The sequence below is a fragment of the Sesamum indicum genome, linkage group LG13 (assembly GCF_026168435.1).
Source record: "Sesamum indicum cultivar Baizhima isolate 11 linkage group LG13, ASM2616843v1, whole genome shotgun sequence".
Taxonomy (NCBI): Eukaryota; Viridiplantae; Streptophyta; class Magnoliopsida; order Lamiales; family Pedaliaceae; genus Sesamum; species Sesamum indicum.
Genome location: NC_142669.1, coordinates 3,423,947 through 3,484,457, shown reverse-complemented (window position 1 = coordinate 3,484,457; position 60,511 = coordinate 3,423,947). Strand labels below are relative to the sequence as shown.

The window sequence follows — 60,511 nt, the reverse complement described above, 5'->3', positions numbered from 1 at the left end:
CTTCTTTTGGCGTGAGAAGTTTTGGATCAATAATCTTGGGACCGTTGTAATACTTGTCAAGAATTTCCATGAGAATTTCTCTTCTTTCTATTTCCAGAATCCAGAAATATTCCCTATTTTCAGAGTAAATTGAACTTTCATTCAGTTTTATTTTCTCTCGAAAAGTCTCCTCCATTAGTGGATAAATAATATCAAATGTAATATACCATTTTAGGCGAGCATGGGTGAAAATATAAAAAAAATGCAAGAATAGTAAAAATGGACTAAAATTCGCACTTGAAAGTATTAGAGGGGTAAAAAGGTCCAAAATTTAGCCCAAATCCTTTCAGATTCTGTCAGAGGACCAAAATTGAGTGGTTTGGGAAAGTTATGCGACTAAAATGGATACTGCGAACCTGACGGTTGTCCTCATGCCACTACTCGAACGTTAAACGTTCTTCGCATGTGCACACTTCTGGCAAATTTCGAGGAAGAGACCTATCCAGAATATAGGTCTGGTTATCAAAATCTAGGATAATCTTAAGATTTCACAACCAATTATTTGTAGTTTGTTTTATTAAATTTATTAGTCTCAAGAATTACAGTAAGTGGATTCTTAGACACTAACATCAAATGTAAATAGAAATTTAGTAGATTATTGTAATATTATATATCAAGTTTAAGACTTGGTCTTCAGTCATTAACCCGTCCCACTATTTCTTCAAAAACCCCACCACTCTCAAGTGGGATTTTCGAAAAACCATTTTCTAGTGGGCTTGGAGTCCAAAAACGCAATTCTCCATGCCCTGTTTTTACGATTCACACAAGAAAAGGTTTTGTGAGAGGTAACCTGTACCATTCTCATGTAATGAGATCCCCAAGTTATTTTGCCTCGCCTCTTTTACATGATCCCGAGAACTCCAAGCGGATCACGCTACTCAGTGTTAGGCCCGACCCATCAACCAAACGAATATCTCAACTGCCGCCCCCCACGACTCGTGAGATAGGAAAACAGGAGTATATTCTATTCGTTCACAATAATAGTGTAGCTTTCTTTCATTTCAAAAGTGCCATGACTCGTGAGACCACAAATGGGTGAAAGTAACATCCACACCACATTGTTGTGGATGGAAGGCTTAGATTTAATCAAACCATTTGAATTTTAATCCATTATGGGCCTAATATTTCCCTTGGACCATCCAAGTAAGAATTAAGTTTGTTGTAATCGAGACCTCAACCTTATAAAATTTTGCGTGCATCAATTTTAATCATTGAGTATAAACAGATGCATTCTAAATACAAAATACTCCAAATATTAAAACATACACCACATGCAAAACAAGCCTAGCACGCCCCTATTAGATGATCACAAGCCCAATTCTTAGTGACCCACTGAGCCCACAGTGAGTCTATGGCCAATCTAAGGTATGGCCCTAACTATTACAAAATAGTAACCCATTATCATTTTAATGGGCCTTCCTCTTTGTTCTTCTTCTGGCGTGAGTTTCGCCGAGCACCGTCCAACAAGCCTAGGCCTTCCTATCCTTGGAAGCATACATTTATTCAAAATAAATGAACCTCACAATGCTAACTACTTTCATTACAACTGAAATTGGAAACCCCAATCAAAAGTTGGGGGGAATACAAAAGGAAGGAGAAAGCGAGCCTTATTATTTCAAGGCTAAAAACGAAAGAAGGAATCAAAACAAATAGGCACACAGGCCTCACCCAATATAAAATAAATCATACATTTGGCCAATGGGCTTTGTGATCATCCCCATTGTTTATCCAATAACAATAATTAACACATTTATATCAAATATAAACATGTTATCCAAATAAATAGAATTCACGTATTTAACAATAGATATCCAATATATAATACCAAAAAACAGAATTAAATGCAGAAATAACATACTAATAATGCAATTAAAAAATGAATATGAACCATACATCCAAACTATAATTTATTTTGTTTGTTTGGAAACTATTTTCAAATTAATTTAAGGCATAATTTAATTTTAGAAAAATTCAATTTAACTAAAATTAAAATATTTCAAAATTAATAATTTGAGAAAAATTACAGAAAATAAAAAAAATCAATTTTCTAGAAAAAACGGCACGAAACAACCCAGCCGTTCGGACAGCAAACGACCGTCTACTGCTGACCGTAGGCGCAGTTGCCCCTAACGCGCATAGTCGCCCCTGCCAGCCGCGCGTGCTCTGCCCTGCCGGCAAGTCACTGATTGGCAGTGCAGCAACGACCGTAGAACTCCGTTTTTAAAAAAAAAAAATTATTTTTGTAATTAATGAACTGAAAAAAACCATGCATTTATAGAGAATTCAATTTTAAAAAATGCATAGATATCTATAATTTAAAAGCAAAATTAATACACATTTTCTAAACATACAATCATGCCACAAAGCCATAAAACATGCTTTTGAAAAGCATATTAAACACGTTGTTCATGCTCAACACATAATAGCATCTTAATCCTAAAGCCACAACACCGAACCGGGCTCTGATACCACTGTAAGAATCGGTATGGCCCGGGAACGCGGCAGAAGCATTAAATAAAAAAATTATTTAAAACAGTTCACATGGGTGTTCCATTTGAAATTTCCATGCGTTCGGTGTTTGTCAAAAGCATAATAATAAACAAATAACAATGCTAGATAAGTGGCTGCAGGATGAAACTAAAAACATAGAAACAAAATTGAACACCTTACCTTTTGTTTCTATAGTTGAGCAGCAACATGTATTGTTCCCTTTACGTTCTCTCGTTCACTTTAGGATCCAAATTAGAACCCCTTTAATTTGTCCACACCACACTAAGGAAGAGATATAGTTCTTGTTTTATTCCTAGATAGAACAAGCAACTAGAAGAAAAACAACTCCAAACAAACACTATTGATTAGTGCTTTTGGAATGTTTTATATTCTAAATTGAATCCAATTCAATATAGAACAAAAAGGAGAATATTTTTGGAGAGAAAAAGGGAGCAAAATTTTGTGGCTTTTGTTGTTGGTTATGCATGATATGGGTGTAGTTTTTGTATATTATATACAATTGAATTTAAAATTCAATAACCAGCAAGTTTGCCTCCAAGACAACCTATACACACACATGCACATAACCTTCAACAATGATGAAAATAACCACTCCATTATCTTAATCATGGTGGTCATGGTGAGGAGTTTCAACTCCTCCTTAACTTGTTCCCGGGCTAGATTTAATTAAATTAAATCAAGCCCAACCAAAGCCCATTAGACTATAATTAATTAAATTCATTTTAGCCCAACTAAGTCCAAAATTTATTTAATCCCAAATTCTAATTAATTGATCCAATCAATTAATTAAGCCAAATCAATTAAATTAATACAATTAATTTAAAGATTTTAAGCTCAAAATTAATTAATTCAATTAATTAATTCTTGATCCATCCATCAAATGGATTATTAAATAAATAATCCGATTATTTATATATATTCTCCTTGAATTAATTTAATCCAACTAAATTAATTCGTTTCTTCTCGAATTAAAACCAAATTAATTCCATCAATTCCATAGTGAATTGTGTGTGACTCTTTAGGTTCACCCTCAGCTAGACTTGAGCATTTATGTCCAACACAATTAATTAATTAAATTAAATTAAATTAATTATTTTCAAATAACCATCAATTAAAAACGTCCGTCACTATGGGTGGCCGTCTAGCAAACTGTCCATGGCACTAGAGACTAGGTGATTGTTGGCGTGAACATTTAGGCTCTCGAGTTCCATACAATTACGGTCATTCCGTCGATCATCTCTCGACCTTAATCTAGAAAATGGAATTGGGCGTCGGTTTTCATCCTAGACCAGGCAACTATGCTAAATACTTGACATGCGTTTACTCTATTGGTCGACAAAGGGAACCATTTTCTATTCGACCAATCACTATGGCCACAGACTTAGAGAGTCTAAACCATCTCAAAGCGCATAGGAGATATATCCATCATATACTGATAAGGGATGGATTCTATCTTGAAATCCACCATCCTCAAAACATTATCTGACTACACTGGAAAAGACTTATAATGACCATATCGAAGGCACAGTCATCTCTCGCTAAATCCAAGATATAGCCATCATATGCATGCGATTGCCATGATCCTCAAGTCCAAGGACTAATCTTGTACTATCGGAGCTGGAAATTCAAGTCATACCAACCAAGCCTCGAAGGCTTCCATATGATGATTCCCGCGAGTCAATTCAATCAACTGACAACCTAATCAACTAATCTACTAAAATTGCAAAGACATCCCATGTCTGTTGCCGATGAAACAAGGCACTCATCCAATGAATGCAATACGTAGTACAAGTCTCTATAGGACTCTTGATGCTCAGTCTCGAGGTCCTGGACTTGGAACGTTTCAAACCAACCTTCAGAAGTTGGTTTCATAGCTACCATCCAATGCGCAGCCCAACTACATGGGTTATTCAATTGGTTTGTGGGCATTTGTTGTGACGTTAAACACCGTTCAACGTAAATAGTAAGCACCACAAACACACGGTGCCACATATGAATGCTTACTACATTCATCAAGATAATATCACATTCATAAGCATTGCTAAATGATTTCCAAAACAACCAATTCAATTGGCTTTTTGGTCATCATTTCTAACAAGGGAAAGTAGGGTTGTCTGTTTGGCATCTGGGCCGCAAACACTGGGCTCCCCGAGGTGGGCTTTCACGAGAATTTGGGTCAAGAGGTAGAGTGTTGGGCTTTTTAATTCGTTATTGGGCCATAATTCGTTCGGCCACGCCATCAGTATTTATAATAAAAATTTTACTACTTTTTTTTGGTATTTTCAAATTTTAAAAATTTAAATTAATTTTTCTTATCATTTTTAAATTTTGTTTTTTCTTAAGTCAACTTCTAAAATTACTAGAAACATAAAAGAAAATAAAAACCCTAGGCAACCATTGCCCCTAGGAAGCCGCATCATCATGGTTGCTTAGGTTGGGGGCAACGGGGTTATGACGTCACCGTTACCCTCCTCGGTGTTGGGACGTCGCCCCCCTCTGCGTTTGGCGGCACGTGGAGGTGGGAGGGGGGCAAGGTGATGGGGTAGGGTTAGTTTTCTTATTTTATATTTTATATTTTATCATTATAAACATAATATATATAAAAATTGATCAAATCTTGACCCTTAATAATTTAGATCTAACAGTTGAGATGTATTGATTAAATCCTACAACTGTTATGCAACGAAAACATTTCAGCGGTTATGAAAATAAAAAATAATATATCATAGATAAGGGCATAACGGTCTTTTGACAAAAAAATTAATACCGTTAAGTTCAACTAACAGTGAGGGACAAGTGTGCTACATTTATGAAAATAGAGGGGTTCTTTTTCGCTTATTTTTAGAATAGATAGGGAATTTTAACTGAATTTTGAAACATACAGTAATATGTAATTTGAACCTTTTCTTTTCTATCGTCCAGTAATAAAATCATTTACTTCAACAGTACATCTTCAAACCACATAATGTTCCTCTCATTATCTAGTCTGTATGAAATTTCAATGAAAAAAGAATATGTAAAACAGTTTTTTAACCTAAATTTAATTTAAAAAATAAATCATCAAGGACATATTTCCATCAAGAAATACACATACATCTAGTATGGAATTTATGAACATTAACATTGATACGAATCCTTTTAACAAACAAAGTTGTTCTTTTATTTTTATTTTTTGAGGTTGAACAGGTTAACCACAATTAATATAAGCCAAAACCTTCTTTATTTGATTTTTTTTTTTATTTTGATAAGATCTGACCCAATTGAATAAAATGCATTGCAAATATAAGGGTGAAAGCAATTTATCCCCCTGTGATATTTAAAATGAGCATATTACCTCTTTATGAAAAAAATATAACAATTTACCCACGCATACTTTTTAAAATGAAGCAATTTACCTCCTTATATAGGGAGGTAAATTGCTTCATTTTAAAAAATACAGGGAGATAAATTGTTATATTTTAAAAAATATAAAGAGGTAAATCGCTATTTATTTTTTCATAAGGGGTAATTTGTTCATTTGTGATATCACAAAAAAACATACTTGTCAATTCCTTCATCACTTGTTACATCATTGGACTAGTCTACCGGTATATTTTTCAATATATTTACACCCCCCTTACCACCTACGCAAATGAATGAAAGGGCACTATCTTATGAACCTGGATTAAATGAAACGAAATGAATATATATAGGTTTGGTTTAATAGCCCCAAGTACTCATCACTATTGTGATATTTTAATACCCTAATAGAGTTATTATAGGATATTAGTATAGTTCCTACAAGATAACAAAATTTTTATGGTGGAATTCTTAATAAATCTGTCACAAACCCAAATTTGTGACTGTTAGATATAATGGCCCAAATACAAAGGCCCACTCACACCAAGCCCACCGTCACTTGGAGGCCCCTACCCGGTACCCGACCCGCTCCACCCAGTCCGACCCGGTTTGACTATATATATACTCTCTCATCTACAAACCCTAATCAGCTCTCTCTCTCTCCTCATGCGGTTTCCGCCGCTTCCCTCTTCCCCTCTCTCCCTCTTTCAAACCGACACAGCTGTTGGTCTCTCTCTCTTCTCCGTTTCTGGCGGTTATCAAGAGCCAACCTAATGGCTCTTGAGAAACCGCCTAACGGACTCTTTCCGGGTGTCTCTTAGCCTATAAGTACGGAGGTTCTTCTCCCCCCTGATCTCGGCCGAACTTGAGAAAATCTGTTTTTCCTCCCTCAGTCTTTGTGATATATTTCTGTGAGGATTTGCTTTGTGGTGAGCGGTAGTGACTGGTCTCTGTGATCGGGGTGTTTGTGGTTGGGTGCCGTGAGTAGTGGAGCAACCGTGGGGTTTGCCTTGTGTGTTGGGTGCGGTATCTGTGACCGTGTCCCTCTGAAATTTGATCTGGCTCTTTCTCCTGAGCCACATTCAAACAGTACTGTTTCTTTGTTCATTTCCTCTATTTTTCTATAATATTCATCTCTGTAAATATTTGGTGTATTCGGCCTGTAATTGTTGAGGAGTTTCGTACTCCATCTCGTGTAATAGTTGATAGGATATATTTGGAAGGAAATACCACTGGAGGGTTATACCCTACAGTGGTTTCAGAGCTTGCGTTCTGACTCGTGCTGATCCTGGTGGCGGTAATCTCTGATAAACCCCTCCTTTCCTTTATCGCGTTATTTTTTTTTGTTTATTGTTGTTGAATATCACTGCTATATCTCATTACCCCTATTATTTCTGTTGCCGCGGTAAACCCCCTAATATCCCCCTTGGCCGGACCCTTGAGGTCGTCGGGTATCTAGGTGGGACTTAGGCTGGTAATCCCCGGCTTTGGCTACAACTGTTATATTGTGCGATTTTCGTGGTATTTCTGTTATTTGCTATAACTGTTTGTGTTTTCTTGCTATTTCTGTAAGTTGACTATATCTGCTATATCTCTTGTGACTTTCCGCTATACTCTGATATCTGCTTTACCATCAGTAATTTCCGTATTATTCCTACAATCCCCTGTTATCTCTATATTCATTCTAACTCAGTAATACACTTCTATTGTTCGTGGCTTTTTCTGTGTATACCTGTTCTTGGTGCCTTTTTTGGTTGGTATTTGATATATTGACGTGTTGCCTACCTTTTTTTTAACCACCCCGCTTTTACTTCTTTAATCTCCAAGTTTTTCCAAAAACCTGTTTTTTTGAAGCTTGTTACCTGTTTTTATAAAATCTGTACTATCCCCAATTTTTAAAAATGGCTGGTTACAGCCTCCAACCCTTCGATGGTAAAAGTGACTTTGCCATTTGGCAACAAAAAATGAAAGGTGTTCTCATTCAACAAAAGGTTTTCAAAGCCATTGATGGCAATTATGCTGAAACTGTTTCGGAAGAAAAGAAACAAGAAAATGATGAATTTGCTTATTCCTCTATCATTTTAAACCTTTCTGACACCGTTTTGAGAAAAGTAGGTAAACAAGAATCTTCAAAGGCTTTGTGGTATAAATTAGAGGAAATTTACACCGAAACTTCTTTACCGAATAAGCTGTTCTTATTAGAAAAGTTTTTTAGATATAAACTCGATTTATCGAAAAATATTGATGAGAACCTTGATGATTTTACTAAACTGATCCAGGATATTAAACATACTGGAGATAAAAATATTGATGAATATTCTCCAATTGTGCTTTTAAATGCTATTCCTGAATCTTATTCTGACGTAAAGGCTGCCATTAAATACGGTAGGGATAGTGTTAATATAGAAACTGTTGTTAATGGCTTAAAGAGTAAAGAATTAGACATTAAAACCAATAAACCTAGTCAGAACCAACATGAAGTCAACCTTGTTAGGGGTAGAATGAAATCTAGGAATTTTAACTCTAGATACAACAGTAGGAGTAGAAGCAGAAATAAAAACAGCAGAAGCAAATCTAGGACTAGAGAGAACAACTTCAGAAATGATAGAATAAAAGATAGACGTTGTTATAATTGTGGCATAAAAGGTCACTATATAAAGGATTGTAGAAAACCTAGACGAGAACACAGAGATAAAAACTATGAGGAGAAAGAAACTGTTAACAATGTATCCATAGAATCAAATGGTGAAGTTTTTGTTGTATACGAAGCTAATTTTGTGAATTCATTTGACATGCATGAATGGCTAATTGACTCTGGCTGCACATTTCATATGAGTCCTTTCAAAGACATTTTTTCTAACTTGAGGCATGAGCATATTGGTTTTGTATCCATGGCAAATGAGAAAAAATGTGATATTAAGGGTCTAGGTGACATTTCATTGTGCTTTGAAGGAGGTCATAAAATGGTTTTGAAAAATGTTAGATACGTACCTGACTTAAGTCACAATCTAATATCATGTGCTGCATTAGAGGAAGACGGGTTAGAAGGTAGATGGGGAAAAGGGACTATGAAAATTTTGAAAGGATCATTGGTTGTTTTTAAAGCTGAACGAAAACGGAACCTTTAAATCTGCACTGCTACTTATGAAAATATTGCTGCATCTGTTTTTGAAAACAATAAGACCACTCTTTGGCATAAAAGACATGGACACATAAGCATGAAAGGTCTTGAATTCTTAAAAAAGGACGGTATTTTGAATGAAAAAATCGACAAATTGGATTTTTGTGATGAATGCGTCATCGGGAAACATCATAGAGTTCATTTTCCTACATCCCCTTCCCCAAATCCATCTATGTCCACTTGCATTTTAGATTATGTTCATGCGGATGTTTGGGGTCCTTCTAATGTGACTACCCATGGTGGTAATAGATATTTCCTGTCTATCATTGATAACTATTCTCGTAAAGTGTTTGTTTTCTTAATGAAGCATAAATCTGAAGTTTTTGACAAGTTTGAAAAATAGAAAATTTTTGTTGAAAACCAAACTAGTAGAAAGTTGAAATCTCTTAGAACTGATAATGGCTTAGAATTCTGTAACCAACAGTTTTCTGAAATGTGTGATAAATTTGGTGTAAGAAGGCATAAGACTAATCCTTATACTCCTCAACAAAACGGAGTAGCTGAACGCATGAATCGAACACTACTTGATAAAGTGAGATGCCTATTGATTAGTTCTGGATTGCCTAAAACGTTTTGGGGAGAAGCTGTCCTAACTGCTGCACATTTAATAAACATGTCTCCCTCTGTGCCATTATCTGGAAAACCCCTGATTTTATGTGGAATGGAAAATTGCCTGATCTTTCCTGCTTACTTGTGTTTGGATGTTCTGCTTTTGTTCATCAAAATGTTGATAAACTTGAACCTAGATCTCTCAAATGTATTTTTATTGGTTATCCTGAAGGGGTGAAAGGGTATAGATTATGGGTTAAGAGTCAACCTGGCTTTAAAGTTGTGATTAGTAGAGACGTTACGTTTAATGAAAATGAGATGCCTTGTTTAGAAAAGACCCAACCCATAGAACAAGAAACCACTTTTAATAAAGTAGACTTAGAGGATAACCAAGAAGGGGAGGGATTAGACAACAATAACCAAGAACAAAATGCAGAAAATCTTGAAAGCATAGGAGATACAAACCCATTAATCAACCCCCTAGATAACTACCAACTTGCTAGAGATAGGGACAGAAGACAAACTAGGATACCTTAAAAACTTAGGGATTTTCACACAAGTCTAAATACCGAACTAGGAGAACCATCTAGTGCTGAAGAGGCTTTAAAAAGTGACAAATGGCTTAGTGCCATGAAAGAAGAAATGAAATCACTTAAAGACAATAAAACATGGATCCTAGTTCCTAAACCCAAAAATGCGTCCGTTGTCGATTGTAAATGGTTGTTCAAAATAAAACAAGAAAACCCCTTAAAATATAAAGCTAGACTTGTTGCTAAGGGCTTCCCACAAAAAGAAGGCATAGACTACAATGAAATTTTTTCGCCTGTTGTTAAATACACTACTGTCAGAATTATACTTGCTCTCACTGCCTATTATGATTGGGAATTAAAACAGATGGACGTTAAAACTGCATTCTTGTATGGTGACTTGGATGAGAATATTTACATGAATCAACCCTTCGATTTTTCTGATCTTTCTAAACCTGATCATGTTTGTTTGTTGAAAAAATCTTTATATGGCTTGAAACAGTCACCACGTCAATAGAATAAAAAATTTGATGAATTTATGCTGTCTTTAAATTTCTCTAGGAGTAACTATGATCACTGCCTCTATTTCAAATATGTTGATACTACTCCGATTTTTTTGGTACTATATGTTGATGACATGTTAATTGCAAGTTCTAGCTTACAACTTATCCATTGTCTTCAAAATGATCTATGCAAAACTTTTGAAATGAAAAATCTTGGTAACGCAAAACAGATTCTTGGTATGTGTATTATTAGAGACTGAAAAACATCCTCCATTCTTTTGAACCAAAAAACTTATCTGTTGTCTGTTCTTAAAAAAATTGCTATGGAAAATTCTAAACCTACTGTTGTTCCCTTGATTGCCCATTTTCAACTCAGTAAAAATCAATGCCCCCAACCTGAAAGTGAAATGCAAAAAATGAGTAAGATCCCCTATTCTAATGTGATAGGTTCTATTATGTTCCTTATGGTGTGCACTAGACCTGATGTTGCCTATGCCATCAGTTGTTTGAGTAGATATATGTCAAATCCTGGTCCCCTCATTGGGAAGCATTGAAATGGTTGCTTAGATATTTGCGTGGATCTGGAAATGTTGGTATTAAATTTTCTAAACATTCTGCTCATGCACATCTTATTGGCTATGTAGATTCTAATTACGCGAATGATAGGGACAGTCGTAAATCCACCACCTCCTACATGTTTACATTCTGCAATTCATGCATTAGTTGGAAATCTCAACTCCAACACATTGTTGCTTTATCTACGACTGAAGCTGAATATATTGCTACTACAGAGGCTTTCAAAGAAGCGTTATGGCTTAGTGGGCTCCTTAATGAAATCGGCTTCTTAAAAGAAAAACCTGTGATTTTCTCTGACAGTCAATCTGCTATTCAATTATGTAGAAACCCTGTTTTTCATGATAGGACTAAACATATAGATGTTAGGTATCATTTCATTCGTGATATTGTGGGGAAAAATGAGATAAGGTTAGAAAAGATCAGTTCGGACGAAAATCCTGCAGATATGGGCACTAAGTGCTTGCCAATAGAAAAGTTCTGTAAGTGTTTGAAAATACTCCTGTTAAACCCTGACTAACATTTCTGTGTTTTAGTGTCTCTTTAATGCAGGTACATCCAAGGAGTATTTCTTGGCAATGATGAGAAAACCAGATCCATAAACCCCTGACCTATACCATTGGGTATTTGGTCCAAGGTGGGGTATGTTAGATATAATGGCCCAAATACAAAGGCCCACTCACACCAAGCCCACCGTCACTTGGAGGCCCCTACCCGGTACCTGACCCGCTCCACCCAGTCCGACCCGGTTTGACTATATATATACTCTCTCATCTACAAACCTAATCAGCTCTCTCTCTCTCCTCATGCGGTTTCCGCCGCTTCCCTCTTCCCCTCTCTCCCTCTTTCAAACCGACACAGCTGTTGTTCTCTCTCTCTTCTCTGTTTCCGGCGGTTATCAAGAGCCAACCTAATAGCTCTTGAGAAACCGCCTAACGGACTCTCTCCGGGTGTCTCTTAGCCTATAAGTACGGAGGTTCTTCTCCCCCCTGATCTCGGCCGAACTTGAGAAAATCTGTTTTTCCTCCCTCAGTCTTTGTGATATATTTCTGTGAGCCACATTCAAACAGTACTGTTTCTCCTGAGCCACATTCAAACAGTACTGTTTCTTTGTTCATTTCCTCTATTTTTCTGTAATATTCATCTCTGTAAATATTTGGTGTATTCGGCCTGTAATTGTTGAGGAGTTTCGTACTCCATCTCGTGTAATAGTTGATAGGATATATTTGGAAGGAAATACCACTGGAGGGTTATACCCTACAGTGACCACCAAGTGGAAATCGCAACAGATCCTATCGCAAAATATTTGTGGTGAATATTAGTGCCCATCCAAAACATTTTAATGGGTGCGAATGTCCGTTGTGAATGCTGTTATTTTGACAAGGAACGAAACGCAAACTTTGCAACAACAAATTTTTGCAATGACCATTTTTATTAGTGATGGAGAAAATCTAAGCTGGATTTAGGGAGGAAATTGTGTTGCCAAAAGGGCGTGGTATGTTCTCAGAATTTTGTGATGGAATTTCACAACTCAAGATTTGGAATTAGTTTTATTGGGATGGATTGGCATCTAAAAGTTTTGCCATGGTTATAGCTTAAGATGCACAATAGGCCGTAACGACCAAAGATTGGCAAAAATCAAATAAGAAAAACTCGGTTCAAGACTAACCTAATACTGTTCAAGATTGGTCTTAGGGTGGTTCTAGCCATTAAATGGGCTACAATTCGGTCTTTTTTTAAACTAAGTCTAACCCATGGACCAACTCAATCGAGGCCCGAGAGCAAGCCTTATGAGATGGAAATATATTTATCAATAAATTTCACCTTTTAAAGATAGGTTGAACCGCGAAAAAAAATTTCATCCTAAAATTATAAAATAAAGTTGTAATGTATTGACAGAATTTTTGACGGATAGGCATTAAAAAAAGAAAATTAAATATGAAAAATATTCCATCGTTGATTTTGTAATAAAATAAAAAACTTATGATGGAATATTTTCATCTTAGATTCTCAGAATTTGAGACGGAATCAAAGATGGATTTTAGAAAAATATCTTTGATATTGTTATTATTTCCGTCTTTGTCTCATCTCAAATATGAATCTTGAAGTTTATTCTTTTTTTATAAAATCTATCTTTGTCTCTGTCTTAAAATTTTTAATGGAAACAAAGACAAAATTGAAACCAATTGATTTTTTCCTAAATCTTTTTTCTTTTTTGGCTAAATATTTTTTTAAAAGTTGCTACCCCCAAATTTTCTTTATTGACTAACCTAAATCCGAAATTGCAACTCTCTACGAGGATGTCTCTTCTCTTTCTTTTCTCGCCCGTGCGCTGGCACAACAACTCACCGGTGCACCGTTGATCAACAACTCGCCAATGTGCTGCCGAAGTTGAAAGATTCCTTGCTCCTCTCATCGGAGTTGAAAGAAGGGGATTGCACAGTTAGTTGTGGCCGAAGGAAAAGAGTATATCAAAAAAAAAGGTTGGCTTCTCTTTTGCTTTGTTTTGCCGGTAAAATTCCGTCTTCATTTTTTCTTTTTCCCCTCTTTTTTACCTTTCTGATCCAAGTATTTAGGGGCAGTAGTTTAATATTGAAATGGATTTGTGATTTCTACTTTTACAAATCGCAAAATTAATGTTTAATGTTGTTGAAAAGAGCAGAATGTCATTGTTTAATGTTTGTTGCTAACAAACAAATTAACATTTTTATATCTTAATTAACTTCGTCTGTAAAATGATGAAGGAAATCCAAAAACTAAATGATCTGCCATTGTTAGCATTTTTGTGTGCTAGGACCGATAGAGTGACTAGCTTTGCTAAATGATTATGCAGCATCTTGACTTATTCTGATAAAGTTTTTGTAGTAGTTTATGGGTGTGAATATCTTGTAAACTATACTAGATTGACACCAAGGACCAAAGGAAATCATTGTTATATTCTGGTTTTAGGTAGGCAATATCTTACTGTTTTCATATGTGCAGTTATAATCCATGGCCTTGTATTATTCAGGTTGCTGAGAAGATAATTATTTGAGCTTCTACAATAAATTGTGATGTGGTTCTGATTTTGAATAAGCGATGAGACGGGAAATTTAGCCTCGACACAACAACACAATCAGAAATAATTCAAATTTAGTGGGAAAATTTTTCGGGATAGGATGTAATGAGTGGCCAAATCAATGAATAGTAACCTTCTTTTAAAAAATAATATATTGAGTATTTATAGTGGTGTTAAAAGTTATGCAGTGTGCTAAAGTGTATGTACTCATTGTGTGGCTTACATAGTAAGAAAAATACTTTTCTACCCTTGTAAATAAACATATATTACCAACATCTACATTATATAGCCCCTACTCTTGGATGAAATATTTAATATTTGGTGAAGTATTTTGTTCGAGAATAAACAATTTCCTAAGAGAAAAAGACTTGAGTTTAATACATGGGAGTGGGTGGGTGGGAAGCCATTAATTGTTCTCCATCCATATCCCTCACTATATTTGTTTCCTCTCCCATTCAATTTGCCACATTCCCTCCTCTTCAAATGGCAAGTAAAAGTAATTCTTCCACCCTCTCTAGTTAGTTTTTTGTTGTAGTTGCTTTGTATTGTATTTTCTCTTTTGATTAATTGAAATGCGGAGCGGCCAAGATTTTGGTGGTGCTCGGTTGGAGAACGGGGGGCTGGAGAAGTGCGGTTTTCCGAAACGGGGGTTAGCTCAAGGCAGAGCCTTGAGCTGAGGGATGCGGTCCCCCCCTTCCTCGTGCAGGGTTGGAGATGAAGGGGATGCGAACTTTTTCCTCATGTTGAGTATTCTACATCTAATAATGCGTGGCGTGACTTTCCTCCATATCTAGAAGGTTATTCACCTGACCACATTGCTACGATTATGAGTTTGCCTAAGTACTTCTTTTGAATCGGGTGAGAATTTAGAGGACATATATGATTTTGAGTTGAACAACTCCATTGGGTCTAGGCCTAGCGAACAAGTGGATGAGGTCGTGTTTGGTAGCGAAGGTGCAGATGTCTATGAGGAGTGGGGCAAGAGTGAAAATGAGGAAGTTGGGAATGAGGAGGACAAAACTGAGGGCGGGGGTTTGAAAGTGAGAGTGAGGAGGCCGAAGCTTATGAGGTGTTGAGTCGATCGAGTATTATGTTAGTGTTTTGCGTTGATGATGGGAGGCATCAGGGTATTCCATGGTGTTATGAACCACGGGGTCGTGTGTTGGATGTTGGGCACATGCGATAGTATTCTTACTCGAGAACATCTTGTGGTTATTCAGAGAAAATTTAGGGTGCCTTCTGAGCAGAAGTTTATTCTTCCATCTTCTGCCCGAAGGATTAGGTACCCTCCTGACAGGTGTTTCACTATTTATGCTGCTTCTTTTCACAGCGGGTTTTCTATTCCTCCTCATTCCTTACTTGTCACGGTAATCCAGAGTTATGGTATTTGTGTTAGCCAGTTTACGCCGAGTTCCTTTATGTGGTTTGAGGGGTGGTGACATCGACTTCGAGAGTTAGGGCCGCCTAACTCTAGAAGGCTTTCACGCCTTGTGTACTCTCCGCCAAGTGGCTGAATTGTCTTCTTCTACTGACGATGCGCGATATTTCAGCTTCTGTCCACACAAGGCATGTAAATTCTTGGGCTGGTTTGTTTCCTCTAAAGGTCCCTGGAAGGAAAACAATTTGTACTGTAGAGACAATGGTTAGGGGTTGGCCTTGAAGTGGAGTAGTTCGCCCATCAAGATCGCTCATCATTAGGAGTTGGGGAAAGTCGGTGGAGGGTTTTATTGTAGCAGGGTTATTTTGCCACATGCTTTGTTAGCGAATGGACCTGGTCAAGATGGACATTCTGGAATATGAAAGCGATAAAAGACACACGAATTTGTTAACCCAATTCGGATATAAATCCTACGTCTGGAGGCGATACCAAGCCAGGAGAAAACACTCAAAGAGGAGGAAAATTGAGGAGTACAACACACACACACCTGTATGTAAGTCTTTACCACACGTGAAAGACAACCTCACTCTCGTCTCAACTCTTTCTTTTCTCTCTCGATTACACAGAAAACTTATATGTTTTTCTCTCTACTCTGCACTACAAAACAATGCCAATAAGAGTATTTATAGCCATAACTTAGAGTCTCCAACTCAACTTGGGATTTCTAAGTTAAACCGGATCATCCTTGACTTGACCTAGAGTCTCCAACTCAGCTTGGGATTTCTAAGTTGGACTGGGCCATCCTTGACTTGACTTAGAGTCTCCAACTCAACTTGGGATTTCTAAGTTGGACCGGGTCATCCTTGACTTCTTCAACATCTTTGGCAACATGTCAAATCAATCTTCACATCCTAACAATCTCCCACTTGAAGATTGATTAGCTTTTCTCCACTTCTTTCTTGGTACCGTCGGGTTTGTCCACTCTAGTCATCAAGGCCAGTCGAAGCCGTACACAGATTCAACTTCTCCATCGCAACCGCCTTGGTCAACATGTCTGCAGGGTTCTTTTCTCCTTGGATTTTCTCCAGCTGCAGTGCCTTCTTCTCCAGAAGTTGTCAGATGAAATGGTACTTGATCTCGATGTGCTTTGTCCGTGAATGGAACGCGGGATTCTTTGCCAGATGGATCGTACTCTGGCTATCGCTATGAAGAATCATATCTGCCTGAGGTTTTCCTAATTCACCCAAGAAGTGTTGCAGCCAAATGAGTTCCTTAGCCGCCTCAGTAACTGCCACGTACTCAGCTTCCGTTGTGGACAGTGTGACAACCTTCTGCAGCTTTGAGACCCAGGATACGGTTGTACCGCCATATGTGAACACGTACCCCGTAGTGCTCCTCCTTCTGTCATAGTCACTCCCTGCAAAATCAGCGTCAACAAACCCAAACAAGGTAAGCTTGCCTTTACCAAACACCAATGCTCGGTCCTTAGTACCCTTTAGGTACCTAAGAATCCATTTCACAGCTTTCCAGTGCATCACTCCTGGATTGCTCATAAAACGGCTAACTACTCCCACTGCATGTGCTATATCCGGTCGAGTACAGATCATAGCATACATCATGCTCCCAATTGCTGAGGCATACGGTGTGACTCTCATCTTTCCACGTTCGGAGTCAGTCTGTGGCGAATCACTGTTGGATAGTTTGAACTGATTTCCCAATGGCATTCCAACCGATTTTGCATTTTCCATCTTGAATCTGCATAATACCTTCTCAATCTAATCAGATTGAGATAACCACAATTTACCAGTATCTTTGTCCCTTTTGATTTTCATGCCCAATATCTGCCTTACTTCGCCAAGATCTTTCATGTCAAACTTCCTCGACAACTGATCCTTGAGCCTATTGATTTCCTTGACATTTTATCTTGCTATCAACATGTCATCAACATACAGGAGTAGAATGATAAAAAGTCATCGAACCTCTTCACGTAGCAGCAATGATCAGCGTTGCATCTAGAGAAACCTATCTCTAGCATGAAGTTATCAAACTTCCTGTACCACTGCCGTGGAGCCTGTTTCAATCCATACAGGCTTTTCTTCAGGCGACACACCTGTTCATCATCTCCATTATACCCCTCTGGCTGTACCATGTATATCTCCTCCTCAAGATCCCCGTGTAGGAAGGCTGTCTTCACATCCATCTGTTGTAACTCCAAGTTTTCTGTCGCTACCATGCTCAACATAAGGCGAATAGTAATTAACTTGACAACAGGTGTAAAAACATCAGTAAAGTCAATACCGTATCTTTGTTGGAATTCCTTTACTATGAGTCTTGCCTTGTACCGCTTCTTCCTATCTGATTCTTCCTTAACCCGATAGACCCATCTGTTCTGTAGGGCCTTCTTTTCTTTTTGGAGCTGGCACAATTCCCATATGTCGTTTTTCTTCAACGAGTTCATCTCGTCGTTCATCGCAAGCTCCCACTTGCTCTTGTGGGCATCGTTGACTGCCTCTGCGTAATATTCGGGTTCTCCACAATCAGACAAAAGCAAGTAATAAAGAGAGGGGGAGTACCTATCTGGGGCCTTTCTCAGCCTCGGTTCTCGACCCAGTGCCAAAGGTGTGCTGCTTTTAGCAATCGGTTCCTCCGATGCTGGTTCTGGCTCTATCTCCGTCTGTTTGGTTTCGTCCGTCTGAACTCCCACTGAATCTGTATCTGCTGGTCTCATGATCCCAGAATTTGAAATATTGAGATCAACAAATTTCCCTTTCCTTCTTGTCATCATTCGGGCTTACCTTCCCGTCGTTGTACATTACATCCTCATTGAATATAACATTCCTGCTGCGAATTATTTTCTGGTTTTGATCATCCCAAAATCTATATCCAAATTCGTCAGTCCCATACCCAATGAATGTACATTTAATCGACTTAGCATCCAGCTTAGTCCGATCATAGTTCAAAATATAGGTTGAACAACCAAAAGTACGTAAGAAAGAAAGATCCACTTTCTTACCACTCCAAACCTCTTCTGGTATCCTGTTGTTCAACGGGACAGAAGGCCCTCGATTGATCAAGAAAGCAGTCGTGTTGACTGCATCTGCCCAAAACATCTTTGGCAGTCCGCTCTTCAATCGCATGCATCTCGCACGCTCATTCAGTGTTCTGTTCATCCTCTCAGCAACGCCATTTTGCATTCGGATTATTTTCTGCATTCGGATATTTAGAGAATGGACCTGGTCAAGATGGACAATCTAGAATATGAAGGCAATAAAAGACACACGAATTTGTTAACCTAGTTCGGATATAAATCCTACGTCTGGAGGCGATACCAAGCCAGGAGAAAACACTCAAAGAGGAGGAAAATTGAGGAGTACAACACACACTCACCTGTATATAAGTCTTCACCACACGTGAAAGACAACACTTACTCTCGTCTCAACTCTTTCTTTTCTCTCTCGATTACACAGAACACTTATATGTTTTTCTCTCTACTCTGCACTACAAAACAATGCCAATAAGAGTATTTATAGCCATAACTTAGAGTCTCCAACTCAACTTGGGATTTCTAAGTTGAACCGGATCATCCTTGACTTGACCTAGAGTCTCCAACTCAACTTGGGATTTCTAAGTTGGACTGGGTCATCCTTGACTTGACTTACAGTCTCCAACTCAACTTGGGATTTCTAAGTTGGACCGGGTCATCCTTGACTTCTTCAACATCTTTGGCAACATGTCAAATCAATCTTCACATCTTAACATGCTTGACATTATTTTCGATTTTACATTCACTTGGAATCATTTTGTGATGTTATGAATGCCTTTCATATATTTTGCTTAAATGTGTTAGGATTTTGTTTGAATATTGCATTTTTTCCTTAAATCGTTTGGTCTTCTATGTTGTATGATGTATATGTTGATAATATATATTTATTTATAAGGTTAAACAACTATTTTTTTACTATTTAAGCCACACAATAAATATATATACTCTACCACGCTACATAACTCTCAACACCACTATAAATACTGAAAATATTATTTTTAAAATAAGGTTACTATTCATTGATTTGACCACTCATTACAGCCGTTCCTAAAATATTCTCTCACTAGACTTGATCTATATCTGATTGTACTATCGAGTGAGGGTAAATTTCCATCTCATCCCTTATTCAAAATCAGGACCACATCAATTAATATCTTATAGCTTTACTCCATGACGTGGAAGTTCTAAGTAAAACAGTTGTACCATTGCGAATGTTAGTTATTACTAATCTATGCAAATTTCATGAAATGAATTTGCTTCTCCAGCCCTCTTTATGCCTTGCACTCTTCTAGTCTCCATTATCTTCCAAATGTTGATCTCTATTCATATAGTTCATCCTATTCTTTTAGGGGGAGGGGGGTGCAAATGATCACAAATTATAAGCGAAATACAGTGTTCCCATTCTCAAAAACAATGTGGAGAAAAGCTAGTATTCATTCATCATCCTGAAAATACAATGAGAAACTAGTATAAATACAACTAAAAGGAATCTAGCTAACCAATTGTTAACTTAACCAAATCTACAAAATAATCAAAACATCGTAATAAAATACAAAAAAAGACAAAATAGCAAAACTGTACAGAAAAGAACAAAACTGAGTGGTTGAGGTCGCTGGCGACCTATAAAACCAAGGTTTTGCTTGACTGGAGGGATAGTGATGCCACCTCGATAAAGCCTGCAACCTTATGGACTCGCTTTGTTCACAACCCCCCTCATGATGGAGCCGAGGAAGAGAGGTCCATCTTGGGAAGGAAGCTAGCAAAATCAGCAGCAGCATGGAGAGAAGGGAAGAAGAGGCCAGTGGAGGGAGTACCTCGATGCTAGCGGAGAACATGGAGAGCAGCATTCCAATGAGAGGTGCAAGGTGCCTGGAGGAACTGACTGAGCTGTTGAACAACGAAGGAGAGATCAGGGCGAGTGAAGCCCAATACAAGAGGCGTCCTATGAGGCGCTTGTAAGTCCCGGGGTCAGGCAGTAGTGATCCATCGTCAGCGACCAACTTTACTTAAGAGGGCAAAGGAGTGGGGGGTGGGCTTGCATCAAGCATTGAGGTATCTACCGAGATATCCTGAAGATATTTATGTTGCGTCACATGGATACCATCCGAGGAGCAAGCTAGTTCATGTTTGAGGATGTATTTAGCATCTCCAAAATCCTTAATGGTGAACAACTAATCTAAATAGGCCTTGATATATCGAATAGAGACTTCTGTGGATCCAGTCAGGAGAATGTCGTCAACATAGACGAGAAGGGCAGTGAACTCAGAGTCTGTGTGCTTGACGGAAAGGCAGTGTTCATGGCTAGGAGTAAATCGAAACTTAGTAGTTTGCTGGTGAGCTCGAGGTTCTGTAGCCGCAAAGCCTACTTGAGCCCGTATAGAGACCGCTGCAACTTGCAGTCGTACCCTGCGAGTACACTAAGTAAACCCTCGGTGGGAACCATGTACAGCAGTTAGTTATCTGATCGGTCAAGGCAATGCCGTCCCTTGTCTATATGGACGGATAAATAGCCTATAGTAGAGAATATAGGCAAACCGGCCAACTATATTAAGCGCACATCCTCATTTAGGAATCTATGAAGGAATGCATTATTGATGTCTAGTTGGAACAAAGGCTAGGAGCGGGATGCTTCCAAACACAAGAAGATGCGAACCGTGACAGATTTAGCAACAGGTGAAAAGGAGTCAAAATAGTCAACTCCCTCTATCTGATTGTAACCTTTTGCAAGAAGACGCGCCTTGTACCAATTTATCGACCTGTCTAGGTGAAGTTTCAATTCGTATACCCATCGCGCCTCGATAGGTTGCGTTTCCGGAGGCAATGGGATAAGAGTCCATGTGTCATTGGCCGCAAGAGCTACGAGCTCCTGATTCATAGCGTCCACCCAGTTCGCATCCCTGCTAGCCTGTACATAAGATTTTGGCTCCTGCAAAATATATAAGTGGGCAACAAAACGTATATGTGCAGTACTTAAGGATGTAGGAGTGTAAGTGGAATAGATGAAGAACAGTTACACACATAGTCATTAAGCCAAGAGGGCTTAGAAGTAATTCTCTGCGACCTGCTAAGAGGGTTAGGAGGAGCAGGAGGTGTTATCATAGGAGATTGGGGATTAGTGGAGTTAGATGATGAAGGATGACCTACCTTGCAACCCGATCTTGGAGAAGAGGGGGAGTCTCAGTCAGGGAGGGGAACAGGTAGGGAAACATTAGGCGGGTCGGGTGGAGTTTCTTGGAATGGAAAAGAGTGTTCATGAAAAATCACGTCTCTGGAAGTGTAGGGTGTTTGTTTAGCGATGTCATAAACTTTGTAAGCCTTTTTCGAATGACAGTAACCAAGAAAAACACATTTAGTGGCTCGTTCATCAAAATTGTGCTTGTGTGGTCGAATGTTCGTCGCATAACACAAGCACCCAAAAACTCAAATGGGGATTTCTCTAAGGTAGGTAGTCTGTTTTTGAGGTAGGTCGCGGTAAGGACAGATTTTCCCCAAAAATGATTAGGGAGATGTGACTGGAAGAGCAAGGCTCGAGCTACAACGAGGACGTGTTTGTGATTACGCTCTACCACCTCCTTTTGTTAAGGTGTGTATGGACAGAAAATTTAGTGGATTATACCCAAAGACTGAAAAAGAGCTGACACTGGAAGTTCACGAACTTAGTCCCATTGTCCGAACGAACGACCTAAACTTATTTTTGAAATTGGTTTCGCACCATGGTAAAGAAATTACATAAGGTTTGTGGGCGTCTGTGACTTATATTTGAGGAGAAATGTCCATGTTGCTCGACTAAAGTCATCCACTTAGGTAAGAAAATAATTTCAACCAGTGAGCGAGCTAATGTGGCAAGGTCCCCACAGGTTGATGTGTATAGTTCGAAGGTGGATAGCGAACTAGTTGTACTATGAGAGAAAGGCAACCTTTGCTGCTTGGCTAAAGGACAGACATCGCAATTTTGTCCAATAGAAATGGAATTATGTTTTATTTCTGGAGCACGAATATGCTTGATTACATTAGATGAAGGGTGGCCCAATTTACTGTGCCATAAATCACTGTCATTGTAGTGAAGTACAGAACAAGTGGTATGTTCGTGAACAAAGTTGTGAATAACATTGGGATCAAATGAGGTCGCATCTAAGCAGTAAAAATTTTTAACTTACTTGCCAACTGCTATGACGATTTTATTCTTCCGGTCCTGAAAAAGGCAATGAGAAGGGTGAAAAATAACCTCAATCATCAAGGAAGAGCAGATTCTATGTACGGATAAGAGATTAAATTTGAAAGAGGGGACAAATAACACATCAGTGAGAGGAAGATTTTTGTGAAGGTAAGCACTCCCTGTATTTGTTACGGATTGTAAGGTCCCATCTGGCAGGTGAACAAGGGTCGGATGTGTAAGTGGTGTGATATTAGCAAGTGTTAGTACTGCCACCTATATGGTTAGTTTTCCCCATATTTATAATCCAAGAGGACAAAACACTACCTTCAGAAATAGTGAAAGCTCTGTTCATACCTGCAAAATCGTGAACATGAGCTTGGTTGCTTTGCGGAGGTATTGTACGGTGTTTCGTATCAGCGGAATCAGTTCCTGAAGCAGTTTCTCCTTTATGCCAGTTTGTCCCAGGTCGCCCCTATCAGTAGCGACCTGTGCTGCGAACCCCCTGCTGCTACCACCATCCTTTTTCCTTTTGTCAGCGAGCTCTTTGTACCAGTCAGGTGTCCCATGGTGCATAAAGCACGTGCTCTGACTGTGCCTGGTTCGCTGACAGTGCGTGCAATATAAGGACCGCTTGTCAACATTAGTTTTCTTCCTCTCAGGTCGTTGTCCACCTCACACATGCAGGGTTGCGTTATCATCCTCAGTCAACTCCAACTGAATTTTCTTCTGCTTCTCCAAGCTCTGTATGATGGAATATGCCTTGTTGATGGAAGGAATTGGCTCCATGACCAGTAAATGATGTTGCACATTCTCAAAGATATCGTTGAGCTCCATTAAGAATTGCATCAGCTGCATGAAAGCAACTGAATCTTCTATTGCTTTCCAAGCTCCACAAGTGCACCTACCGCCATCTCATACCACAACCTCTTCATATTCGTAAAATAGGATGATAGAGGAAGATTCCCTTGTGTCATAAAACAGATTTCTCTCTGGATCTAATACAGTTGCGGCCTATTGCACTCTCCATATCGTTGTTCAAGGTTGACCCAGAGATTTTGCGAGGACTTCGTGTACATGAAGGCCTCCACAATGTCCTTGGATATAGAGTTCAAAATCCAGGTTGTCACCATGCTATCAACCCGAATCCACAGTTCAAAGAAGGGATCCATTTGGGCTGGTTTCTCTAAGGTTCCATCAATGAACCCCAGTTTCATCTTGGCGCAGAGTGTTTCATTTGATTCCAACACTCCAGTTCAAATAATTGTTTCCGGTGAGTGGTGCACTCACCAATATTATTCCCGGGTGATCGGACCCATGAAGTTGTAGCTTCTTGGGCAAAGGCTCCATTTTGGTATTCAGTACTCAACAATCGCCGGCTGCCGCCATCGCCTTAATGTTGTATGCAGAGACCTTAAGAGAAGGCTGTTGGTACTTCTCGCAAAGGCAGCCACCTCCCCAAGGGCGGCTGTTGGTACTTCCCGCGATCCCGCTTCTTCCATACCTTCCTCTCGATTTGATCTTCCTGAAGGGACCGCCGATTCTGATGAGGTCCCTATTTTTCAAAAATATACCCATATGATGCAACAAAAACCATGGTTAGGGATTATAAGCATCATTAAAAATACTCCTATGCAATTAAAGAGAAGATATTATATTCCCGCCGATTATGATGTCATTATTCCTCGTTCTTTTGATCGCATGCATCAACCCCTTAAGGGTTATTGTACATTATCCACCCTCCACTTGGATGCGGGCTTACAATTTCTTTTACCCCGTGAGGTAAATAATATCCTTGTTACGTTAGGTGTCTGTCCAGTGCAACTGTCTCCCAATTCTGTTAGTCATATTCTTCTGTTCATCATTGTTATGAAACACCTTGACCTAGCCCCAACCTTTGATAATTTCTGGTCTCTGTACAATATTACCGCCTCCAAAAGATCAGGAGAATCCGGGTGGTTCTATTTAACCACACGTAAGGACTGTCGTTATTTGGACGACCTAAGGTCTAATGTAGGTCCTAGGCGTGATAGGTATTTCTTTCTTTGACCTCCACCTGGTAAATCTTAGGACTTCTATCTAGGTTGGTGTGAATCTAGGCCCAAACCAGAAACCTATGGGGAGGGGTTCGAGAGCGACCTCATCAACTACATAACGCTATTTTGGTACCATCCCAAAGTACTACTATAGGAGAAAGTGTTGAAGCTAATGGGCCTCTCCCCTGCTCCTATTCCAGTCAAGGGCTCATTAGGTGATCTCAAAAGTCTCATTCTTGTTTATTACACTTTAAAGTGATCTTCTGACTGACTCCTTTGCAGAATTTGAAATCATGCTCGCCAGGATCGCAAACAAAGCTAGGGCTAAGAAAGGAACATTGCCCCCTTCAGTTGACCGCGAGTTAAAGCGTGCTGCAACTGCCTGAAAGGGAAAGACCAAAGAACCCGCAAAAACTCCTACTCCATCACCAGCAACCGCCACAACTACTGACCAACTGACCTCTCCAATCGAAGTGGGGGATCATACCCCCGGTACGCAAGTGGAAGTGGTCGAGGTCTCTGAGGATCGAGGCCTGAAGAAAAAAAGAGGCAAGGAGAAGGAGAAGGCGTCTATAGCCGAACCCACTGAGAGCAGGAGCAAAAGTGGGAGTGATCCCTCTTCCCGAGCAGGTAGGCAAGGTAGATTAGAGGCCAAGCTTGCTGCTGCCAGAGCCGCCGAACCTCATCAGTGCCCTTTTTCTTTCCTCTATCATGCAAATTCCTTGTTCCTTCACAAGCATGTATACCTGCCTTGCTTTCTTTAAACATTAGGAATTGTCAACTTTTTTTAGTTACTTCATTTATGTCTTTTATTATGATATTCTTTTTTTAGTCTAAGGAGTACTTTCATGAAAATTACTTATGTCCTGCTACTTCTTAGATGATAAATAAAAATGAATAGATAGACAAATCTCTTGATGAGAATGGCCACCTCAAGTTCAAGCTGAATTCTTCAGTCACCAGCAAGGAAACGCAAGAATTCCAACCCTCGTCCATTTAGTCTCATCTTTGTGTAATTCGCTTTGTATTAAAATCGTTTTTCACACTTTTATTAGTACTTTCACAACTTATCTGTTGAAGGTTGTTACTAGTTAGTTAGGAGCAGTTAGTCGTCTGGTTCATTTCTTTCCCGCTTTTACAGAACATTATTTAAGGAACTTTCATGCTCAAGTTTTGAATGAGAACTTCTATACAATTCCATATACAAAGGCTAAATAAAATGCAAATATATATATAGAATGAAAGGGGGGAATTGGCAAGTGGATGCCAACCACCCCGCCTCAACGCCCCATCCCCCTTCCTTGTTATAAGTAGGTAAGAACAATCCACACACACAAAATCACAATCACATACATACATTTACATATAATTGAGGGTGCGACTGAAGAGGTACGGAAGCTTCAGATTTTTAGTTTATATTAATTTATATAATTATATTATTTAATTAATTAATTTATTAAAAAAGTTATAATTGGTGAATTAAATTATTAAATTTGTTAAATTTAATCATCACTAAGTTATTTTACTCTATTCTATCGGGCCTGCTAACCAAATGCGTAATTATATGTCTTGTGTTTTAACTAAATTCTATAGCAGTGAGAAATTGATAGAAAATTTATAAAAATATTCAAAAATTATATTTGAGAAATATTATTGTTATTAATAAGAAAAATGGGATTCTCGTGATAATTCAATTTAGGGATGTTAATAAAAACAATATATATAAAGATATAAGGGGTTTGATTAAATGAATTTTTATTAGTTAGTTGATAAATTAAATATATACTTGAAAAACTTAGAAATGTAGTATTTAAAAGAAAGTGAAACGGAGAGTTGAATTTCGATATAAATAGAATATCAAAAAATTGGTCGAAATATACGAATATTATATAATATCTTAATTAGAAATAATGATATTTCCAACTATAGGACTTGATGATAAAGTGGAGGTTGAACAACTTTTTGTTAACTGAATCTTTTTGAAATTTGAGTTGAGTATGGCTAATTGAGTTTATATATATACATATAAAATTTTATATGAAAATTAAATATTGATTGTTGGGTTTATATATATACTTATATGGATATAATATATTGATTGTTTATATTTGATCGTGGATGTGAAGAGATCGGATGGTACGGCCTGTGAACGCACTGGTGGAAGCAGTAAAGAAAAAACCTAATAATAAAACATAAACGCAAGAACTAAACGAATCTATGGGGTGTACCCTTGGAGTTCCCGGGCGTTCGATGTAATAAAATAAAAATAAACATGGGGCTGATATAAAATCTATAAAATCGAAAAACATAAAGGGAAAAACGATACCTTTGTTTTTCACGGTCGTTTGAAATGCTCTTCACTTGAGGCCAACATAGCAGCTCTCTAATTTTTTCACACCACACCGGAGTTGGGATCTCTACGTACTATTTGTTAGAAGAGAATAAGAGGAAAAAATGCACCAAGTGTTTTGAGAGAGAGAGAGAGGGGGGTCGCCGAGCACCATGGAAGAGGAGGGGATTTTTTTTTTCTGTTGTGTGATTATGATTATAATTATTACCATGGAAGAGGAGGGGATTTTTTTTTTCTGTTGTGTGATTATGATTATAATTATTTCTCAAATAATTATATTTCATATATTTATTTTGTTTAGATGATTAAGAATCTTTTCAAATACATTCTACTCTCAACAAGGTATATTTCTCTTTATTCCAAGAGATCCCTAAAATGGTTAGAATTGCATTTTTCAAAATTGCAATTTGCTAGTCATTTATTTCCTTCAATGGAACTTTTCATGGGCTCAAAATAATGGGCTTGGCCGATTTTTATATATAAAAATACAAGCCCAATGTATTTTTATTTAAATCTAATTTAATAAAAAACCCTTTAATTGAGCCCAACTTGTATTTAATCTAATTAAATACATAAGCCCAAATTATTCTTAATATTCAATAAGATCCAACTTATTAAATTATATGGACAAACCCAAATATAAATTAATGCCATTAATTTATTTTTCGGCTCTTTTGCATCTAATGATCTCTCTTTGTAAGTAATTCAATTACTTATGGAATTAATTTCAAATTAAATCCTTGTTCCTTTTTGATGATTTGTGTGTGACTCTTAGGTTCACCTTTCAGCTGGACTTGAGCTATTATCTTACACTATTATTAATTAATACAATTTAATTAATAATTTTTTATTAACCCTTAATCAAGAAAGGCCTTCACCATAGATGGCCGTCTAGCAACGATTCATGGCACTAGAGAGTAGGTGAATTACCGCGTGAACATTTAGGGTCTCGATCGATACGGGTACAGTCCTTCCGACTTTAGTCTATGGCATAGAATTAAGTATCGGTTCCCATCCTGGACTTGGCCTCTATGCTTAATACTTGAAATCGCGGTACGCCAAGTTTTTCAATATAGGAACCATTTTCCTATTTGATCAACCATTTTGGCCACAGATTCATAAAGCGTGAACGCATCTCCAAGTGCATAGGAGATACCTTTGTTACATACTAACAGGGAACGGAACCTCTTCTTCGAACTCACCGTCCTCGCTACATACTCCAACAGTAGTAAACAAGGCTTATGATGATCATGTTAGTGACTCAATCACCTCCCACACAGATCCAAGATACAGTGATCATATGCACGTGGTTATAGTGATTCCTCAAGTCTGAGGACTATGCCCATACTATCGAAGTCGGGACTCAAGTCATACCGACCTAACCTCCGAGGATTCCATATCATGATACCCGCGAGTCAGTTTAGTTAGTTGACCATCTTGTCCACTAACCCATTGAAATTGCATACACGTCCAACGTCTATCGCCGATGAAATGGGACACTCATCCAATAAATGTAATACTCACTGCAAGTCTCAGTAGGACTCTTGATGCCCAATTTCGAGGTCCTCGACTTGGAATATATCAGATCAACTCTCAGAAGTTGGTTTCATAGCCATCATCCAATGCGCAGTCCAACTACATAGGTTACTAAGTGGTCTGTGGGCATCTGTTGTGACGTCAAAGCAGTGCTTAATGTAATTTGGTAAGCACAACAGATACATGTGCTAAAAATGAATACTTACCATATTTAGCGGAATAATACTTTTTAGATAAAGTAATTGAATGGTACTCAAAATTGCCAATCTAATTGGCTTTTCTTCACCTATTCCAACAATCTCCGACTTAGTTTATGAGCAATCTGCAATACCAGCCAGGTCTTATGGGTCTACTATAGTTTATGCCGATGTCATACGGTCCAACTGCACGTTACATCTTCTTATAACCGCTCCAAGCAGTTCATGGTGTCTAAAATTTTCCCTCGGACATGTGATGAGATCTCGGACCTTTTACCTTACGTCATAGCCTAGTTGTCATCTCCAAGGTGACTATTGGCGGGGCTATGCTAGGTAGCACAACCAACAATCGGGCGTTGTTTTTCAATCCTAATGTTTTTTTAAATATAATTTTTAAAGTTGCCATACATTCAATTTTTCATGATGAAATTCCTTGCGATATTCCACTTGGAATCTTTCCAATATTACCATATTATCATAAAGCTTGAATGTAGACTCGTTTTGAGATTAGGCATTATTCATTTGATGCTGGAAGCTATTATCGCTATAGCCTTCCAGAATCAACTCTCTATTTATGTGCGTCAACAACACTTCTTTAATACTTATTCATGTATATAAAGATAGTCTTTCAACAACTGTCTGTTGCCTCGTTAGTGCATACTCTGTTAGAATAGGTGACCTGGAAATCAATTAGATTGGCATACTTGTAAACCATTCTGACAATAATTCGATTACATATAATATTGTTTAGCGAATAAAATGTGTATTTGGTATTGGCATTTTCTTTGTTCTGCTCATTGTATATATTTGCACTTCTTTTGGAAATCACAACAAAGCCCACAGACCACTTTGACAACCGTGCAACACTGCCAATTGGATGGTGGTCATGAAATCAACTATCAAGGGTTGGGTCTGAAATGTTTCAAGTTGAAGACCTCGAGAATGTGCATCAAGTGTCCTATGGAGCCGCACGCGCGCTACACTGATGTATTCAACGAGTATATAGCCTTGGCCGACAGGCCCGGGTAATCTTTGAAATTTCATCGTGATGGGGATAGATCATTGCAATTGTTGGTCTTCAACGAGGAATTCCTAGTAAGCGCGAGTTATCAGCTCGCGTTGACTACGTCCCTGCCGTTTGTACCCACCGCCCGTCGCTCCTACCGATTGAATAGTCCGATGAAGTGTTCGATCGAGGCGACGTGGGCGGTTCGCTGCCCGCGACGTCGCGAGAAGTCCACTGAACCTTATCATTTAGAGAAAGGGGAAGTCGTAACAAGGTTTCCGTAGGTGAACCTGCGGAAGGATCATTGTCGAAACCTGCAAAAGCATATCGCGAACACGTTAAAAACAAAATTGGGGCCCAGGCACGGGGCGAGCGCCCTCGTCCGGTCCCCTATCCTGCCGGCACGCACTCACCGTGCGGGCAAACGAACCCCCTGCGCGGTACGCGCCAAGAAAAACTGAACGAAGCGTCCGCTGCACGGTGGCCCCGTCCGTAGGGTGCACGGGCGGAGGGGACGTCTCTTGAATGTCAAAACGACTCTCGGCAACGGATATCTCGGCTCTCGCATCGATGAAGAACGTAGCGAAATGCGATACTTGGTGTGAATTGCAGAATCCCGTGAACCATCGAGTCTTTGAACGCAAGTTGCGCCCGAAGCCATTAGGCCAGGGCACATCTGCCTGGGCGTCACGCATCCCGTTGCGCCCCCGCCCATCCGAGCCTCTAGTAGTGATGTGCCTCTTCTGCACAACACGAGTCATCGTCTACTCCGTGCTGGCCGACATCCCCTAGTCGCCCGCACATCGTCCACAAGTCGCAGCCGACCTGTGAGATACTCTCCCACTCGGTCTAGTGACATCCTAGTCAACACATGCACAAAAGATCGAGGTGTATGCAGTGCCCAATACTCTCCCAGTATCTTGCGACACCAGACCGACCTCCTGCTCTTTCGAGCGCTCCAATCATGAAGTGTCTCTTCTACACAACACGAGATCTCCTCAAGGCGACGCTAAGCTGCTCCTCCACAAAACATAGTCTCTCTGTTGCACTTAATCAACACTAAACCTGAACGGAAGTCTGCGCCTATCACTGCACTCTCTTCCTGTCGTATCGGGTAGCTCGCAACAAACAGTGCCTTTATACACTCGCTTGATCGCCTCAAGATGGAAGTCTATGTATTCGTCTTCACTCGCTTCCCAATGTAGTCGGAAGTCTGTGCCTGGCTCTACACTTTCTTCGAAAGTCTGTATCTCTCTACACTCTCTTCGGAAGTCTGTGCCTGGCCCTACACTCTCTTCCAGACTCTCTCAACTGTGCTCCATGTCTTGTCAAGTGCGCCTCTCAAATCTCTAATGCTCCTCAAGACAGTGCCTTAATACACCCGAATTGATCTGGAATGAAGGAAGTGTGGAACCCGGCAGCATCACACTTCACACTCTCTCCCCCACTCGTAGTATTGCCACCCTCGGCAACACGCGAACCCGCCTCTACGGTAGACTACACTCAAACATTTGCGAACACACCATCGGCCACCTGCCCAATTGTCGGAACCACACGGCTCGTGGACAGAAAAGGGTTATCACTCAAACCCGCATCGAAAGGGGTCACTGTCCTTAATCCGGTAGACGACCAAGCTTTCCTAGCTTGACCGCAAAACATGGGCCACCTGCCCAACTGTCGAACAACGCCACTCGTGAACTGATCAGCTTTCAAAAAGGGTTGCCGCTCAACCCACCACGGAAATGAGATTGCCTGTCCCAAATCTGGCTGACGACCAAGCTTTTCTAGCTTGACCGCAAAACACAATCTCGTTGCCTCGTCCGATCGCTTGACTGCATCTGCAAGGATAGGATCTCTGAATCCTCGTCCGGCAGCACGTCCAAACACTAGTCTCGCATCGGTCCGATCACAAACAAGAATGGGATGTACAACTCCCGTCTCAACCACACTAACAAGGTTGGGATCTCCCGCTCACAATCCCTGTCCGGCCGACCTGCCACACCATGCCGCTCATGGTGTCAACGGAGCCTGTTGCTCCCGATATCGATGAAGCCTGCTGCTCCCATCGAGTATCCGCACGATAGTCCCTCTCGGAAATCATAGACCAAAGAGCCCATATTATGGTGTCAGAATCCTGTCGAGGAATGTTCTCGATCGTGCTCAAACGCGTGCTCCTGATGAGCACTCAACACACAGCTTAGTAGGCTGCTCCCACTCAAGCGCCGGACAAGTTGTCTTTCACATATAATGGATGCCTATGCTCCTTGGTTGTTGAAGCGTGTCGTCTCCAGTAACGCACCCTCATCTACCACAATAGCATTGCATCCCATAACTCTGCTCTGCCACACACGGCTCGCACTGACAACTGTCCACAAAGGAAAGAGTCAGAACGTCCACTCCTTGCAACCCTAACGCTTCCACCACCTCCAAACGAACAACTTTTCAGCCTCACCACCACCAATAACAGACAGCCCACCTCCTCCTCCACCGCGGTGTCGCCGCCGCGCCGCCGCCGGCTATGTCGCCGGAAAATTCCACCGGCGAGTGAAGTCACACGCGCACCACCATTGGATGCGCCGCTGAAAATCCGTCACAACCATGGTGGTCTCGCTTTGAACGGCCACCGGACACCGCCGTATGCGCCCGACGAAAGTGCAGAAATCGCGCCCAAATCGCCCCAGATTCGCCGCCGGCTTCTCTCTAAAAATCCGGCCGTTTCTCGGCGAGTTGCCGGTCGTGCCATATACCATTTTGATCGCCTCGATGAGTGCTACAATTCCCCTCAAACAATTTGAGGTTTCATGCACGCACGACCATGGGCTTGTACCTCCACCGCCGCTCACTTTCGCCGCCGATTCGCCGCCGTCAAGGCGACCCACGGTCGCGGACCACCAGCATTCGACTCCCCTCCTCTTTGCGAGTCGATTGAGACATGTCTCGTCCAATTTCATCACCGGAGTGAAGAGATCGAACGCTCCTCCTCCTTCCACCAACGTCAACCTTCGCGCCGCCGTTACACCGCCGTCCGTCGCCGTTTCGTTGGCGGAGCACCACCATTGGCCTCGCCTCGACAAGGCGCAGCCCCCTGTCCGGTCAGAATCGGCCACCGGAGACATTCCACCTCCGGCCGATGGTGACAATCAACATGAACTGTTGACCGAGTTGACTCGGTCAACTCTCCATCCTTTGACCAAGACAAATCGGTCAACTCAGTCAGCACAATATTTTCAGCAGCCGGCTTCCTCGATCCCACCGTCGAACCTTCCGAAAAAGTCATTCGCTGAAGTTGTTGCGCCATCAAGGGCCTCAGAAATCGCAAAAACGGCACCTCACAAATACTTCCTTGCGGACTCGCCACAACCCGCTATCGGTACAATTTTGACGAACGACTAAGGTCCAAAATTGCTGTTCACAGATGCCGAGACCGAGGTCATAGCAGCTCCATTCAGATTCGCGCTCGTTAGAAAATTTTCGCATGGAGCACCTTCGTACAGCATGCTGCACAAACTTATGGCGGGAACTGGCATCAAAAACAAATTCACGGTTAGTATGCTGAACAACAGGCATGTCTTAATTTTTCTATCCTATGAATCAGATTATACTCGCTTGTGGCTGCGGCGTATTTATTATATCCAGGGGTACGCAATGCGCGTTTTCAAGTGGACTCCTACTTTCACACCGTCTAAGGAGTCATGAATTGTACCGGTGTGGGTTAGTTTTCTGGAGCTACCAGCACATCTGTTCCGCAAGGAAGTTCTATTCACGGTGGCGAGCATGATTGGAACTCCTTTGCAGATTGACGATGCGACACTCAATCAGTCCAAGCTCTCCAAGGCAAGGGCATGCATTGAATTGGATCTTCTCAAACCGCACCTTGAAGACTTTCAAATCCAGATTTGTGGGGCCACTATTGTGCAGCGTATTGAGTACGAGGATATCCCACACTACTGCTCGTTGTGCAAACATGTTGGGCATCGAGACTCAAACTGCTATACGGAAGGCGATGCTCGCAAACCACCCCCTGGAAGCTGAGCAATCGGGCTGTCGCTGAGAAAATGAAAGGAAAGAAGGTTGCTGAAGAGGTCGGGCGGGGCAAAGCAGTAACAAAGGAACAGGTTGGGACTGAGACAACCAAAGCATTTGAGAGAGGTGAATCAAGCAGGTACCCTACTAATCCCTCTAATGATGATGTTGATAGTGGTAAAAATGGTAATGATATTGCTGAAATCGAGACGTCGGATGTTAACTGTGACTCGAATGTGGAAAATGAACTATATGTTGATAATGCTAACTGCTCAGCACACGAGACTGCCGATAATCTTGTTGTGGGTGAGAACCACGTGGTTGTGCATGATAACATTGTGTCTGTGAATGTCGCTAAGACTACCAGCGATGATGGAAATATGGGTGAGGAGAATTCGGAAAATAAAATGGCTGAAGGAAATTGGATACAAGTGGGAAATGCTACCATGCTTTTACAAGAGGATTCAAATAAGGGGGAGCCTTTGGTTATTGATGCCACGCCTTTGAAGATCTGCGACCCACCTTGCTTGACCAATTGCAACCCTGCAGACTCGGTTGAGCAGTTGTTATTGGAGCTGGCATCCCCAGACAAACTGCCTAGAAATGATTTCATTGTAGAGAGGTTACCGGAGTACTTGGTCAAGATTACAGAGTTGAAATTGGGAGTGATGAAACAGAGGAGTACCTTGTGCGGTCCAAGAAAAAAGACAGACCGAATCAAGAAAAAATGGAAGAAACATATTAGCTGATGTCGTATCAAAATGTAATGGAGTAGTACTCCTAAGTTTTGTTGATTTTATGTTGTAATGTTGACTTTGCTTTATTTTCAATGAAGAAGGGATGGGACCCCGAAAAGCTTCCCCCACCAAAAAAAAAAAAAAAACCCTAAACCCTAAACCAAACCAAACCATTCTTCACTTGGCCATTTTCTCTCCACATCTCACTACAATTGTGTGAGATTTTCACACTTTTGCACTTCCACCTCCCACCACCACCAAACCACCACTCTTTCAGGCTCACCACCACCACCGACAGATAGCCCATCTCCAGCTCCGTCGCAGCGGCGCCACCGCGCCGTCACCGGCCGCCAGTCGGAAAATCTCGCCGGCGCGTCCGAGGACACGGCCACCACCGTCAGGCTCGCCTCATCGAGTGCTATCCAATCATGGTGCGCGTGGCCTGAACGGAGCACGGACGCGCCCTCACCGGCCGATCGAAAATTGCAGATTCACCCTTAAAGTCGTCGGAATCTTCTCTCTAAGATTCCGGCGCCGTCTCGTCGAATTACCGGCCGTGCTATATACCAAAAGAATCGCCTTGATGAGTAGAGTATTTCCCCCCAAACAATTTGATGTTTCGTGCACTTGGAACGATGGGCTAACTCCTCCACTGCCGAACGCTTCCACCATCGATTCGCCGCCGGTGAGCCGACCCACGGTCGCGGACCAGTACCGTCGACTTCCTCTCTTCATGGCGAATCGTTTGGGACCAATCTCGTCCAATTTCATCGCCTGTACGCGGAGATCGCTTTCCTCTTCAAATCGCGCCGTCGCCGCCAATCGAGCCACCATTCCGCCGTCGTCCGACCGCCGTTCGCAAGCGGACCACCACCACTCGATTCACGCTGTGATGACGATGCCAACCATCCGTTCAGATCACTCGATTCAAACCCCCGGAACTGAGTCAGCAGCTGTTTTCGACGCCGAATCCTCCAAAAAGAGCGTTCGCTGAAGTCGGTGCACCCTCAAAAGCGCCGCAAACAACTTCGCATAAATTTTTCCTTGCAGATTTGCCACCGCCCTCCATCGGTGCGGTCTTGACTGATGAGAAGGGCCCTACACTGGTTTTTTCGGATGAGGAGACCGAAGCCCTTCCAGCTCCCTTCCGATTGGCACTGGTTGGTAAATTCTCTCATGGAAAACCTCAATTCCGACACCTGCATCGCCTTATTGCCGGACTGGGAGTCAAAGGCGAAGTTACCGTCAGTATGCTTAATATCAAGCATGTACTTATTTGTCTCTCCAACGAATCCCACTTCTCCTATCTTTGGCTGAGAAGAATTTGGCACATTCAAGGATTTTCGATGCGCATTTTCAAATGGACACCGGCATTCACACCGGCTCAAGAATCCTCTCTTATTCCGATTTGGGTATGTTTTCCTGAACTCCCAGCTCATTTGTTTAATAAGGATGCTCTTTTTGCGGTAGCAAACATGATAGGAACACCTCTTCAAGTCGATGATTGCGCGTTCAATCAATCCAAGGTATCTAAAGCTAGAATTGGCATTGAGATTGATCTTACCAAGCCACTTGTGGAGGGTTTCAACCTACAAATCAATGGAGTCACAATTCATCAAAAAGTGGAATATGAGCAGCTTCCAAAATATTGCAACCTTTGTAAACATGTCGGCCACTACGACTTGGAGTGTTACACAATGGGCAATGCCCCCCGCCCTCCTCCACGGGCCAAGAAGTCAAAAGGAAAGGAGACAATGGGAACGGAGGAACAAGTGGCTGCTGAAAAAGCCAAGGCATTTGAGAGGGGTGAATGCTCCAAAAACAGGTATTCTACTAACCTCTCTAATGACAATGTTAATAGTGGTAAACATGGTGAGCATGATGAGCATGATGATAACATCGTGATGAATGATGAGCATGTTGATATTACCTGTGAGGTCGATAAAATGGGTGAGGAAACTGTGGAACATATTGTGGAGACTGAGTTGCCTTCCGATAATCTGGTTGTGGGTGATGTATATTTTCCGATTGGGGGGATGGAAATCCAAAAGAGGAAGAAACGGATTAACCTTCAACAGGCCTCCAAACTCTTCAGAAGTTTGAAATTTTTTGGAATGACTGCTCGACCACTGAAGGAATGGGATGACACTGATGAATCAGAAGGGAAAGATGATGTCAACCCGGGTAGCCCACGGCCGTTAAAGATCCAGGATCCAGTTTGCTCACTGAACCATAACCCGGCTGAGACAGAGGAAAGAGAACGGTTCTTTGTTCCTTCTCCAACCCCGCCACGAACAAACAAACATCACTGCACGCACTGGGACAATGCAACCGCTTAGAAACTTTTAACTATATTTTGTTTCTCAATGTTAAGGAGTAGTACTCCTTCCTTCATGCTTTCTTAATGTAATGTATCTGTTATTTACTTTTTAATGAAGATGGGATGGGGACCCCGATAAGCATCCCCCACCTCGGGTGTTTTGACTAAAAAAAAAAAAAAAAACCTAAACCCTAAACCCTAAACCCTAAACTATTATTCAGCGTATTGAGTACGAGGATATCCCAAACTTCTGCTCCCTAAACATGTTGGACACCGGGATTCAGACTGCTATTCAAAAGGCGATGCTCCCAAGCCACCTCCCCGGAAGCAGAGGAAGAGGGCTGCTGTGGAAGTGGAGCGGGGCAAAGCAGTTGTTCAGGAAGTTGGTGAGAGTTCAAAGACGAGGGACCAGCCAGAACAACTTCAGCCTGCTAAGGACACCAGGTACCACACTGAGCACCAAACTGAAACTATGACTAGCGTCAATGAACTTTCTGTTCCTGCTGATGAAGTTAATATTCCCTGTGAGGCTGGAAAAATGGGTGATTTGCCTGCAGATATTGTTAGTTTTGTGGAAAACATTGTGGAGACTAATTTGCCTTCTGATAATCTGGTTATTGGTGTTGTGTATCCTCCGATTGTGGGGTGGAAACTCAAAGGAGGAAGAAACGGGTTGACCTTTCACAGGCCTCTGAACTATTCAGAAATCTGAAACTTTTTGGAATGACTACTCCACCACTAGATGAATGGGATGAAACTGATGAATCAGAAGGGGAAGATGATGATGTTAACCCGGGTAGCCCATGGCCGGTGAAGATCCAGGATCCAGTTTGCTCGCTGAACCTTAATCAGACTGAGATCGAGGAAGGAGAATAGTTCTTTGCTTCTCCAACCCCGCCACGAAAATACAGACATCGTTGCACGCACTGGATCACTACAACCACTACAACCACTTAGAAACTTTTAAATATATTCTGTTTCACAATGTTAAGGAGTAGTACTCCTCTGGTTTCTTAAGTGTTTTGTAAGACATCTGTTATTTACTTTTTAATGAAGATGGGATGGGGACCCCGATTATTCACCTGTGTGCCGAGTTCTTGCAAATCTCCCGCTCGCGCGATCGCCGCTCGTCGCACCGCCGTTGCGCCGCCGTCCGCCGTCGGTTCGCTGGCGAAGCCACACCATTGCAGTAGCCTCGTCATGATGACTCCGGCAGTAGCCTCTCCTCCGGCAGCCGTTGCCCTTGAGCCTTTGTTGATCGAGTTGACTTGGTCAACGGTCAACCCTCCTTTGACCGAGTTGACCCGGTCAACTCGGTCAACCGAACAGATTCAGCACCGAACAGGTTGTATTCCTCTTGTCGAGGCGTCGGACCATGGCGGAGACCCACCAGTCTCCTCGTAATCACATGGAGAACACTTGTGCAACCACCAGAGATGCCCCCACCACCCCTCAACTCGAACGAGTTTGCTCCGTTCGGCAGTCAATTCGATCGAGCCGACGTGGTCGAGCCTAATCGACCAGCCGCCATGCATCAACCCAACTTGCAGGATTCCCCTCCAGCCAAAGCTGCACAACCCTCGCCGGTGACTCAGAATCAGGCAAACAAATCCTTCGTGGACGCAGTTAACTCACAATCCACTTCGGCCTCGTTCCCTAAAGCCATTCAGCACTCCTACCTCGCCTGCGCTCCACCGACAAAGTTGGGAGAAAAAATGGAATCCCAAGGTCTGCCGAAAATCCAGTTCTCGGTTGCTGAAACAGAAAGACTCTCACAGGATTACAAATTTGCTATTGTTGGGAAGTTTTCACATGACTTCCCTCCCTACCGGAACATGCATCGACTGCTCTCAACACTGAAACTACAAGGTCCATTCACCGTCACCATGATCACGAATAGGCACATTCTCATCAACTTGAAAAATGAAGCGGACTACACCAAGCTGTGGATCCAAAGATTATGGCATATCAATGCATTCCCGATGCGGACTTTCAAGTGGACACCATCCTTCCGACCACAACAAGAATCGTCTCTTGCACTGGTTTGGATTCGATTCCCCACTTTACCTGCTCATTTATTTCATAAAGATGCTTTATATGCTATAGCAAGCCTTGTTGGTACTCCGCATAAATTAGATGAACCTACTCTGTTTCAATCTCGGCTCACGGCAGCTAGAGTGTGTGTAGAAGGGGATCTTGCTAACAAACTGACAGAAGAGATAGTCATTCGAATTGGGAATGAGGAGGTTATGCAAAAAGTTATTTTTGAAAATCTTCCGAAATACTGCATGTTGTGCAAACACGTTGGTCATGAAGCACAAAACTGCTACACCAAAGGGAATGCTCCAAAGCCACAACGTTTCTCTCAACAACAAAATGGCAAGGCAACAGGACAGAAGGAAAAGAGTGCCAAACATGCTGAAAATATGATCTTCGAAATTGGAGAACCTAGCAAACGCAAGGAGTACGGTGCTCCCCCTGGCGACATCGAAAGTAAGAACACGTTCCATGCGCTCAATCAAGCAGAGGATGAGGGTGAAGATGGACGTGCAGCTGAACATGCCTCGGTGAACAGGAATGCAGGCATAGGTAAGAGTGGAGACCCCCAAACTAAAGTGACCACAGAGACCAAGTACCCGTCTGAACTTCCTAACTCGCACTTTACTCATGAGAACACTAATGTGCCCCCAGCCCCTCAATCTTGTGCTGATACAAATGAATCCCTTAACGCACTACCCCAGTGTCGTTCTATTGTTAATCATAATGTCACTATTGAACGCTCATATGATATCTCTACCTTTAATTTATGCAATGAGGATGAAGTGAATATTGATGGACATTGTGAGGGGGTAACTTTGGCGGCTCCCCTCCAATGTCTTGCCCCGTCCCCTAGACCCTCCTCTGAATGTTATGAACAGGAACAGTCCCACGAGTGCACCCTCAACCAAGCCCCTGTGGTTGATGACACAGACCCGGTCATTGAACGAAATGAAAGTAGAGAAGAGGATCTCGACCAGCAAAACAATAAACCTCCTAGTGAAGAGGAAACCCCGGCTACAAAATCCTCTTGGGAAGATGCCGCAGCGAGAGGGAAACACGCCCGATCTCAGTCCTTAGAAAACATCCAGAGTTACCAAATTTTGACTAGAAACAAAGTCAAAAGTGGCGACCCACCTCACCTTCAATAATGATCAAAATACTACTCTAGAACATCCGTGGTATCGGGGAACCACACAAACAGAAGCATGTCCATTGGCTGTGTCAGAAACACAAACCAAAGATTCTTGTCATCATAGAACCTAAAGTGTACTTTGGATGAAACTTTTTTCTGCAGAAGGTTGGGCTTTCACAAAGTAGTGAGCAACGTCAACTCGAAAATTTGGTGCTTTATGGATAATTCGATGAAGTGTGACATCCTAACCTCCACTGAGCAATTCCTCGATCTTCGTCTCTCAACAGATTTGCTTCCACACGACCTCACTTGCACTTGGGTTTATGCTAAACACACGCGAGCTAAAAGAAGGGAACTCTGGAATGACATCAGAAATATTGACCCCGGTAATGACCCTTGGCTTCTCGGGGAGATTTCAACATTATCCTTGAAGCTAGCGAAAGGAAAGGAGGAGCGGACCCTAAAGTCAGGACTATGGAGGACTTTAGCGACATGCTGCTTGACTGTGGCCTTCAAGATGCTAGATTTGAAGGGGCACAGTTCACTTGGTCGAGAAATAGACTTTGGCAAAGACTTGACAGATTCCTTTACTCCCATACATGGCTCCACTGTTCCTTACTACTCTCGGCATCTTATGATACTAAGAAGGGTCCAACACTGTTCCAATTTCAAAACATGTGGACCAAACACCACGATGTCAGAAACTGCGTCACTACCTCGTGGCAACACCCTATTCATGGCCAAGGGATGTTCAAATTCCAACAGAAACTCTACCCCCTCAAAGCCGCTCTGAAAACTTGGAATTTTTGAAGTATTTGGCAATATTTTCCAAAACATCTGTACAGCTGAACAGAAGGCCAAGGAAGGCTGAAAAACATTTTGATGACGACCCTACAGATGAGAACCTCATCGACATGAAGAAAGCTTCAGCAGAGCTCACTTTTGCCTTATCTGTGGAGGAATGCTACTGGAAACAGAAGGCGACATGAAGGTGGCTAACTGAAGGGGAAAAGAACACCAAATACTTTCACACCCTTGTCAAGAAAAAGAGGAAGCAATCTCACATCCACGCCATCCAACATAACGAGACCACTCTCACAAAACCGGAGGAGATTAAGGATTCAATTGTGGATTACTTCAAACGGGTATTCACAGAAGAAGAGGAGGTGTCCGACGACCCTCTTCTCTGGGTCCCTCAACTCCTTCCCGAGGAAGATACTCAGCATCTCGGTTGTGCCCCTACATTGGAGGAGATCAAAGCAGTGGTTTTCGGCATGTGTCCAGACAGCACGGCCAGTCCAAATGGTTTCACCTCCCACTTTTATTAGAGTTGTTGGGACATCATTGCAGAAGACTTAATGGGAGCAGTTTTGGACTTCTTTAGCGGAATCCCTCCACCCAAGAACTTCACAACGGCTACGATTGTCCTCATTCCCAAAACTGAGAACTCACAAACTTGGAAGGACTTCAGACCAATCAGCTTATGCAACGTCTCGGGGAAGATTCTTTCTAAGATCATGAACAATCAAGTTGCAGTCGTCCTTCCTAAATGCATCTCACCCTCCCAAAGTGGATTCGTGCAAGGGCGTTTCATTGCTGACAGTATCCTACTCGCACAAGAATTGGTCCACTGCCTCGGGGTGAATGGGAGCAAGAACAACACCATCTTCAAACTTGACATGGCGAAAGCATATGATAGGCTCAACTGGAATTTTCTCTATAGAATGCTTCACCGAATTGGCTTCCCTATCCAGTGGATTGCTAAAGTCCGAATGTTAATTGAAAACTGCGGGTTCCGCATCCTCATTAATGGCGAAGGTGTAGGTTTCTATAAATCAACAAGAGCACTTCGACAAGGGGATCCCCTCTCTCCAACCCTCTTTGTGCTTGTAGCAGAATGTCTCTCACGAGGACTGAATAATCTCTTTGAACAACACCCAAGACTGCAGTACTTCACCAGATGCAGCCTCCCCATCGACCACCTTGCCTTTGCTGACGATGTAATCATCTTCTCCAAAGGGAACCGTAAAGAGCTCACAATACTCATGGAATTCCTGCAGCGGTATGAGGCAATCTCGGGACAACGTATCAACAGAGAAAAGAGCTTGTTCACAGTAGGTAAGAGGACTTCTAATCTCCGAATCCAATGCATCCAACAAGTCACGGGGTTTCGCCTCAAACACCTTCCAATCACCTACTTAGGCGCCCCCCTTTTTAAAGGGAATAAGAAAGGTGTGCTCTTTGATGATCTCGTTCAAAAAATCGAAAATAGAATTTTGGGATGGGAAAAAGCATTATTGTCCCATGGGGGGAGACTCCAGCTTATCAAAAGCGTGTTGAACGCCATGCCGACATACCTATTGCAAACTCTCAAGCCTCAAAAGTACATCACTCAGCGCATCGAAAGAATCTTCAATAAATTCTTTTGGGGCAGTTTTGGTAATCAGAAGAGAATGATCTGGTCCTCTTGGGACTCAGTCTGCTACCCTACGGAGGAGGGTGGCTTCGGTGTTCGGAAACTTGACGATGTAGTTGTGGCCTTCCAACATAAACTCTGGTGGAGGTTCAGAATCCAACAGTCACTGTGGTCACATTTTCTTCTCGACAAGTATTGCAAAGGGACCCACCCGGTTGTGGTTGAGCCTTCCTACATTGCGTCTGCCAATTGGAAACGTCTCTGTCATTCTCGGGAAAAAGCAGAACCTCACGTCTTCTGGAGCATTGGAAAAGGGGATATCTCATTTTGGTTTGACAATTGGATGGGGGAGAAAGCACTTTGGCTCCTTCTAGGTGGACATAACCACTCCTCATCCTCGGTCAATCACTTTTGGAAAGACAAAGCTTGGGACTTGGATAAACTTATGGAGCTCCTCCCACACCAACTGGCTCACGAAATCAGCCAAGTGCCTTTTGATGACGAACGAGCAGACATCCCTCATTGGAAACTTAGTGGAGACGGCACTTTCACCATCAAATCAACTTGAAACTCCATTAGCCAGGCCCGAACAACCCAGCAGCTGTTTAAGGAAATCTGGTGCCCCTTCATCACACCAACCATGTCCATATTTCTCTGGAGAATCTTGGGATAAAATCCCGGTGGATCAGAGGATTCAGTCCAAAGGCATCCAGCTTGCCTCCAAATGCACTTGCTGTAGTAATATTGAAAGTCTTAGTCACGTGTTCCTAGAGGGCCCTGAAATCTCGAAAGTGTGGGATTTCTTTGCTAGGAAATTCAATACCACGCTCCCGTCGACAAACAACATCACCTTGTTCCTCAGTTTCTGGAGGTTTTCTTCAATTGGTAAGAACCACATCAGAACTATCCTTCCGATGCTCATTCTGTGGTTCTGTTGGCTTGAAAGAAATGATGCTAAGCATCGGGGACAGAAATTCAATTCTGATCGTATCATCTGGAAGGTCCATCAATTGATTACTGGGATGGAGCTTTTCTTCAAAGCATTATGGAAAAGGGAATGGAAAATGGGAGTATCAGTAAAAACGAAAAAAGGAAAAGAAAGATTAAGGTAAAAAGAAGAAGAAAAGAAGAAGAAAAAAAAAACAAGTAAAAAGAAAGAAAAGAAAAAGAGAGTTTTATAAAGAAAAATTTATATATATTGCAAGAAGGGAAAAATCGTGAGTGTTGGTGATCTCATTTGTTGGAGCTTGTTGTTTTGTGAATGGATGGAATTTTTGGATGCTTCTCCCTTTCCAATTCTCCATTTCCAGATTTTCCGTGGGGCATTCTTGTTGTTTTGTGACTTTTGGTTTTTGTTTTGATTTGGGCTCCATTTTATACTTGGGCTGCTTTAATTTTATTTTTGTGATAGGTTGATAGCCTTCAATTTTTCGTTTAGCAAATCAAAGCGGGCTGCCACGTAACCCCTGGGCCGTCTTCTGGTGCTAGACCAACGCCTTGGACTGCCTTTGAGACTGCATTGCGCTCTCAGTTCTTTAGGCCACGTTTCACATGGACCACACCACTCAATTGGACTCTTTCAAAATGGCCTGCACCACTCCACTCGCTGGGCCTTCAGCTTCACATGAAGGGCCGCCCCAACTCTTGGGCAACACCAACATTTCTTCTACAGATGGGCCGTTGACGGCTATAGTGCTGGGCTTTCACCAACGTGCCTCCTTTCATGTGCCCATTTTGACTATCAAACTCATTACTAGGCTGCCAAGGTTTTTAGGCTCTTTTTACAAGCCTAAACATTTATTTTTGAGGGTATTTTGTAATTATGCAGGTCTTTGTCATATGTACAAACCATTATGTATGTTTTGGTTTTAATATAGATGGGATGGGATCCCGACAATTCCCCAATTTACAAAAAAATAAAAAAATCCTAAACCCTAAACCATTCTTCACTTGTCAAATTCTCTCAACTTCTCACTAAAAGTATGTGAGATTTAACACACTAAACCTTCCATCATCAACTACCACTCTTTTAGTCTCACCACCACCACCAACAGACAGCCCACCTCCTCCTCCACCGTGGCGTCTCCGCCGCGCCGCCGCCGCCCGGTTGCCGGAAAATTCCACCAGCGCGTGAAGACACACGCGAACCACCATTGGATGCGACTCTGAAAATCCGTCAGAACCATGCTGGGTTGCACTGAACGGCCACCGGACGCCGCCGGCCGGTTGCCGGAAAATTCCACCGGCGCGTGAAGACACACGCGCACCACCATTGGATGCGACTCTGAAAACCCGTCAGAACCATGCTGGTTTCGCACTGAACGGCCACCAGACGCCGCCGTACGCGCCCGCCGAAGTTGCAGAAATCGCGCGATTTTCGCCCCAGATTCGCCGGCGACTTCTCTCTAAAATTCCGGCCGTTTCCCGACGAGTTACCGGCCGTGTCATATACCATTTTGATCTCCTCGATGAGTACTACAATTCCCCTCAAACAATTTGAGGCTTAATGCACGCACGACGATAGGCTCAGCCCTCACCCGCTAATCACTTACGCTGTCGATTCGCCGCCGTCACGGCGACCCACAGTCACGGACCACCACGGTTGGAATCCTCTTCTCAAGGCGAGTCTATTGGGACCAGTTTCGTCAAGTTTCATCACCTGTGTGCCGAGTTCTTGCAAATCTCCCGTTCGCGCGATCGCCACCCGTCGTAGCGCTGTTGCGCCACCGTCCGCCGTCGGTTCGCTGGCGGAGCCACACCATTGCAGTCGCCTCATCATGGCGAAGCCTCCCGTCCACCCAAAAATCGATATCGGAGCTCCGGCAGCGGCCTCTCCTCCGGCAGCCGTTGCCCTAGAGCCATTGTTGACCGAGTTGACTCGGTCAACGGTCAACCCTCCTTTGACTGAGTTGACCCGGTCAACTCAGTCAACCGAACAGATTCAGCACCCGTCTTCCTCAATCCCGACGCCGAATCTTTCGAAAAAAACATTCGCTGAAGTGCTTGCACCAACACAGGCCTCGAAACCCGCAACACTGGCACCGCACAAATACTTCCCTGTGGACTTGCCATCGACCAGTATCGGTACAGTCTTGACATGCGACAAAGGTCCAACATTGCTATTCACAGATGCCGAGACCGAAGTTCTTGCAGCTCCATTCAAATTTGCACTCATGGGCAAATTTTCGCATGGAACACCCTCATACAGCATCCTTCACAAACTAATCGCTGCAACGGGCATCAAAAACAAATTCACGGTTAGTATGCTCAACAATAGACATGTCTTAATTTTCCTATCTTGTGAAGCGGATTTTTCTCGCCTGAGGCTGCCGCGTATTTAGTATATTCAGGGGTACCCAATGCGCATTTTCAAGTGGACTCCTACTTTCACACCGTCTCAGGAGTCATCAATAGTACCGGTTTGGGTTAGTTTCCCGGAGCTACCAGCACATTTGTTCCGCAAGGAAGTTCTTTTCACAGTGACGAGCATGATTGGAACTCTCTGCAGATTGACGACGCTACACTCAATCAGTCCAAGCTCTCCAAGGTAAGGGCATGCATTGAATTGGATCTTTTCAAACCGCGCCTTGATGCTTTCAAAATCCAGATTTGTGGGGAAACTATTGTGCAGCGTATTGTATACGAGGATATCCCACACTACTGCTCCTTGTGCAAACATGTTGGGCACCGAGACTTAGACTGCTATTCGAAAGGAGATGCTCCCAAACCACCACCCCGTAAGCCGAGCAACTGTGCTGGAAAGAAGGTTGCAGAAGAGGTCGAGCGAGGCAAAGCAATAGCAAAAGAAAATGGTGAGAGCTCAAAGATGATGGACCAGCCAGAACAGCCTCAACCTGCAAAGAACCCCAGGTACCACACTGAACACAAAACTGATTCTATGGCTAACGTGGATGAAAATATTGTCTCTGTTGATGTCGCTAAAACCACATTTAAGGATGGAAAAATGAGTGAGGAGAATTCGAAAAATAAAATGGCTGAAGGAAATTGGATCCAAGTGGGAAATGCTACCATGCTTCTCCAACAGATTCCAGATGAGGAAGAGAGTTTGGTTACTAATGCCATGCCTTTGAAGATCTGTGACCCGACTTACTCGACCAATTGCAACCCTACCGATTTAGACTCAGCGGAGCAGCTGTTACAAGAGCTGGCCTCCCCGGACAGACTACCCAGAAACCAATTCATCGTAGAGAGGATTCCGGAGTACTTGGTCAGAAATACGGAGGTGAAAATCCGTGTGATGAAACAGAGGAGTACCTTGTGTGGACCAAGAATAAAAACAACTCGAATCAAGAAAAAATGGAAGAAACATATTACCTGATGTCGTATCAAAATGTAAAGGAGTAGTACTCCTATTTTTATGTTTTGTTGATTTTATGTTGTAATGGTGACTTTGCTTTATTTTCTTTGAAGAAGGGATGGGGACCCCGAAAAGCTTCCCCCACCTTCGAGTGTTTAATTTAAAAAAAAAGAAAAAACCCTAAACCCTAAACCCTAAACCCTAAAGCCTAAAACCCTGAACCCTAAACCCTAAGGTCCAACATTGTTGTTTACAGATGCCGAGACTGAAGTCCTCGCAACTCCATTTAGATTTGCACTAGTAGGAAACTTTTGCATGGAGTACCCTCGTACAACATGCTGCAGAAACTGATCGCGGGAACTAGCATAAAAAATAAATTCACGGTTAGTATGCTAAATAACAGGCATGTCTTGATTTCCTTATCCTGTGAAGCAGATTATACTCGCCTGTGGCTGCGGCGTATTTGGTATATCCAGGAGTATCCAATGCGCGTCTTCAAGTGGACTCCTACTTTCGCACCGTCTAAGGAGTCATCAATTGTACCGGTGTGGGTTAGTTTTCCGGAGCTACCAGCACATCTGTTCCGCTAGGAAGTTCTATTCACGGTGGCGAGCATGATTGGAATTCCTCTGCAAATTGATGATGCAACACTCAATCAGTCCATGCTCTCCAAGGCAAGGCATGCATTGAATTGGATCTTCTCAAACCGCGCCTTGAAGACTCTCAAATCCAGATTTGTGGGGCCACTATTGTGCAACGTATTGAGTACGAGGATATTGCACACTACTGCTCGTTGTGCAAACATGTTGGGCATCGAGACTCAGACTGTTATACGGAAGGCGATGCTCCCAAACCACCCCCCGGAAGCCGAGCAATCGGGCTGTCGCTGAGAAAGTGAAAGGAAAGAAGGTTGTTGAAGAGGTCGGGCGGGACAAAGCAGTAGCAAAGGAACAGGTTGGGACTGAGACAACCAAGGCATTTGTGAGAGGTGAATCAAGCAGGTACCCTACTAATCCCTCTAATGATGATGTTGATAGTGATAAACATGGTACTGATATTGCTGATATCGAGACGTCAGATGTTAACTGTGACTCGAATGTGGAAAATGAAATGCATGTTGATAATGCTAACTGCTCAGCACACGAGCTTGCCGATATCCTTGTTGTGGGTGAGAACCACGTGGTTGTGCATGATAACATTGTATCTGTTATTGTCGCTAACACTACCTGCGATGAGGAGAATTCAGAAAATAAAATGGCTGAAGGAAATTGGATACAAGTGGGAAATGCGACCATGCTTTTACAACAGAATTCAGATAAGGTGGAGACTTTGGTTAGTGATGCCACGCCATTAAAGATTTGTGACCCACCTTGCTTGACCAATTGCAACCCTGCAGACTCGATTGAGCAACTGTTACTGGAGCTGGCATTCCCGAACAAACTGCCTAGAAATAATTTCATCGTAGAGAGGTTACCGGAGTACTTGGTCAAAAATACAGAGTTGAAATTTCGAGTGTTGAAACAGAGGAGTACCTCATGCGGTCCAAGGATAAAGACAGACCGAATCAAGAAAAAATGGAAGAAACAAATTGGTTGATGTCCTATCATTATGTAAAGGAGTAATACTCCTAGTTCTTTGTTTTGTTGAGTTTATGCTGTAATACTGATTGCAATTTATTTTCAATAAAGAAGGGATGGGGACCTCGAAAAGTCTTCCCCACCTTCGGGTGTTTATCTAAAAAAAAAAAAAAACTCTAAACCCTAAACCCTAAACCAAACCAACTTAGTCAAATTCTCTCTAATTCTCACTACAAGTGTGTGAGATTTAACACATTAAACCTTCCACCACCAACCACCACCAAACCACCCCTCTTTGATCTTCATCTCCACCACCAACAGACAGCTCACCTTCTCCTCCACCGCGGCGTCGCCGCTGCGCCTCTGCCGGCCGGTCGCCGGAAAATTCCACCGGCGCGTGAAGCCACACGCGCCCCACCACCAGATGCGCCTTTGAAACTCCGTTATAATGATGCTGATTGCGCACTGAACCGCCGCCGGACGCCACCAGACGCGCTCGCCAAAGTTGCTGAAATCGTCAGTTTTTTCGCCCTAATATCGCCGGCCCCTTCTCTCTAAAAATCCGGCCATTTCCCGGCGAGTTGACGGTCGTTCCATACACCGATCGTCTCGCCTTGATGAGTAGAAGCTTTTCCCTCAAGCAATTGGAAGAATCGTCCATTGTAGACGATGGGCTAGGTCAACGATCACTTTCATGTTTTTTCTTCGATTCGCCGTCGGTGAGCCAACCCACGGTCGCGGACCACCACCGTCCGCTTTCTCTTCTCACTGCGATTCTTTTGAGACCTATCTCGTTGAATTTCATCACCGGTACGAGAAGATCTTGCATTTCTCCCATTTCCGCTGTCGCCGCCCTTCCGACCACCGTTGCGCCTCCGTCACGCCTCCGTTCGCCGGCGGACCACCACCGTTCACCTCGCCTCGTCATGGCGCATCAGACCATCCGCTCTGTTTCAGCCATCGGAGCAACGCCGGTGTTGCCTCCTCCGGCAGCCATTGACGGTCAACAGTCAATGTTGACTGAGTTGACTCGGTCAACTCTCCATGTCAACCCCCCTTTGACCGTGTTGATCGGGTCAACTCAGTCAACCCACCAGCTTCAGCAGCCGCCTCCATCAATTTCGACGCTGAACCTTCCGAGGAAAACGTTCGCTGAAGTTGTGGCGCCATCTCGGGCCTCGAAAACTGCAAATACGGCACCCCACAAATATTATTTTGCAAACTCGCCACCTCCCCACAAATACGACACTCTAAACCCTAAACCCTAAACCCTAAACCCTAAACCAAACCATACACCTAGCAATTTTTTCTAACCTCTCACTAGAAGTGTGTGAGATTTGCACACACTAAATTTCCACCACCAACCACCACCAATCCAGGAACTGTTCAGCCAATCCGCCACTAGCCCTCCGCCAGCTCCGCCGCAGCGCCGCCACCGGCCGGCCGCCGGAAAATTTTTCGGCGTGTATCCGTCCACGCGCCCCTCCACTGTATTCGCAGTCCGTTCAGTATCCCGAAGTACCTGCGCGTGTCCTGAACGGAGACCAGACGCGCCGGCAATATTCGGTCAAAGCTTCGAAAATCGCCCTCTTTTCGCCTACAATTTCGCCGCAACTTCTCTCTAGATTTTCGGCCAATTTCCGACGAATCTCCGGCCAAACCATATACCATTCGACTCCTTGTCACAAGTTGATCATTTTCCCCCTACCAATTTGGATTTTAATCGAGCAAGGAAGCTGGGCTCTTCCGTCGACCACTGCTGACGTTCGCCGTCGTTTCTCCTCCATCCGAACAAATTAGGGTCACGGACCACCACCGTTGCACTGCTCTCGTTGTGACGATTCGAACGAGACCCTACCCAGCAATTTCCATCAAGCATCAGCCGAGATCTCAAACCCCTCTTTTTCACCAACGCCGGCACCATCTTCAAACGGTCCGAACGAACCAGCATCGCGCACCACCATCAATGAATTCGTCTCGTCGAGGCGAAGCTAACGAGACCTTTCCCACTAATTTTCATCAAGGTTTGTCCGGTTTCACCTTTCTCACGCTTGCTCCGCCACCGGCCCCACCTTCGAGCCACCATATCTCCGCCGTGCCAACGAACCACGACTCCTGACCACCGCCGTTGCATTCCTCTTGTCGAGGCGAGTTCAACGAGACCCCCTTCAGCCATCTTCGTCAACATTTTGCCGAGACCACTTCATTGCACTCCATCGTCTGTCGCTCCGCCGTTTCTCCTCCGTACACCGGCCGTTCCATGGCGGAGACCCACCAGTCTCCTCGTAATCACATGGAGAACACTTCTATCCGCTCCGATTTCGGCATTGTGCAACCACCAGATATGCCGCCACCACCACTCAACTCGAACGAGTTTCCTCCGTTCTGCAGTCAACTCGACCGAGCCGACGTGGCCGAGCCTAATCGACCAGCCGCCATGCATCAACCCAACTTGCAGGATCTCCCTCCGGCCAAAGCTGCACAACCCCCGCCGGTGACTCAGAATCAGGCGAAGAAATCCTTCATGGACGCAGTAAACTCACAATCCACTTCGGCCTCGTTCCCTAAAGCCATTCAGCACTCCTACCTCGCTGGCGCTCCACCGATAAAGTTGGGAGAAAAAATGGAATCCCAGGGTCTGCCGAAAATCCAGTTCTCGGTTGCTGAAACAGAAAGACTCTCAGAGCAGTACAAATTTGCTATTGTTGGGAAGTTTTCACATGGCTTCCCTCGCTACCGGAACATGCATCAACTGCTCTCAATGCTGAAACTACAAGGTCCATTCACTGTCACCATGATCACGAATAGGCACGTTCTCATCAACTTGAAAAATGAAGCGGACTACACCAAGCTGTGGATCCAAAGATTATGGCATATCGATGGAATCCCGATGCGGACTTTCAAGTGGACACCATCCTTCCGGCCACAACAAGAATCGTCTCTTGCACCGATTTGGATTCGATTCCCCACCTTACCTGCTCATTTATTTCATAAAGACTCTTTATATGCTATAGCAAGCCTTGTTGGTACTCCGCTTAAATTAGATGAACCTACTCTGTTTCAATCTCGGCTCACGGCAGCTAGAGTGTGTGTAGAAGTGGATCTTGCTAACAAACTGATAGAGGAGATAGTCATTGAAATTGGGAATGAGGAGGTAGTGCAGAAAGTTATTTTTGAAAATCTTCCAAAATACTGCATGTTGTGCAAACACGTTGGTCATGAAGCACAAAACTGCTACACTAAAGGGAATGCTCCAAAGCCACAACGTTTCTTTCAACAACAAAAAGGCAAGGCAACGGGACAGAAGGAAAAGAGTGTCAAACATGCTGAAAATGTGATCTTCGAAATTGGAGAACCTAGCAAACGCAAGGAGTACGGTGTTCCCCCTGGCGACATCAAAAGTAAGAACACGTTCCATGCGCTCCATCAAGCGGAGGATGAGGGTGAAGATGGACGTGCAGTTGAACATGCCTCGGTGGACAGGAATGCAGGCACAGGTAAGAGTGGAGACGTCCAAACTAAAGTGACCACAGAGACAAGGTACCAGTCTGAACTTCCTAACTCGAGCTTTCCTCATGCAAACACTAATGTGCCCCTGGCCCCTCAATCATGTGCTGATATAAATGAATCCCTTAACCCACTACCCCAGTGTCTTTCTATAGTTAATCATATTGTCACTATTGAACGCTCATATGGTATCTCTGCCTTTAATTTATGCAATGAGGATGAAGTGAATATTCATGGACATTGTGAGGGGGTAACTTTGGTGGCTCCCATCTAATGTCTTGCCCCATCCCCTAGACTCTCCTCTAAATGTTATGAACAGGAGCAGTCCCATGAGTGCACCCTCAACCAAGCCCCTATGGTTGATGACACAGACCCGGACATTGGACTAGGTGGAAGTAGAGAAGAGGATCTTGACCACCAAAACAGTGAACCTCCTAGTGAAGAGAAAACCCCGGCTAAAAAATCCTCCTGGGAGGATGCCGCAGTGAGAGGGAAACACGCCCGATCTCAGTCCTCAGAAAACATTCAGAGTTTGACTAGAAGCAAAGTCAAAAGTGGCGACCCACCTCACCTTCAATAATGATCAAAATACTGCTCTGGAACATCCATGGTATCGGGGAACCACACAAGCAGAAGCCTGTCCATTGGCTATGTCAGAAGCACAAACCAAAGATACTTGTCATTATAGAACCTAAAGTGTACTTCGATGAAACTTTTTTCTGCAGAAGGTTGGGCTTTCACAAAGTAGTGAGCAACGTCAACTCAAAAATTTGGTGCTTTATGGATAATTCGATGAACTGTGACATCTTATCCTCTAGTGAGCAATTCCTCCATCTTCGTCTCTCAACAGATTTGCTTCCACACGACCTCACTTGCACTTGGGTTTATGCTAAACACACGCGAGCTGAAACAAGGGAACTCTGGAATGACATCAGAAGTATTGACCCCGGCAATGACCCTTGGCTACTGGGGGAGATTTCAACATTATCCTTGAAGCTAGCGAAAGGAAAGGAGGAGCGGCCCCTAAAGTCAGGACTATGGAGGACTTTAGCGACATGCTACTTGACTGTGGCCTCCAAGATGCTGGATTTGAAGGGGCACAGTTCACTTGGTCGAGAAATCGACTTTGGCAAAGACTTGACAGATTCCTTTACTCCCATACATGGCTCCACTCATTCCCCATCACCCGCATCCAATACCTCACCAGAAATGTCTCTGACCACTGTCCCCTACTACTCTCGGCATCTGGTGATACTAAGAAGGGTCCAGCACCGTTCCGATTTCAAAACATGTGGACCAAACACCACGATTTCAGAAACTGCGTCACTACCTCGTGGCAACACCCTATTCATGGCCAAGGGATGTTCAAATTCCAACAGAAACTCTACCGCCTCAAAGCCGCTCTGAAAACTTGAAATTTTTGAAGTATTTGGCAATATTTTCCAAAACATCTGTACAGCTGAACAGAAGGCCAAGGAAGGCTGAAAAATATTTTGATGACGACCCTACAGATGAGAACCTCATCGACATGAATAAAGCTACCGCAAAGCTCACTTTTGCCTTATCTATGGAGGAATGCTACTAGAAACAAAAGGCGGCATGTAGGTGGCTAACTGAAGGGGAAAAGAACACCAAATACTTTCACACCCTTTGTCAAGAAAAAGAGGAAGCAATCTCACATCCACGCCATCCAGCATAATGGGACCACTCTGACTAAACTAGACGACATTAAGGATTCAGTTGTGGATTACTTCAAACGGGTATTCACAGAAGAAGAGGAGGTGTCAGAGGACCCTCTTCTCTGGATCCCTCAACTCCTTTCCGAGGAAGATATTCAACATCTCGGTTGTGCCCCTACATTGGAGGAGATCAAAGCAGTGGTTTTCGACATATGTCCTGACAGCACGGCCGGTCCAGATGGATTCACCTCCCACTTTTATCAGAGCTGTTGGGACATCATTGCAGAAGACTTGATGGGAGCAGTTTTGGACTTCTTCAGCAGAACCCCTCCGCCCAAGAACTTCACCACGGCTACGATTGTCCTCATTCCCAAAACTGAGAACCCAGAAACCTGGAAGGACTTTAGACCAATTAGCTTATACAACGTCGCGGGGAAGATTCTTTCTAAGATCATGAACAATCAAGTTGCAGCCGCCTTCCTAAATGCATCTCACCCTCCCAAAATGGATTCGTGCAAAGGCGTATGATTGCTAATAATATCCTACTCGTACAAGAATTGGTGCACTGCCTCGGGGCGAATGGGAGCAAGAACAACACCATCTTCAAACTTGACAGGGCGAAAGCATATGATAGGCTCAATTGGAATTTTCTCTATAGAATGCTTCACCGAATTGGCTTCCCTATGCAGTGGATTGCTAAAGTCCGAATGTTAATAGAAAACTGTTGGTTCAACATCCTCCTTAATGGTGAAGGGGCAGGTTTCTTTAAATCAACAAGAGGACTTCATCAAGGGGACCCCCTCTCTCCAAAACTCTTTGTGGTTGCAGCAGAATGTCTCTCACGAGGACTGAATAACCTCTTTGAACAACACCCAAGACTGCAGTACTTCACCAGATGCAGCCTCCCCATCTCCCACCTTGCCTTTGCTGACGATGTAATCATCTTCTCCAAAGGGAACCGTAAAGAGCTCACAATACTCATGGAATTCCTACAACGGTACGAGGCAATCTTGGGACAGCGTATCAACAGAGAAAAGAGCTCATTCACAGTGGATAAGAAGACTTCTAATCTTCGAATCCAATGCATCCAACAAGTCACGGGGTTTCGCCTCAAACACCTTCCAATCACCTACTTGGGCGCCCCCCTATTTAAAGGGAATAAGAAGGTGTATTCTTTGATGATCTCGTCCAAAAAACAAAATTTCGGGATGGGAAAAAGCATTATTGTCCCATGGGGGGAGACTCCAGCTTATTAAAAGTGTGTTGAATGCCATGCCGACATACCTGCTGCAAACTCTCAAGCCTCCAAAATACATCACTGAGCGCATCGAAAGAATCTTCAATAAATTCTTTTGGGGCAGTTTTGGTAATCAGAAGAGAATGATCTGGTCGTCTTGGGACTCAGTCTGTTACCCTACGGAGGAGGGTGGCTTTGGTGTCCGGAAACTTGATGATGTGGTTGAGGCCTTCCAACATAAACTATGGTGGAGATTCAGGATCCAACAGTCACTGTGGTCACATTTTCTTCTCGACAAGTATTGCAAAGGGACCTACCCGGCTGTGGCTAAACCTTCCTACATTGCCTCTGCCAATTGGAAACGTCTCCGCCATTCTCGGGAAAAAGCAGAACCTCACGTCTACTGGAGCATTGGAAAAGGGGAAATCTCATTCTGGTTTGACAATTAGATGGGGGAGAAAGCACTTTCGCTCCTTCTAGGCGAACAGAACCACTCCTCATCCTCGGTCATTCACTTTTGGAAAGACAAAGCTTGGGACATGGATAAACTTCTGGAGCTCCTCCCACACCAATTGGCCCACGAAATCAGCTAAGCGCCTTTTGATGATGATCGAGTTGACATCCCTCATTGGAAACTTAGTGGAGACGGCACTTTCACCATCAAATCAACTTGGAACTCCATTAGGCAGGCATGAACAACCCAACAACTGTTTAAGGAAATCTGGTGCCCCTTCATCACCCCAACCATGTCCATATTTCTCTGGAGAATCCTGGGGGATAAAATCCCGGTGGATCAGAGGATTCAGTCCAAAGGCATCCAACCTACCTCCAAATGCACTTGCTGCAATAATATTGAAAGTCTTAGTCACGTGTTCCTTGAGGGCCCTGAAATCTCGAAAGTGTGGGATTTCTTTGCTAGGAAATTCAATACCACGCTCCCGTCGACAAATAGCATCACCTTGTTCCTCAGTTTCTGGAGGTTCTCTTCAATTGGTAAGAACCACATCAGAACTATCCTTCCGATGCTCATCTTGTGGTTCTGTTGGCTTGAAAGAAATGATGCTAAGCATCGGGGACTGAAATTCAATTATGATCGTATCATCTGGAAGGTTCATCGATTCATTAACACGATCAGCCGAACAAAGCTGACCACCTTGCTTAACTGGAAAGGAGACGCCAACATTGCATCCACCATGGGATTCCCCACGTACGTTAAAAGGAGGTCAACATTGATGAAAGGCAAGTGGAATAAAACGGATAGAGGATGGATCAAGATTAATACTGATGGAGCAAGCAAAGGTAACCCGGGGCCAGCTGGTGCGGGAGGAATTGCTCGGGACGAGAGAGGAGCGGCAATCTTCGCTTTCTATGAATTCATTGGAGAAGCTACTAATATGTATGCAGAGGTTTACGGTCTTTTCAAAGCTCTCCAAATCTGTCAAACTGAAAATTTTAATCGCATTTGGATTGAGGTGGATACTGTCAATATCATTCGTCTGATGAAGGAACCCTCTAAAGGTCACTGGACACTACAGCACATGCTATCTCATACCAACCTATTCCTAAAGCGAGTGGAGTTTCGAATTACTCATATCTATCGAGAAGGAAATATGGCGGCAGACCACTTGGCCAACCTTGCTTGTTCAACCAAATCAGCCGAAGTTTACCGGGGGGATGAACTACGTGGACACGTTACTGGTATCATTAAATGCGACGGCTTGGGAATCCCATATATTCGAGCAAAATGAGAAAGAGTCTGCCGTATCAATGTCTGCAGTTGCTGCTGTTATTACTGTTGCTGATGCCGTCTCTTTGGTGTAGCATGAACAACAGGACAGAATTTTCAGGGAGTATCCTTGTCTACTGTGAATTCAAATATTTTTTAACAGTTGCTTGTCTCAGTTCCTTGCTACAGCAGCAGACGGTGCACGAAGGAGTCCCACAGCCTCTCTGCTGCTGCTGCTGCTGTCCTTCTCTGCTGCAGCGCTTCTGTCGCTGCTGCTTTTTGCTCCAGACAATCACCTCCTGCTGCTGCAAGTTCCGTACTGAAGCAGCACTCTGTTTGCTGCTCTGCTGCAAGGCTTCGTTGGCTGCAGATTACTGCTGCTACTGCTGCTGTTTCTTTGCTGCTATTGCTGCTGTTTTGCTGCTACTGCTTCTGTGCTTCGCTGCTGCTGTGCTTCGCCGCTGTTGCTTCGCTGCGCTGCTACTGCTGCTGTCTTTTGCTGCTGTTGCTGTGCTGTTCATCCACACTGCAGCTGTTCTTTGGCTCTGTGGCAGCAGCAAGCAATTTCAAGGGGCAATTATGCGACCATAATTGATCTCACTTCAGGGAGTTTTCTTAACCTCTCCTATCATCTTGCTAGGCTATCAATTAACTCTGCTTTTCTGTTGCAGAACCATGGCACTGTGACAGCAGCTGCTTTTTGCTGCAACGACCTTGCTTTTACTGCTGCCATGCCACTTGTTGTTGTGGCTGCAGCAAGCAACTTCAGGGGGCGTTTATGCAAAGATGATTCATCTCACTTCAGGAATTCATGGTAATAACTCTGTTGCTGCAGATACTGCTTTTGATTTTTGGAACCAATATGCACATCCCCAGCCCTTGATCAACCTTGATGTACTCACCTCTCGTACACTCAAGTGTTTCTTTGGCCTCTTCTCATTTCTTGAACAACTGAAAGGTTTGCTCTTGTGCAATCTATCATCCAAAATGCTGGGGTCTTGGAACGTTTGCCTCCTTCCCTCACATCTCTTCACTTCATCTTTCAACTTACACAACCTTGAACTAACTCTATCAACGAGCACGCCTTGCTTCACTTGCACAATCACTTGAGCACTAACCATTTTTTGTCTTATTGTGACCACCACTCAAAGTACATAATTTTCCTCCACACCCCCTTTTGTTTCTTGGCAACAAACTGTCTCATTGAAGTTTCTCGGCTCTTCATAGTCCTTGGTGCAAAATTCATTTTGTGTTGGTTTCAATTAGTTGAAGTGTTTCAACCCCATTTTAACTTCTCAAAATTAGCACGTCTTTCCTTTGATGTTTTTGGTTTTTCCATTGTTGGTCTTGTGTACTTGTGTTCTTATCTTTTAGAGCTTCTTTTCCCCTCACTTTTTGGGAGAATGGATTGAATAGGGATTTTTCCTTGTACGCTTGATTTTGTAAGGCAAAATAGGAAAAGCAGGAAAGGAAAACAAGAGGAAAAAAGAGAAAAAAGAGAGTATATGAGCAAGGAAAAAGCAGAAGAAAAAATGGATAAGGAAAAAAGAAGGAAAAAAGAGAGGAAAGAAGGAGAAAGCAAAAAAGTAGAAAAAGACGGAATGCTGAGAGATGTTGGTGGTGCCGGGAGCTGAGAGTGAGCTCTGAACCGCCGGGAGCTGAGAGGGAGCTAGGACCTTCTTCCGCCTTGTCGCCGACACCTGCCGCCGTATCCGCCGCGGCTTCGCCGTCGCGCCGCCGGCGGCCGCCTGCCGGAATTTTTCCGGCGCGTCTCCGGCCACGCGCACTAGATCCAGATTCGCCGTCCGACGATCTTTCCACCTATGCTGCGCGTGCTCTGAACCGGCATCCGACGCGCCGCCACACGCCAGCCACAGACCTCATTTTCACCCCCTTTTTCACCGCCAACGTTTTTCTCAAATTCCGGCGCCGTCCCGACGAGCCACCGGCCGCTGCTTATACCGTTCGAATCCCCACAACAAGGCGAAAATTACCCACTAAACAATTTTGGATTCCACCAACGAGAGAGGTTGGGCTTTTAACTTCACCTTTGATCCTTGCCGTCGCCGTTTTGCCGCCACCGGAGTGCCTCCCGATCGCGGACCACCACCAACCGTCTCGTCTCCTCCGTGCGAGTCGAACGAGCCATCTCCCATCCATTCCCATCAAGGCATTGTGTTGATCACGGAACCTCCCAAACGCCGACGGTTGTGCAACCCCATCACTGCGGTCCGACGGGCGTTGACGGCCGGATTTCCACCAGTGGACTCGCCTTCCCATGGCGGAACAGCCCCTCCGATCAGCAACCACCATCGGAGCCTCGATGCCTATGGAAACCTTGGTAGCCAACTCGGCCGGTCTCGATTCCAATTCGAACGAAACAACTCAGAAATCGCCCCCTGATTTGCAGAAACATGCTGAGCAGTAGAAGTCAAGCTCTCTTATTAAATCATTTGCTGAAGCTGTCTCTAATTCGACAGGGAATCGGAGTCTTCATCAACATCCCTGCGATCTCAGAAAATTCTTTCTGGCTGATCATAACCCCCACCCACTTGGTATCAAGTCTGTTAACCATGGCCGACCCACTCTTTCATTTGCAGATGCTGAGACAGAGGAGCTCGCGGCGCCCTATCGATTTTCCCTTGTTAGAAAATTCTCACATGTAGCACCCCCTTACAGTCAAATGCACCAGCTTATTGCTAGATTGGGGATTCAAGGAGAGTTTACAATCAGCATGATCTCCAAACACGCCCTTATCTCCCTTTGCAGCGAGTCAGACTATTCCCGCCTGTGGCTACGGCGCATTTGGTTTCTTCAAGGCTTCCCAATGAGAATTTTCAAATGGACGCCAACATTTACTCCGACGCAAGAATCATCTGTCGTTCCTATTTGGGTTTGCTTTCCTGAACTCCCTGCTCATTTATTTCGTAAAGAAGCTCTATTTTCTGTTGCTAGCATGGTTGGATCACCTTTGCAAATTGATGCTTTAACTCTTAACAAGTCTAAACTATCACAAGCTAGGGTTTGTGTGGAAATAGACCTGCTAAAACCTATCATTGAAGAATTTGACTTGCACATTAATGGCGTAACCATAGTACAGAAAGTTGTTTTTGAAAATCTCCCTGAATACTGTTCTTTGTGCAAGCATGTGGGACATAAGGATATTGACTGCTTTTCGAAAGGTAATGCCCCTAAACCCCCATCCCGTAATAAGATCAACCACAGGCATCAACAATTTGCAGGAATTGAGATAAAACAAGCTCGTGATAAAGGAAAAAAGGTGACTGTGCCAGTAAGCCATCCCGCTGCCGACCATAATTCAGAAAGAAGCAAAATATCATCCCCAGCTGTAAAAGCGGAATGCTCAATCACCAACCAGCCAAAAAAGGGGATCAAAGATCAACAGGATATTGACAATCAAATTGAACATATTCAGAGCAATGGAAAACAGGAGAACCTAAAGATGGATAACACAGGAACTCCAAACACTGTTACTCATCAGGGAGCTGCCATACAGGAATGCACCTCTGACACTACCTTGACGCCTTAAGGAGAAAATTGCACAGACAACATGAAATAGCCCACCCTTTCTTTGAACCTTGTCAATGATCAGACAACTTCAACCTGAATGACCCATTAATTGCAGAATTATTGGACAGGGATTTGAATGCTGAAAGTCATGAACGAAGTTCGACAAGCAAACTGAAAGCCAAAGGAAAAGCTAAGAAGACCCCAAAAAGTGGTGACAAGGGCAGCACTTCAAAAAAGGGAACAGGAACTAGAATCCTTTTAAGAGGAGAATGTAGCAGTAAAAGACGAA

General features: G+C 43.1%; 1 long non-coding RNA gene, 1 other non-coding gene and 1 pseudogene across 2 annotated transcripts; all 3 read left to right on the top strand.

Moving 5' to 3' along the window:
• The first annotated feature begins 11,065 nt into the window (after window positions 1-11,065).
• On the top strand, window positions 11,066-11,824 carry LOC110011322 (secreted RxLR effector protein 161 pseudogene; annotated as a pseudogene).
• Window positions 11,825-13,504: 1,680 nt separating this feature from the next.
• Window positions 13,505-25,703, top strand: LOC148784380 (uncharacterized). Its single transcript, XR_016063770.1, has 2 exons — window positions 13,505-13,705; window positions 25,173-25,703. It is a non-coding gene; the product is annotated as an uncharacterized LOC148784380 (long non-coding RNA).
• A 4,811-nt stretch (window positions 25,704-30,514) lies between these two features.
• Window positions 30,515-30,669, top strand: LOC148784379 (5.8S ribosomal RNA). The gene has a single exon (XR_016063887.1). It is a non-coding gene; the product is annotated as a 5.8S ribosomal RNA (ribosomal RNA).
• The last annotated feature ends 29,842 nt before the right edge of the window (window positions 30,670-60,511 follow it).